The 72,089-nt window shown below is 37.1% G+C and overlaps 1 pseudogene; it reads right to left on the reverse strand.

Moving 5' to 3' along the window:
* Positions 1-23,958: 23,958 nt before the first annotated feature.
* Positions 23,959-24,725, reverse strand: LOC116911799 (annotated as a pseudogene).
* Between the last annotated feature and the right edge of the window lie 47,364 nt (positions 24,726-72,089).

A 72,089-nucleotide genomic window follows, 5' to 3' on the forward strand; every position in this document is an offset into this window, starting at 1 on the left:
TCTACATTTTACCAAGTACTTTTTGAAGACTCTGTGTGTGTGTGTGTGTTTATGTATATGTAATTGTGTGACTGTATTTGCAATGTGATGTACTTACTCTGGTTATCATTTATCTGTTACTTTCTACAAATTTAATGACAGGGTCTCTTGTATTTTGCCTAATCTCTAATGTGGCTAGGCAGGTTAATTTTTGTGTTTCAGGGCACCACTTGTTTCTACCTTCCCAGCACTGGTATTAAAATTGTCTCACACCTGGGAATTTTACTTGGCTATAGGAGGTCAAAATCAAGACCTCATGTTTCCAAGGTCAGCAGTGTCCCAACAGAGACACCATACCAGCCCTTTACTAGTGGTCCACAAAATGTCCTTGACAGCAGCAGCATCTTAAGTAGCTCTCTAAAAGAATTGCTATTGTAGGACTGTATTGTTGCAAATATCATCTCTGTTTGTGGTCTATGTTATTCAAGGTTGTAAATGTCTGAAACCCATCTAGTGCCTATTAAAGGAAACAGCAGCCCTACCCAGTCTGGCAGTATACTCCATTGACAACTGAGAAAGATTATCTGGGTAAGAGTCTGATCCTTTGAAAGAGGAGTGTAATAGTCCCTTGCCATATTCTATCACTCTAACAAGTCATCAACTATTGGAGGAGGTCTCACAAACAATTAGATACCAGGAGAACACTGGGTTGGCTGCCACTCCTGAGCTTAAGTTAAAGCAGCATCATTGAGAGGGTTTTTGAAAAATTTATGTCTGTGCACATAGACAGATTATTCTTCCCTTGAATGCCTGAGCATGTTTAGCCAGTCTGTAATCTTAGTTTTGACAAAGCCTATGAGGCCTTGATGAAGTTACTTGAAAGTCAATAAATATCAAGATTCTGACACTAAGGGAGCACTCAGGATACCAACCAAGAACAAAACCTGGAATTTAGGTAGCACACCCATCTCACATTTCCCATACAACAGTCCCAACATCCAGTGAGATTACTCAGTGAGTGGAAAAAGGCATATCCTGATCAGCCTTCTCCCAAATCTAGATTGTGAATCCATGGATGACATGGTAGAAGTATAACAGGAGTGGTATGAGCTGTCCTCTGCCTTCCACATGTACGACATGCTCAGTCCCTGCCTCTACTACTACAAAATAGTTAGATACATGTTTATGTAAAAAAACTATCTTCATAGAAATGTAGATTCAGGACCATAGGATCAGAAAGTTTGGTGTCAGGTCAGCTGGGTGTGGCCTGGTGTGCCCTAAATAACTGTTACTTTGTGAATTATGGTAGACTGGAATGCATACATATGGACATGTGACAGACATTGAAGAGGAGACAAAATTGATCTCTGAGAAAGGCCATGAATGAGGCTACAAATGAGGTAATTAGTAATAAAGGGTTTGAGTTATTGGGGCTGTGAGGTAGCTATAACAAGAAGGAGAAAAAAGACAGAGCCAGAGAACCTAAAGACTGGAGGTGGAGCAATAGGCTTTCTTTCCTCTCTAATGCCTTTTTTCCCTGCAAAAAGGGTAATTTATTCACTGTTGACAAAGCAGTTAGCAGGGTTGTAATTTTGTTCTGAATAAGATATTGTATATATTCATTGCACATGAAATATTATTATTTCATGTATTTGATAGAGCTTGAAATTAACACCACCACTAGCGTAAGACTCATTAGTGTTCCCTCCAGCCAGCCCATGGTAGGGAATGTCCTCTGCAGGAGGACAGCACATTCCTTCTGCTCTTCAGTCCACTGACATGCTTGCATGCTAGGTCTGTGACAGAATGATAGTGTTAGAATGTTCATATGAATAACACTTCCTTGTCAAGGCATATAATGTTCATTTTTTGTTTAGGGCTGTATTTAATCCTAGATGAAGTTTACTTAGGGACGTGCCTACGTCTGATGGCCTAGTGCAGTGTCAAGCAAAGGAAATCAAATTCTCTGTCTAGTAAATTTGTCTGTGTGAAAAGGTTGTGGGCCTGGGACCAGGTCCCTCTTCTATGGGAGAGGAAAGCCTAGACATTAAGCACCCACACCTATTGATCTTCAGCTCTTTAACAATTTGTTCTCCACTAGAGAAATGTTCTGATTTCTTTGAGATTCCCTGTTGTGCTACACATTTTGCAAGGTATGAAACCTAATGCACTACTTAATTCTGTGAATTGAATGAGATAGTTACAAGAAGAGTTGGAGGTCCTGGGGAGACAGTTCTGATTATTGAAGAGTGGTCGTGCAAACATGAAGACAAGGTTCAATCCCCACCACAAAAGTGAAATGCTATAAAGTTATGTTTGGTCTTTTGCTGTGCACTGTAAAGCTAAATTCTGAAGGTTTAGTTGCCTAAGAGTGAATTCTCATGTTTATCATCTTTTGTTGTGCAAAATTTGTTCCTTAATTTAAAACTATTGTTTCAATAGAAATGGCTATAGCCAATTACTGAAGGTATTAGAGGTAGGCTAATTTGAGGTAGAGTTTTGAGTTACCTGATTGAGTAGTTGGGCATTCCAGTGGAAACAGAGAAGAAGGATGTAGGGGAGGGGAGGAATTCATAATGAGAGGAGATGAATCATGTGCCAGGAGAAATAGCAAGTATTTAAGTATTTGGGAATACACTGCAGGAGAAGTAGCCAAGCCAGCAGATGCAAAAGTAGATTAGGGTTACCCCCCTTCCTTCCCCCCAGTAATTGTCAAAGACAGATCAAAGAGCCATAGTTTAAGTCTCATTTCTTTGTAACACTGACAGGCATATGATGAAATAGGTTCAACTATACAATTTTTGAGCCTATAACTCAAGGACTAGTGAGGTAGAATAAAGTTAATCCCAGGGAGATGCTAGCAAGACAGTAGAGTTGAATTGGTGAGCTTCATGTTTAGTGAGACATCCATCTCAAAATGCAATGTGAAAGTAGGAAAGGAAGAACCAGAGAAGCCTTTGGTTTCCTCATATATTCATATACATGCACATGCATAAGAATTCATAATATAAATAGAAAACACACTGAAACAGAGGGAGAAAGAGAAGATAATATTAATTAAACATTCACTCTGTACTAAATATATACTTAGTTTAATAGATTTATAGTTTGACAAGCCTTTCTACTTATATAACTTTAATAACATAAATAACAGAATATATGATAAAAATATAAAATAGAGGGATAGCAAGAAGGTTCTATAGCTAAAGGTACTTGCCATTGAGCCTGAGTGTCTTGAGTCCAATCACATGGACACATGGAAATGGGTAAGAATGGAAGAACTCCACAGATTTCCCCTTGATCTACATACATGTACTGAGGTATGTGCATGCATATACACACAAACACCTAGTATAGTAATGATTTTAAAGCTATCCATGCCTTTAATTATTGTGTAAGCATGGAGCATTTGCCATCTCCCAGGCACACAGTAACTTCAAAGATCAACGCTCTCACTGGCCTCCTGGGGAAGATTCTCCCATACACTATCTACCACCAAACAGATGGCAAGAGGGCCTAGAGAATTTGTTTAAGGTTAGTTTGGCTTCAATTCTTTCCTAGCAGTTTCTGTTACACACTTCAAAGTTCTGGCAATTTTTATTATCCCTTGATTTCTTTCTATCTCTTTTTCATTTGTAAGTTGACTTCTGATATGCTTCTGAAAGTCTGGCCTTAGTCACTGTTCTAACTGTCCTTGAATTCCTTGGCAATAAACAGCATCATGAATAAAGCTAAGATGATTATATTTCATCTATCCTAGAAAATTTGGTGGAGTGTTGTGCTAAATCCATAGCAAATAACACGATAGATTATTAGTAGCTAAAGCCATCATCAGTATCAAGACCCTAACATAAAAAGTCCTTCAGTAAGTGGATACCATGAGAACAAAACGTTGAATCTAAGAATTATCAAACTATAGTATTTTATAGAATTCCTGAATATACAAAGAAATGGGTTGTTTTCCTTTTGTTATCCTGTCCTGTCAAATTCAAGTGAAAGCTTTTGTTTTATTTTATTATATTTAATTTTGTTATATTTTATTATTATCTCTTAGAAGTCTACTCTTTTCTAATGAAAGAGGAAAAACTGGATCATATGGGAGCGGTCATGGAAAGGTACTTGAAGAAACCCTAATCAGAATATATTATGTGAAAAAAGAGCTTATTTTCAGTAAAAGAAAAAATGAAATTAGCAAACTTAAATAATTGCCTTAAGTGTCTTAGAACCTTCCATATAAAATACATATAATAACTAATTATAATTCCATTGTAAATACAGAATAGGATTATTTTCATTTAGCATTTATATTTTTCATACTATTCTTTTATGTGTTTACTTTGACAAACATCTTGTTATGTCCCTCAGGCTGAACTAGAATACTAAATTCTCCTGGCAAGTCTCCAGACTTAATGGAATCATTGGCTTGTACCATAATCTTCAGCTATAACACAGAAAAGAATTGTTACAGAAATGATCACAGTACCTAGAATTCCTTGAATGCCATTAAGTTTTTAACTGAATCTATTCCCTTTCTACTTAATGTACAATTATCTATTGCTTGCACTGTTCAGACTCCATCCAGTGTTGCGTCTCCTTCAGAAGACTCAAATGTCAGAAATCAACAAACCAGTGCCCAGGCAGGTGCAATATATTTAAATACCAGAACATAAATAAACAATTTTTAATCATTCCATATTTCTATTAATTTTAACAGGGAAATATTCAAGGTAGTTAAATAAGTAGAATTATAAAGTTATATTGGAATATTTACTAAATATAAATGGTAGCATCTAAGTATGTTTAAATTTTAACTAAGTAATACCATTTTTTATTGTATCAAATATGCTTATTTTAGGGGCTTGCCATATAACTTAGGGGATAAAGGCAGCTGCTGTTAAGCATAATGACATGTACACAGATATGGGATCAGGTGAAAGAGAGAACTGATTCCACAAAGCAATCTTCTAACCTCTATGTGGGCACTAAAGCTCAAACACAAACAAGCATACATACATACACACACACACACACACACACACACACACAGACACACACACACAAAGAGAGAGAGAGACAGAGACAAACAGAGATAAATAGAGACAGACAGAGACAGACAGAGACAGAGACAAAGAGAGAGAAAGAGAGATAGACACATAGACAGAGACATACTCAGAGAGAGAAAAAGGAGAGGGAGAGGAGAAGGAAGGGAAGGGGTAGGAAAAGGAGGAAAGAAGAGATAAAGGGAAAAAGGAAAGGAAAGAGTGAGGGAGGGAGGGAGATTTTCAATAAAATAAATATACTTTTATGAAGGGGAGAAGAAGAAGGGATGGGTACATTATCACAAATATATAAGATGAATATATCTAAAGGTTTAATATGAAATATAAAACTGTATTAATAAGACTGTATTATATTAAGGAATTTTGTTAAGCAAGTTTGAGCTGCTTGTATCACACAAAAACAGTTATTAGGTACGTATGCAGTTATACATAGGAATATTAGTCCATTTGTTGACTTCACCATAGCAATGAATATATTAGCAGTATGTGTTCAATAACATTATGTTCTAAACCTCCAATACACATAAGATTTGTTTGTTAAGTGAAATTATGAGAACCATAATTATCCAGGATGATTTTGGATAAAACGGTGTCTGCTGTTTTTCTCAAGTTCAAAGAGCTGGGTTCCTGTATTTTACCTAGAAACCTCATCTGTAGTTCTCAAAATGCCATTTTCTCTTCCACTTTGATAAAATTGCACATGACTGAGGCCACTACCATACTGTATACATCAGTGTCTCACACATTTTTTATCAAACTAAAAGGATTTTGAGATAATTGACTGAAAGTCAGAAAGGATTTTTTTTTTCTGCAACAAGAAGTGTGTATCTCATCAGGTACATGTTCTACTCAGCAACATTTTTCTCATTTTAATCTGCCTGTCAAAAATGTTGGAAGTATAACAATATTTTTAATATCATATCATTCAGGAATTTCAAATCAATCTTTTGGTAATTACAGTATGAATGTGCCCCCCCCCCATGAAATAGTTAGGATTCATGTATTATTTCTAATCACTTTTCTCAGGAAGAAACTGAGGTTAAGAGAAGATTAAAGATTTGGTAAAGATAATGGAAGTAATTACTAATGACTCTGAGGATTAAATCCCAGACCTGTGGAGTGCTACATGGAAAAACTATGTTTGTCTGTTCATCAAGTATAGAATTTAGCTCTTCTGTTAGAACATGAACTACCAGAAGGTCAAAAAGCTACAATAATTCTTAATGCTTTTAAATATGTTTATCTATTTACCACTATGTGTATGGACACAGAGGTATACACAACCATCTTCTACAATATTCTCTAGGATATCATTTGAAACTAGAGCTCTCTAATTTGACTTTTCCAGCAATATGGCTTGTCCATGATTCCTGAGATTGTGGGTTAGTGTCCAATGCCTGGCATTTACATGTATTCTGAGAAGAAAAATTCCCTCACACTTGCATGGCAAGGAGCTTTACTCACTGAGCCATCTCCTCAGATTCCTCTGAAGTTTCCTTTACCTGCTTTTATTCACTTCCTTCTCCTACACTCAATATGCTAATTTTCCTGAGAGCCAACATTCATTTAGTTTTGACACAGAGAGAGCTGAAGTCCAGTACCCATCTTCTCAGGTACGCTGGGTGACTTTTTGGGAGGCAAACAAGAGTTGGAAAAATGTAGGTGCTTGTATTAGTCAAGGTTTTACTGCTGTGAACAGACACAATGACCATGGCAAGTCTTACAAATGACACATGTAATGGGGGCTGGTTTACAGGTTCAGAGTTTTAGTCCATTATTAAGAAAGGAACATGGGAGCACCCAGCAGATATGGTACAGGAGGAACTGAAACTTTTACATCTTCAACCAAAGGCTGGTAGCAGAATACTGACTTCCAGGCAGCTAGGATTGGGGTTTTATAGCCCACACCCACAGGTACACACCTACTCCAACAAGGCCACACCTACACCAACAGGATCACACCTTCTTATAGTACCACTCCCTGGGACAAGCATGTAGAAACAATCACAGTACTAAAATTCCTGTGTGAATGAGTTTTTCATTTCTCAAGGGGTTGTATATTAATCAATCTTCCAAAGTCTCCCAGGCGTAAAATCCTTAGATCAGTCATTACAAACATTTATATAAATATTGACATGCTGAACTACTAAAAACAGTATTGAAAAAAATCTGTCAGATAAATCTTTTGTCCTATATTCAACAGAAGGCCTAGCATCTAATGTTTATATAATTTATTTTATTTTGACTTAATTTCATATTTACTGAATTTTATTTTATTTGTTTGTTTTAAAGTGGTGGTGGATAAGGAGATAACGCAAATAAGCTGTGGTACACATAGAAGTATGAAGACTATATGCAATTGCTAGTTGTCTCCTTCCAGCACGTAGTTCTTAGGGCTCCAACTGAAATCTTCAGGAGTTTGGAGGTAGGTGCCTTTAAACACTAGGCTATGTCTTTAGCCCACTAATTCTCGTCAGTTCATATTATCATGATATTGATAACCAGCCTCAGACGTCTTATCTGGCAAGGAAACCACATGATTTGATGGACTGTAAACTATAAGAAAGTTAGGAAGCATTAGGCATAAATGTTTCCCAGGTTTTTAGTTACCCCCAAACATGCTTGAAGTTAAGGCCCTGCCTGAGGTAGGTTCATGTCTGCTATAGATCTGTAAGTAGGGTACAGGTAACATGAACATATTCACATGTGTACCTTCCCACAGTTCACTATGCTCTCTCACTCTTTCCTCTCCCCTATTTCTCCCTCTCTCTAAGTATAATATTATAGGCATACCATTAATTCCTAGTACACCCTTGACTGTTACCATCATTGCTGCACATTGTCTAATATGGTAATGACTTTGGACTTGAGAATGATTCATTTAATTGACCTTGAATGGGATTTATAATGATTCTATACCTCATTCACTTTATATGCAATATAAGTGTAATGAAACCTGTACATGTTGCTTATCTGAACTAAATGACAAAGTATTAAAATCATTTAGTTAGTGAGTTAAATGTTATGATGTTCTCCAAAATAATGTTCTATTGTAGTAGTGTTTCAATAAATTAAAATCGGAAACCTTGCCTAATATAAGACCATTTTTAAGGTCATTTTAAAGAGGGAACTACATGATCAAATTGTATAGAATATATATCTCTTATTTTTTTGACACAAAAGCAAGAGATTTATTTTCTAGCTCTTTGGGGCTGAACCTCAATCAGACCCTCAAGGTAAGTGAATAGAAGGCGACCATGAATGGCTATTACAATCAGTTTTTATAATTTTGTGGGCACAGTTGCCATATTTTTCCCTTTAGCCAACCCATCATTTCTTTGCCTGAGTGATTCTGATTGTTATCAGCTTAGAGGTGGCATTTGTGCAGGGGGTGTTCCAATACCCTCGATTCCCCAGAGAGCACCCCCAGTTGTATAATTTCTTTTTACTGTGTTAAAGTGCCAAGAGGAGGAGGGGTTCCAGTAGGTGTCTTCTGTAGTATCACATCCCCAGGTAACACAATAAAACTAGTCTAGATCCCAGCATTCTGAACTTCTGCCCAGCTTCTTCCATCTCCAGGGCAAATGTAAATGGGGGTCTCCCGGAGGTGATACGTCCATGCAGGAAATTCACATTCTATCTCCCACTCACCCAACCCAGATCCCTCTTTCTCCCATATGGTCAGTTTGCTCTTGCCCGCACACCTGTCATGGGTAGGGATATCCCACAAATCAAGTCCTATGACAAGCTGGCAAAGGTCAAAAGTGAGGTTGGGCCACCAGGTGTTGAGGGAGTTGGAGGCTGTCAGAGAGGTAACTTCATTCTTAGTTTCAGTGGAAACCACGACCTTGATGGTAGGGCACATGGGGGCTGAATAGGATGGGGGAAGTAATCAAAATCCAGTTACCACCAGGTGGACAGGATCAGGGCTGACCGACCCTGGGCTTGAGTGGATTGCCCCTCTTCTGTACAAGGCAGCAAGAGTCCCTGAGGAGTGGGGCATCTACAACTTTCACTACATGCACCCAGGCCACAATACCCTGCAATACTGTCCACTTTGAGAAATATATCTCTTAAAGGCTCATTGAAATTAGAATTGTCTCATTCAGAAACTGTCTCTCTTATAAAGTTATAAACAAGAACACTTTGCTTAGTTTAACAAAAAGGTTTTATTCTCAGCGCAACAGCGCAATCCATGGAAACATATTCTGTGGTAGTTTGAATGAGATTGACCCTTATAAGCTCATATATTTGTATAGTTTGTCACCCGTTGATAGAACTATTTGGGAAGGGTTAAGATATTTGGTCTTGCTCCAGCAGGTGAATCACTGAGGGTGAACTTTGAGATTTCAAGATTCGAGTAATTCCCTGGGTGTTGACTGCCTCCCACAGACAGTTTGAGATTTATATGAGATTTATCTCTTAATGCTGCTTTGAATTTGATCCACCATCATGCAGTTCAACCCTTTGAAATATTAAGCCCAATTACATGTTTTATTTTGTAAGTTGCTTGTTCATAATATTTTAATCATAGAAATGAGAAAGTAACTATGATACTATTGTATTAGATATAGTAAAATTTTCTTCTACTTTCAGTCCACTAAATATGCCCCCACAATCTAAAATATTTTTAATATATTCTGTTACTCAGAAATGAGTAGAAAATGCATAGACTTGTAACAACAGTGCAAAAGAAATAGCTCAACTCTTAAAAGCATTATCTGGTCTTGCTGAGGATCCAAGTTCAGTTCTCAACACCAACATGATGGCTCAAACCACCTGCAAATTCAGTTCCAAGGATCTGGTAGCCCTTTCCAGCCTTCACAGACTCCTGTATATAGCACACATATATACCCTCAAGCACATGTACAAATATATTTATTTAAAAGTGCATTTTAATTGCAGACATTCTAGGGAGGAAGCTTTTTCTACAAAGTGCTTTCCTATACAAACACTGTGACCTGCATTCAGATGCCAAGATTCCATATGAAAGTGGAGAGCAGTGTTTCAAATCTGCAGCTTCTCTGTGATGAAGAAATGGAGACAAGATTATTATTCAGGCTTGCTAATAGACCAATTAGTAAAGCCTACATTTACTGAAAATGCTAGCTCAAAAATTAAGGAATAATAGAATTCAGAAAGACATCAACTTCTGTGCCCCCCCACCCGGTACAGATCAGGTACACACACAAACATCTACACACACTTAAAGACTAATTTGCAAGGGGTGCAGCATGCTAGTATTTTTATCAAGTTACAAAAACACATGCATGCGCGTACACACACACACACACACACACACACAGATATGAGCAGGTAGAGGCATATATGCATATGCACAAACACACAACACAAAGGGAAGCTTTGCAGTTAAGCAACACTTATTTTATATAAAAGCTGTTTATCAAGTACGCTATTAATTATTCAACATTTCAATCCATGTCTGTAATTCCAAAATACCTTTTACAAAGTAATTAACGACTTGACATCTGACAAGCATTATTTTGTGTGGTGAGTGTACCTCTGAGTGCACATCAGGACAGTACAGTATACAAGCCCAAAGAAGAACTGTATTCATGGCAGACCATGATCTCAGGAAAAAGTGCTTGCTGCATTTGCATCCTGTACTGTGGTATACCCCAATTCCTGTATTTCCATCCACCCAAATCCGATATCATTCTTCAATATGTACAATAATGTTCTTTACTTTTCCATGGCAATATGATTCTAGAATGTTCTGACAATGGAGTGCTGAATTGTGCCTTCTTATTACCACCAATTTCCTTTGACTAGAAATTTCCAATTTTGGTCAAATTTGTCTACCAAAATGAATCTGTGCCAAGCTCTGATCCAGGCTTAGATATTTCTTCTTCTCCCAAGATTCATAGACTCATATGTTCTAGGTCTTCATCATATTCTTTGTCACAGAGTCTCCTCTTAGAAAGTGTGGCTCATATGATTCTTGTTTTTATTTTTAATTTCTAAGTTTTCTCTTTTAGACCTCCAAAATATAACTGTATTCAAGAAAGAATACTTGGATAAATAACAAGAGGAACATGGCTGCAGTTTAAATAGGCATCATTACCTTTCCTGTATGGAGTTTAAACCAACTTATACCTTTTTTTTTATATCTTGGACAGTATGCTTTACATAAACAACTTTCAAAAAGAAGATTGTATTTGGTTCATAGTTTCAGAGAGTTCACTTGAAAGTTACTTTATGTCATTTTATATATTGGGGCAGAATATCATCAAACTAGAACAGATGACAAAAGTCTCTGTCTCTGTGTCTCTGTGTTTGTCTTTCTAACCATATTTCTCTCTGTGTCTTTCTGTCTCTGTTTCTCTCACTGTGTGTGTGTGTGTGTGTGTGTGTGTGTGTGTGTGTGTGTGTGTGTGTATGCTAGAGTGAGACTTCACCTATGTGTATGGATGTACTAATAGGTACCTTCTACTCTTTTCTTTGAGGTAGGGTCTGTACTGACTTAGAGTTTTGCCATGTGAGCCATGCCTATGAGCATCATGGAACTCTTCTGTGCCTGCTTCCTATTTCACAACACTGGGGTGTTGATAGCCTTCACGCAGCAAAGCACATGAACTCCTTACTTTCTGGAGAGTGGGAGGAAAAGGGAAAACGGAGAAAGTGAAACAGGGAGAGAACATGAACAAAACAAATCCAAAGAGGCAAATTAAGTAAATTGCCTTTTCAGCTAGATGCCTTCTCCTAAAGTTTGCATAACCACTCAAGATAATATGACTTAATTTAACACAAATACTTAATACATATACCCAAGTGGTCACACTATACCATTGTCATTACAAACTCCAAGGTAATAAAATTAATGAGAACATAATTTAGGTGTTGATTATGTCATGGGTTGGCTTGCAAATGGATGGGGTTAGTAAACTTAGTTAAATAAATGTTATTAAAGTTTAAAGAATGGATAGTGACTGTTTACATTTTTCTGCTGCTATTGTAAAAACACCTTAAAAATCAAGTGAAGGGTAAAGCAAGTTATTTTGGCTTACAATTCAAAGATATAGTGCATGGTCTGCAAGTCACCAAGACAAGGCATACCCACTATGCCTTTGCAGGCATGAAGCAGAACAATTAAGGCAGAAAATCAGTGGCTGATAGCTCATTCCAGAGGCTGAGTACTAGGAGTTTACTCTCAATTCATCCCAGGTGTAGAGCTGTGACCTTGAACTCCACAGACTCCTTAGAGGGAGCATGATTTCTTGAGAAATTGGTGCCACCCATTCTGGACTGGTCATTGTACCTCAATTCATGCAATCAAGAGTATCTCTCACAGACATGCGAAGACACACATCCTTAACTAAAACTTCAGCTTCTTCAATATTTTTCATAAAGAATGCTGAGTCTAGAATCACCAGATCATAATCTGATAAAGACTTTTAATTCAGTTATTCTTCAATAAAAAGACCTACCCCAAATGTCTGTAGGATATTCTGAGTTGGGTCCTACAGCTATATCATAAGGCCATATGGGTAAAGGATTTTGCCTTTTGCCCTGTTTCCTATCACTGGCTCGTGAGGATGGCTTCTATGTTGCTGTCAATACCCTGCTGCCTTCATAGTTACCAAGTGCCTTCAGCCTTCCAGTGTAGACCAACAGATCTTTAGATACCTTCAGGCTTTATATTATAGGTTGAGATGTTGTTGTCTCCAGCCCCCAGCGCAATGCAGCTACCTACTTCTTAGCCTCAACAATGTAAAGAGAACCATTGGTAAACCATTCCAGACATAGCTTATAGGACAGTAAAATAAAACCCCTTTTAATAATATCCACTCTATGGTTTCTGTTTATTTAGATAACTCTGATAAATATAATAGCTGATATTTATTTTTCTGACCTCTTTATTGAAAAGCAATATTTACAAAATTATATAGGCATGGTGAACTGCAAAGTTGTTCCCACATCATCTTGACCCTGTGATCACACACACACACACAACACACACACACACACACACACACACACACACACACACACACACACACATTCAACAAACAAAGTGGATTTGTGCCAAGAAGTCTTTATTTACAGACTCAGATAATTTAATGGAATAAGAAATTTTAATACATTATAAAATTAATATTTTGCTGTTTTCAATAACTTAAAAACTTCTGTTTAACCTGAGAAACATGAAAACCAAAGATAAACTATATTTGAGGTAAATTATTCCTTTATCTGCCTGATTTGGAAAATTATTAAAATAGGTTCCTGTGAGTCCCTGGTTTCTGTCCCCAAGGAAAGAGAGAGAGAGAGAAAGAGAGAGAGAGAGAGAGAGAAGGAAGAGAGAGAGAGGAAGGAAAAGGAAGGAAGGAAGGAAGGAAGGAAGGAAGGGAGGAAGGAAGGAAGGAAGGAAGGAAGGGAAAAAGTGGGGTTGCATATGCTTGAAATTCTAGACCTAGAGAGGAAGGCAGAGTAAGGATATTCAAGGTCATCGTCAACTGTACATTAGGTTTTATATAAGTCAAACCTATTATCCCAAACAAATCTCAAAAGGCAGAAAATCAGTGGCTGATAGCTCATTCCAGAGGCTGAGTACTAGGAGTTTACTCTCAATTCATCCCAGGTGTAGAGCTGTGACCTTGAACTCCACAGACTCCTTAGAGTTAGCATGATTTAGAGGGGGTATAAGACTCGAAGTCCTGATTCTGAGTTTGATGAGCAGTCACTTAAAATTTTTACACTATTTGGTAGAGTGATGTCTTATGTCTTCAGAAAACTTCCAGGCCAGAAAGTGAATGCTGGATGATAGTAGGCCAGGTAAGTGAAGGCCAGCTAATGGGGAGTTTCAGAAGATGTCACATTCATGGAGCTGGCTTGTTGTGAAATAGAACAACATTTCATTATTAATCATGAAATGTGAATCTAAGCTCAAAGGGGTTATAGTTTAGAACAAATGCTGCAATAATTTCTTGTAATGCAAGTTGCAAATATTTTAGCATTGTCATTTCAGAGAACTGCAACATAGCCCTGTGAACATCACATTTGAAATCACTCGATCCAGGAACTTTTTACTGCAGAAATGGATGCTTTTCTAAAATGTTTTTTTTTTTGTTTTGTTTTGTTTTGTTTTGTTTTTGGCCAGGAACACAAACCATCTGCTTCCTTCAGTGATACAGTATCTCAGTTCACAACACAGTTCCAAATGAGTAATGGAAATTTGTTTTTACAAGTCATTTTTATCTGTTATAGGAATGATTAATAACTCCAGAGCCAAACTTATAAAAAAGAGGAAAACACAATTGAACAAATTTGAATTTGAGGGAGCCAGATCAAAGTCTTGTAAAAGTAAAGAAAACCTAAGCAGATGACGTGAGATGGTCAGCTTTTCCATTGTTCAGAGAAAGGAAAAGAACATGGGGCGTCACCCCAGGCTTACAGTGGTTAAAAGATTAGTTGTCAGCTTGACAAATCCAGGGAAAAATGTATGGACATATCTGTGAGGTGTTTTCATATTAAGTTTATTAAGATGGGAAGATACTTTGGGCAGCATCAATCATGGGCATGAGATATTACACTGAATGAAAAGGAGAAAGTGAGAGTGGCACCAGCACTCCCTCTCCTTTCCATTTGTATATACGGGATGACTTCTGCAATAATTTCATCATGAAAGACTATAATCCTAAATGGTAAGTTAAAATAAATGCTTTCTTTTAAAGTTGCTTTGTTGGTATTCTGTCACAGTAAAAGGAGGAGGAGCTGTCTTCCTACACCCAAAAGTAACTACTACTTTCTAAGGTAGTATGATTATCCATGTTACCATCATTATTTTGTACTAAAATTGAATTATTTTTCCCATTTTTGGTCATTTTTTTCTTTCTTTCTAATACTGTGAGAGTAAAACAATTCAAACATATCCTCTTATTCCTCAACGATTTGTAAGTTTTATTAATTTTTCTGTCTTTGACTCACTTAAAAATTGTATTGAAGTGTTCTGGAGAGATTGCTCTGGGTGTAGAATATTTCCTGCACTTGCAGAAGACTATGGTTCAGTTCTCAGCACCCATGCTGAGGAGCACACAACCAGTTATAACTCTAACTCCAGAAATTCTGATACCTTCATTTGGCCTCCTTGTGTCCTGAACCATACAAGATAAAATGAGACAGATGTAAAAGAAAGAAATGTTCTGAATAGGAAAAGGGCTTCTGAAGGAATCAGATGAATTAAAAGACCTGAGATGATGATAGCCTCCACCTTTCAACACTTCTTCTGCCTCTTTACCCAAATGCGTGTCCTTTGTGGTGGCATCCTCATCCTGGTGATACTAAGGCAAGTTCATGTATGCTGATATCAATTTTGATAAATTCCATGTCTTCCATGATTTCCCCCGTGTACTTGTGGATGTAGGCTTTATGACTGGACATTGCTGTGAACTGCTTTAAGATGTACTTAAAGAGGTTATGGAAGGCTGGTTGGTACCAATGAAAGTAACTGCCACCTTGAGACCATTTGGTGAGGCATGACAGTGTTTTGACTTCATTGAGAGTTCCTTTCATAAACTAACATTTCTTCTCATTCTTCATTGAATCATCAACTTCTTTCATAGATGTCTGTTAATTTAAGACAGAAGATATGCTACAGTATTGGCCATGGTGGCAGTCATAAGAGCCATCAGGTCCTGTCATCCAACATGTAATGAGGGTCTGATATTGCTGGCTTCCATGCATAGCAATAGGGACAATGTCTGGTGTGATAAAATTGAGACTGGGAAGGGCACCAGACATAACCCTGACTAGGGAAGAGGAGCCAGGTGATAGCACTGAATATAGTGACCAAATGAAGAAGTAGTTATCATCCCTGTAAGTTAATGGGATAAGATTGAAAGTATAGAAACAGATGTCATGAAGGTTTCATTATCAATTCAATAGGTCTCATCAGTGCTCTCTACTAACTGACAGAAAGAAAGGTAGGATTCAATCGGGGTGTTGAAAAATTTGATCTGAACATTACACTGAAGATGTTTATGATGTACTCTGGTAATTTTTCTCAGATATCTCTATTGAAGCAGGGTTTCCCCTCCAATCCTATTCTCCCACCAGCCAGTGTGTGTGTGTGTGTGTGTGTGTGTGTGTGTGTGTGTGTGTGTGTGTGTGTGTTTATATTTGTGGAAGTGTAGTGTATATTTTCCTGCATATGTGAAAAGCAGAAAGGAATACTAGATCACTTTCATCTATCACTTTGTACCTCATGTTTCTAGGCAGACACTAGTTGAAACTGTCATTTGTCAACTGGCTCAAGTGATTGGTCAATGCAATCAGAAATTTTCCCATATTAATCTCTTCAGTGCTGAGATTACAGGTACCCACCACTGCACTTGGGTTTCTATATGACTACTGATCTTTCTCAGGTCTGTCTTATTTGCACATCAAGAACTTTATATATTACCTACCTTTTAGAGGTTGTGTTCATCCAAGCAACTACAGTGAAAACTTACTTTGCTATGCCCATGTGGTTTTGCTATATAAAGGAGCAAAAAGCATACAAAAAGGTTGTGATGTGAGTTGAAATGCATATAAAACATGATTTAGATGGGTAACCCTCTTACTTACACTGAACATTGAATGAGTCCTCCAGGCATGAGCCATGCACTCATATGCCTCAGCCCTAATGTTTGTGACAATATTTGATGTAATATCATAGATATAATTCTATTTTAGAGGTAAATGTAACATAAATATTTGTCTACTGTTTTTCAATGTGTGCCCAGTAAGCATAGAATAGAATCTCAATTCCATAAGGTTTTATTTTCTGATGTAAAGTGTTGGAAACAGTCAATACGAAACATATGTTGAAAGCAAAATTAAATCCTTGTAGATCTTAGTTCACCTACTTTATCAAAGTTCTCATATTTAATGTCTTGCCCTTGTTATAGACTTTTAAGTATGAAAGAAATTGAAAAAATAATGTATATACAGTTCAGATAAAAATTGAAAAAATAGTACCTTACATTATTATCTTGCCTATAATAGTATACAACTTATAGAAATGATAAAGTGAAAACCAGGAAGGATGCTGATGGAAGTATATTATTCTTCGTGAAAATGTATTTTGTTTTTTATTTCAAAACTCATGCTAATAACCATCTTCTAACCAAGAACCCCCATTTCTGTCTTTCAGAACATGAAAAAATATGAAATTTATTCATGTCTTAAATAAAATTTGTCAGTACTATGATACATTAAAAATTATTCTCATATCCCCAAGAAAATAACAAAATAGTAGAAAGGTTTATTTTTCTTTTCAATAAGGGTAGAGTTCATCAGGAGCGGAAAGTCAGGTAGTAGACATTTGCTCACATAGCATATAATCAGGAAGTGAAGAGATGAAGGCTGGTGCTCAGCTTGTAGTTTGTTTTGTTTTATTTTTCTTGGTTTGTTTGTTTTTTTTTCAGCCCAGAACCACAGCCCATGGAATGGCATCAATCACTGTGAGCTTGTGTCTTTACATATCAATAAATACACTAGAGAGAAGAAATTCCCTTACAGGCACCCCAAGTTTTGTCTTCTAGGTGATTCTAGCTCCTGAAGATCAACATCAACCTCTGCTCTTTTGATTGGTAAGGATATTCATCAGGAATTGGTAACTTCTGCAATGCTTGACTCATAGATGTAGCTCTAGTCCATCTAGAAGTTTGCATCTTCTCTTGTAGAAATGCTGCTCCCTCTTTCTTAATGTGCAAAGTCATCTTCCAGGTTCTTCTGTGACACATCTTCATCTTCCAAGTACAATTTTGTTCTTCTAACTCTAGTTAAAAATTAAACTTAGTTGTCTGAAGAGAACATGGTAAATCATGAATATTCATGAACTCTTGTTTTGGTTTATCCATATTTTGGTATTTGGAGTATTATAGTAACATACATTTTATATTGGAAGTGGCAGATATTATAATTATTTTAAAAAGAATAGAAATAATTAAGATAATGCTATTCCCTCTATAGGCTTGCAAGCTGTCATAAATTTAGGTCGTCTGTACTTTACTTAATAGACATATTTAATTGAGTTCACAAACACTAGAAAAAGACGTAATTTCACTCGTCAATGCATTTGTCATTCTCTTGATACATTCTGTGTCCTTTCTTCCACTTCCCACACTGAGCAATAATTTTACAACCTACAAAGTTTCTCACTCAAAATGTCTGTTCTGTTCTCTCTCTCTCTCTCTCTCTCTCTCTCTCTCTCTCTCTCTTTCTCTCTGTGAGTGTGTGTGTGTGTGTGTGTGTGTTTGCTATGTGCATTTCACATCTCTACTAGTCAACACACCCTGTGCTGCCTGCTGACTCTATGTTAATATGTTATTAAAATGCCAATAAAAAGAATATTATAATTTTTTAAGTGTGTTTACATGAAAATGGATAAAAGGACACTAAGTAAATGGTTATATAATGAAATAAACCCAGGAAATCAATTTGTTCTACTGCACTTTGATGACTTGAAAAATACGACTTTGAAGAATATTATAAGATTACTATACACTTCATACTGTGATGATCAAAGTAAAAATCTTCTGTTCAAATAGTGACTTGGATTATGTAAAAATCAGAGAGGGACCTAAGGTATTACAGGTATGCGTATGCCTTCATTAAATTCAGCAAACTCAGCAACAGCACACTGGCCATTTAACTGTTTCCAGAGGAAGCAAAGTACTGATATATATATATATATATTTACACACACAATATCGAATACAAAAATTTCAAACATATTTTAGCTCGAGTGAAGAAACACAAATGGATGATGATGTTTAATAAGCATTATTCATCTTTTAGAAAATCTAAGTATGACTTGCTTGCATTTAGACAATGTGTTACACTGTAGAAATAATTGACTGCTTTAAAGTAAAAATTGGTTAGGGATATTGCACAGCTAGCCAATTGTTTATGATGTAGACAGAAGTTCAGTTCTCTGCACTCATGTTAAAATCTTAACACAGTATCAAATATATCCAATTCCAGTTTTGGAGAGGTCAAGAAGAAGACTGTTCAATTGAATTGGCCAGGAGTGTTGCCAAATCCAATCTCATTGCTTCAAGTTCATTGAGAGATCTTGTCTCAAAAATAGTAAGGTAGAGTGGCTGGACAAACAGGTTCACAGTTCAAAATACTTGCTCCTCTTCCAGATGACTTGCCATCAGTTCTCAACACACTTTTTGGACAGCACAAAACTCCTTGTTACTTCTGGTTTAATGGGTCTGGCACCCTCTTCTTGACCCATTAGGTAGTCATAATTATGGGGAATATGCAGACATATATATATATACATATATATATATATATAATAATTAATAATAGATATTTCCTGAAAAATGCAGAGTGATATAAGAAGATACCCTTCTTGCCTGCATAAAGTCACACCGAATGAACTTTAGCTGCTGTTATTACCTCCCGTCATCATGAGATGCTGGCACTGATGTATAGAAACTACAGGGACAATTAACTTTTTATTCACAAATGTCTCTGTTTGTCTTAAAAAGAAAATCGTCCCTTTGCTTGAGTCCTAGTTATCAGTCCCCAACCATACAGCAAGCACAATGTAACCACTCCTACATGAGCCTATAGCTGTTGTAATTATCTTAATCTATTCAGGGTTTCTTTCTCAGTCTGTTGAGCAATCAGAAAAGTTGAATCACCTGACAATCAGGACATTCATTGTGGAGGCAACTCAAATCCTAAACAGCAACAAATAGCCATTGGCATAAATTAAAAATCAATGATACAGTCTAGGTGCACTACTGTTGTTCAAGCTGCTCCTGCAACTTGACTGTAGTGTTTTAGTGAATAAATAGACATAGTTTTCTGTAATGTGTAAGCTCTTTTTAGATGCTTGCAGCTATTCCTACTTCAGGGATCAATGGATCCATTTCCTCCAGTATGAGAAACTTTCACGTTGAAACACTGAATTCAATAACAAACATATCATTCTACATATAGCTCTATAAAATATTAAAGAACACCAAAGCCAAAAACTGCTTGAGTCTTTATATGACATGTCTTAAAACTAGCTGGAGAGATGGCTCTACAATTAAGTGTACTTGATGCTATTCAACACACACATACACACACACACACACACACACACACACACACACACAGAGAGAGAGAGAGAAAGCACAAGTCTTTGGTTATGCTCACATACACCATATCATCACACAGGTGGCACACACACATGCATGAATGCATACCCCAAAACAAAGACATACATACAAGTACACACAGAACCACAAAATTTATAAGCACACAGACAGTATACACTTGTAAAAAGAAGCTGTATGTCAGTTGATGCTCTATTTTAAAGTTTGATTTCAATCTATGTAGCATACATGCCAAGATCTAGTCTCAGTACATGAACTTCACTCCCAGAGCACATATTATGAAATTACTGAAGCAGGATTCTCAGGAAACAGAAAGCATATCCAAAGGACATTGTGGTATTTTGCTAGGGCAGTTATTTGAAAATACATACACATAAGTGAAAAGGAGAGATTATTTTTGGTATCTCAGTCTGATTGTGACAAGTATTGGCCTGTACAAATGTAATTACACAGACTATATGGAAGGAGGACTTTCCTGTGAAATTCAACTCATTGAGGGCCTGGGATAAAATTCTCACAGGAAACAGCAGTTCTCGCAAATTTTTTTTTCACTTTGTGGACCTGAACATTAATATTGGTGTCCACTCCTCTGAAAAAGTAAAATTCTCCCTTCATTATAGAATCGACTCTTCTACAAGGCAAATATATATATATAGTTCACTTTGTGGACCTGAACATTAATATTGGTGTCCACTCCTCTGAAAAAGTAAAATTCTCCCTTCATTATAGAATCGACTCTTCTACTAAGGCAAATATATATATATATATATATATATATATATATATATATTTGCCTTGGCCTGACATAAACAGTGCTTTACTGCAAAGAGACAAAGAATTTATTTATTATGCCACCTGTGACTTTCTCTTGTCAGAGGAAGTTATCCTTGTCAATGTAAAATCTCTAATAGTGCATTACAAGCACTATTAGAGACACTTGGCACAGAGTCTCATGAAAATATTTGCTGCTATCTTAACTTTGGATATGTTTCTGTCCTATATACTTAAGTCAGTTTTAGGTCTAAAAAAGCAGTGATTTTTTGCATTCATTTTGCCCTCTTTCCAGCCATTTACTATAGCGAAAGAAAAAAATGTAATGCAATAAAATTAAATTACAAAAAAAAAAACAACTTAAAAGAAAACATGACATTCTACCACATCAGTACTTTACATAACCACCACCACAACAACAACAACACACACACACACACACACACACACACACGAAAGAAAGAAAGAAAGAAAGAAAGAAAGAAAGAAAGAAAGAAAGAAAGAAAGAAAGGAAGGAAGGAAGAAAGGAAGGAAGGAAGGAAGGAAGGAAGGAAGGAAGAAAGAAAGAAAGGAAGAAAGAAAGGAAGGAGAAACCAAAGAAAACAAACAAACTATAAACCTGAAAATCTGGTGGTAACAGGAATTATCCTTCAGTTAATAAAACAAAACACGACGTGTAAGGTCAAAAATAATCAAAAATACTGCTTTTCAAATTAGAGTATCTGCTGTGGTCTCATGTAAGCTATATTCCTGTACACTCTAGCATCCACATTATAGAAATTTTATCTTATAGGACCTCAAAAGTAAAGGAAAACAGGTCAGGAAGGGAGTTCATTGCTCAATAACCTATGAGTAGAAGTTACTAATTTTTGTACTATTCAAAATGTCGTCACGTCTCCTTCTAATATAGCATCAATAAAATGAAGATGATGAAATGTATTTTCCAGATATGAGTAGTATGAGTAATAGTAGATGAACCACTTCGTGATTACTCCACAACAAAGATTCTTATGTGATAAGTGATTCCTTTTTTCATCTTCCTTTATGGATGAAATTGATGTGTTTGAGAGAAAATTAATGAAGAGGGAAATATAATGCAATTCATGCCACTTCTTTTATTTGTTCTTCATTTCAGTGTAATTATATATAATATATAAGAGTATGTGTATATGTTGTAGGTATGCATGTGAATATACTATATACTATATATATATATATATATATATATATATATACATGTTCATGTAGTTGTATGTGGTCATGTCTAAATGTGTGTACAGAGGCAAGAAGCTAACATTTCATGTCTTCTTATAATATTATTTACCTTCTGAGACAGTCTTCCTTTTGAAGTCAGACATTAATGCTTGGTTAAACTGGAGAGACAATGAACGTGTAAGTTCAACCTCTTCCCCCCCCCCCAAGACTAAAATTGCACATAAGCTAAATAAATATTTAAAAAGCCACAGAACTGAAGTCAAGTCCTCAAGCTTGAATGCAGTTTATACACCTCTATAAGCCTCATTCTGCCATTCCATTTTTTTTTAACTTTGAGCAAGGTTTTGATATAGGAAGATGCCTTGATGAATTTTTGTAAAATGTACACATTCCAAGTCTTCTTTGTCCATTTTTCTCACTCTGTACTAATATTAAGCATCCAGTGATTGTGTCAAACATGTGAGCCTCTTCCAAGTCAGATGCTGTACAGGTATGAATTACTCTATGAGCAGAATGTGGAAAGAAATACAAAATTATTCAACCTAAATTTATCTTGAGGCAGTTGCATCAATCAGACTATAACCCTTATGAAAGAAAAGATTACAATAGGCCAAAAACAGTCTGTCTGAAAATACTTATTAATATTCTACTATATCTGAAATCTTCAGAAGATGTCACTGTTTACAGTACTCTCTGTGAGGAACAGCTGTTGGCCCCTCACCAGTCTGAGGCACAAAAAGCTTGCTGAAGTATTGGCAAATCTTTGACAAATGTCTGCTGGTTAAAGCTAAAAGTTGCTCACGAACAGGTGTTTGAGATTAAAAAAAAAGCTTCAAGTGTAAATAGGTTTGAAAATTAGGGATAATTTATATACTATACACTAGGACTGCATATGGCCACCTAAAACAGGGAGTGATGGTGTTTATCAACAGCTTGAAGGTATATCACCATTGTGGAGTCCATTATGACAGGTGACTGCATAGTTTTAACATGTGCATCAGCATATGTCTCTTGCCTTGATGGTTCATATTAAATGATTCTACTAGAAAGAATTGTTAAATGTCTCTCTGTTAAAATATTTTACTTAGCTAAACTGTACTGTGACATACATAGAAGTTGTGATGCTATTGAGGAACACTACTTTTATTTATAACAACCTTTTTGATTTCTTTAAAAAGAAAAAGAAAGAACAACCAAGTATGTTTCCTTCTGGAAAATCCCACACACTTTTAGCAAAAAAATGAACATGAATTGAAGCCACAATATTCTGTGATACTGAAGAGACACAAAACACTAAAGAAAGACATTTCTTTCTTTCTTTTTAAACAATCACTTTATTAAAAATAGCAAATCTCACAAGTACTGATCAAATATTTGTCACTGGCCATTGGGAAACACATCTGCATGTGTACTGATTCTCTGACTTAAACTGAAACAGGACAGCTCCAGGACACCTATGCACCACCACCCTGTGACCAGCACTGGGTCGGTGTGCTGATGGCAAGGGCAAATCCTTCAGCCTGACTGAATGTTTAGCACGATGCATTTCAATTCCTTTAAGGAAACAGAAGAAAGCACAGCAGCACATCTCTGTATCCCACTTCCTGATGAGACCTACAGGCAGGCCACAGCCTCCCCAGCAGTGGATTACAGTGAGCACATAGACTAGAAGCGGCTTATGAACATGATCACTGCACTTGCATTCTCACAATGCTAGAGTTTGTTGCACAAGATGATTCTGCTACCGAACTCAGCTGGAAACATAATGACTGCTGCTTCTCTTCAAGTCTCAGGGAAGGCTGGCGACTGCTTTAGCTGTTGGATGCATTGGGAACGTCCTGTGAATCTGCCAAATGCAGTTTCTGTATAGAAGAATTCAATTCTTTTAACATATGTGAGCCTGGTGCCCTCAGAAATCAGAGATGGCTTCAGATCCCCAGAACTGAAATTATAGAGGTTCAGGGCCACCATGTGGGTGCAGTGAACAAAATCTGGGTCTTCTGCAACAGCAAGCAGCAAATACTTTTAGACGCTGAGTCAGCATTTCAGCCCCTTCAGACAGAAGCCGGTCCAGGTTTGCATCACTGGCTGCTTTCCGCTCATCCTCCGGAAGTTCCTCGAACTCCTTGTAGAGTTCCGAATTCAAGCGAGCTAATTTTTTCCTGTATTCCCCGGACATGTTCCATCTGTTCTATGGAACATTCATTTCCAAACGCCTGCAGCTTTATAGAGTGGAAATAGTTCAGCCGACTAAGGAGCCCGCGCTCCATCTTCTGGACATCAGAGACTTCAGTGAGGAAGGAGTGAGGAAGGAGTGCTGGATGGGTGTGAACAGAGCACCCTTCCCCTCTCCTCTTGGAGGTTTGTTCTTCTCTTACACTCTTTTTAACTTTGGCCTCTGGGAAGTTGACTGGGATGTGGGATTTGAAAATCCTGTGCTTTTACTAGCTAGGATGGCTTTTTGGGGGGGGGCATTAACAACCTGAGTAGAGCAGGCAGTGAAAGACTTGGGACTCTTCCTCTTTGCTTTTTGCTCTTTCATTGTCTTAAAATCTTTGTTGCATCAACACCAGCTTCATAGGACCTTAGTCCAGGTTCACCTGTCTGCCTTGGGCTCCATGCTCCCTTAGCCTCCTTCAAGTATGGCTCCAGTGGCCGCAAGAAAGAAAGACATCTCCTAAGAATGCAAAATTTTCACTACTAAATGTGACACAGATTGCAAAGTAAATACAGAAACGTATAGTTTAAATTGAGAGCAAAAATGGAAATAACTTGGGCCTTGAGTAAACATTGACATATTTATAACATGAAACACAAAATATCATGGGTAAAATGAAACAAGTGGGGATTTATGTATTGAAACTCTAAATTTCAATACAGACAACAAACAAATTAGAAAGGAGAAAATAAAATAGTTTGATAATCTATTGATATTGATATTGATATCTCTATTGATATTATAGAGATAATAGGTGATGATGATGATGATAGATAGATAGATAGATAGATACATACATACATACATACATACATACATACTTAGATACTTAGATACATAGAAAGACAAATAAATTGATAGATAGAAAAGTCATAAATATGGTAGGGGAGTTGATCTTTAAGTAACCTTTCTGGCCTGGAATTCCATTTGTTGTCAAAAATAACCTTGAACTTCTGATCCTCTTACCTCCACATCTATAGTTGCTGACTAATAGGTATGCAGCCCTAGACCCAGCACCCTCACTCAGCTTTATAGTACTCTGAATTGAACACAAAACATCCTTGATAAACAACTCACCAACTGTACTTTATTCCCGTCTTCATCATTTCTATATTGATGAAAAATAATCAAAATAATAGTGTGATTTATAAGGACATAAATGATAATAAAGCTCATAAATTATAATGTATAGGGATAATACATAATAAAAACATTTTTTTACAGTCACAAAGGTGTATAATGCTTTGAGGTAAAAGGATTGAAAGATTTTTAAGTTATGTCTATAAAATTTTATTCCTTTAAAAACTGACCAAGAATTGATGCTGAAGAGAAAGCTCAGTTGTTAAAAGCACTTGCCGTTCTTATAAAAGATACAAGTTGGGATATGGATCCTGTAATGGCCATTTCCTGTAGCCAAGCAGGATTCCCAGTGGAAGATTAAGGAACATAATCCAGCCACAGAGCTTTTGACCAAAAAATATGTCCTGTCTACAAGATGTGCAAGAAAAAAGATAGAGCAAAGTCTGAGCAAATATTGAATCAATGACTATTCCAAATTGAGACCCATTCCCTGAGCAAAATCAATCCCCACCACTATTAATGATACTCTGTTCAGCTTGCAGACAGGAAGCTGTTGCGACTGTCTGAGAGACTCCACCCACCAACCAATCAAAAGAGATGCAGAGACGCACACCAATATTAGGTGGAGATCATGGAGTCTGGGAGAATGTTTGGGAGAAAGATTGAGAGAACAAAAAATGACAGGGAATCCACAGGAAAACCAACATAGTCAACCAACCTGGATCTTTGGGGGGCTCTCAGATCCTGAATCACCAATGAAAGAGGAAGCACAGGTTAGACCTAGCCACCCTGCACATATATAGCAGTTAAGCAGCTTGGTATTTGTGCAGGTCCCTCAAACAACTGGAGCAGGTTCAATCCCTGAGCATGTTGCCTACCTGCCTTCTATGGATCCTGCACCCCTAAATGTACAGCCTTGTCTGATCTCAGGTGTAAAGGATGTGTCTAGTCATGAAGTAACTTGATGATAGGGTGTGGTGTGAGGGGTGTTGAGGGACGTGTATGTGTGGATTGAAACCTAAAGAAGGCTTCCCCTTCTAACGGGTGTAGGGAGAGGACTGAGATGAGGGATTACTTGGAGAAGAGGAAGGACTAGTATTGGGTTGTAAAGTGAATAATTAAAAATTAATAAAAGATATTAAATTAGGTATTATAATTATCAAAGGGATTGGAATTTTACATTTGTACTAATTAGTATGTCTCCTACATAAGAACACACTGAATAAAAGCAAATGATTATAACATTTCTTTAAAAAGTAGTTTACTTGCCACACTAGGCAGCTCAGAAATATTTGAAACTCCATTTCCAAGAGTTCTGACACCCTTTTTTGGTCCATGTGGACACTGATTGCATGCGCTAAAAATACATTCATACATACATATATTCATACATACATACATGCATACATACATGCATGCATATATATACACACATCATGTGTACACATATATAGAAAATTTAAAATATAATAATCCTAAGAAATAGAAAAAGTCTAAATATTACATAGAATATACAAAATGAATAAATCGTCATGGGTATATATATTCAATACCATTCAAGTGTTATTACACTAGCCAGAATAGAACATTGAACCTGTGACTCTCAAAGAACAGTGACTGGAATTGCAGCCTCTCTGGGGCTATCTTTACAAAGGTTGTAGGGGAAGACCAGCCCAAACAAAGAGACTTAGCATCCCTTTACAATTTTGATTTTTACAATTCTATCTCAACTGGTCAGAAAAGGGTATGTCTACCAGCTTTAATAGTTTGGGAGTCAAAGTCCCTATCTATAGTTGTACCTCACCACTTTGTTTTGAGTTTCCTGTGAACCATGCATCTACTGTCATAATTGTTTTCAGCTGAAGTATAGGTAGAATGCTATTTTCTAATAACTAATAGGACTTCATAATTCTTTCTCTTATAAAATGATGATCAGTAGTCCCAAATTTCATTGAACTGTCTTTCAGTATTCCAGTGATAAGAGCCAGACCTCCCAGCCTGCAAGGCTAAGGTCCTGATTTATGTAAAGGCTACTTTAAACTCAGTCAATGTTTAGTAGTTGCAGAGCCAGCAGGTGAGACCAAAGACTGTTAGGAGTCTATGATGTAAAAATAAATGTGTGTGCTAAATAATGCCAGGGATGAAAAACAGGTAAGAAAGAGAAGCATCAACTTCTGATGTGGAAAGAGCCTGTAGACTCTAGCTTGATGATAAAGTTTAGATAGAAGACACCATTGCTGGTTTCTTATTTTAACATATGACAGGCTGCTTCTCACTAACACAAAATTAGTTTATCTATGGCAAGCAGAAAGTCCCCATATGCATGCCAGAATCTCAAGAAGAAAGAACTCTAATTAAGAACTCGAAAAAAAACAATCAAAACCTTTCTTTTATGTAATACATGAACAGCCAACCAGGCCATGGGCTCACATCTGATCCTCACAACCAATTTTCTCTACTCCCTCTCCAGCCTCTGACTTTTAAATTTTGTTTTAAAACTTTGCTTTCTTATTCCAGAGAACTGCCTTGTCTTCTTTGAACTTATAGAACCAATACCCTGAAGTACTTGAGGAATGAATGTGCCAACAGCAACCAAAGAGACACGCAGATGTAGAAGGTCATAAAACTGTGGAGCTTTCATATTCCTGAATAGCTAAACCAGAATTCCCAGTGAGATCAATATCAGTTCATGACCTATCTGCAGGGGAAATTGAATCACACAATTTAAGCCTTCTTTGCCCATCTCCTGATAATTGAAGAAAAAGGCATTAGGCATCAGGTTCGATCATTGCCAAGTTCTCCATGGGAAAATACTTCCTCCTAGGGTTCCACTACTCTAGGCATTGCTTCAGCAGTATTGTTCAAAAACCTGCTTTAAATGTCCCTAATTTGGGAGAAAGAAAAAGAGAATAGATAGGTAGATAGAGATGCTCGGAGGCTAGGATGCATAGATGGAATGGCAAGACAGGGAGAGAGAGGGAAAGGGAAAGGGAAGAGACAGACAGAGAGAGGGGGAGGAGGGATGGAGGGAGCAAGGGAGGAAGGTAGAGAGAGGGCGAGAGAGCTTTCTTTTTCTTGCTTCATCAGGCAGAGCTGTCTGCTGAGGACTTGCCCTAGACCAAAGACAGCCCAGACCACTCCTTGCCAGGGAAGGGGCCCTACAGAGAATTCCTATAATGAAAGGTCCGCAACTCTGGTGCTGAATACAGCTCTAGAGTACAATGAAGAGTTTTTGTCTATTGGTGGAAATGGGTGCCAAAAACTGCCCTAGAGTTTGAATCTGACCCTAAAAGGAAGGGAATCAGGAAGAAGAGGAGGCAGGCGAGGAAGGGAAGAACAGAAAGTGACAGTTGCAGAAACTATAAACTCTATTGAAGCTACCATTTCCAAGGAAGCTCTGAGGTAGGATGGAGGGAAGAAGAGGGCATTCCAGGGAGTGAGAGTGGTTCAGGCTGTGAGGAGAAGAAACATTGAGAGAGGAAGAGAAATAAAAAAGGGGAAAAATAGTCATAGCTTGACCCATCCAGCGGGTCCAGTTATTCAGGGTCCCAAAGAGGCTTTCTACCTGTGGGTCAATGGGGGTGAAGAAAAGGAGACCAAGCAAAGTTCTGTTGTCAAGGGTGAGCGTTACAGCTTTTAAGGCTTTCAGGTAGGGGGAGTGACCTTTGTGAAACACAAAGGAAGGAGGGACGAGGGTACTCTGATAGCAGGAGGTGAAGAGGTCATGTGGTGAAGACACCTGGTGTTTGCTCAGGAGACATCTGGTATTTGCTCAGGCTGAAGCATTCATTGATTGTTATCTTCTTGTTCAGTAAATTCATGGGAGAGACTTTTGTCCAACAATCTCAAGACTTAATGGAGGGGTGAGTTTCTGTGGCCATACAGCCCAGAGTCACATAGCCACTTTGAGCCATACAGTCAAAAAGCGGCCAGGCCCAAATCCAATAAGGCTTCCTACAATAGCTGATGCCCACGAATTTGGGATTCTATTGGAAGGGATCACTCACTGGGTTGAAATGAATTCTGTACTAAGACTGAATACAGTTTTTACTGTGATGCTGTCTGATTTGTGGTGTTTTGGATTAACCGAGACAAACTGTTTGTACTTGGAGCTGGGGCCAGGAAAGTAAGGGTGCTTCTCTCAGTAATTACCCACTGCCCAACAGTAAATGTTCTGTGTAAAAGTAAAGGGCTGGGTGAAAACCTTATCAGTTTAGTTTAAGGATTCCAACCACCACAAAAATTTGGAGAGCTCTAATAAGTTTGCTCTGCTGAATTGCCTGCCCTTCATTGGAATCGTAGCACGGACTTTGAACAAGCCTCAAAGGGAAGCCACCTAGCTACCTGATAATGGGAGACTGCCACTCTTAAGGATTTGAAATGGAACACTTCTACCCTTACTTCCATCCTGAGGACATTGCTCTTTCCACTGCCATACGCATAAAGTTTCAACTGGGAGCAGTTTGTAACTAAGGATCCTCCTTGTAAAGGGTTTTGGAGTTTGGGCCTAAGAATTGCAGGCCAAATGTAGTTACCCCAGGAGATCAATGACTGTCGTAATACAGGAGGGGGAGCTCTAGTACACATTCCACCCTCAAAACCCTCCTGCCAGTGAAGAAATGAATCTGCATGGTGATAACCAAATTTGGACTCCTGCAAGCATAGAAAGCTTAATTCTATAGGCAGGAATCCTTGACTTCTAGAAATTGTTCTCCTGCATGATTTATGGAATCCATTGTGTCAAACTGAAATCACTGAAGCTGTGAGAGGTTAAAGCTCAATTGCACAGTTGCTTCTTCGGGCAGTACAAGGGAACTCCCATCTGTGTTCTTTGCAAGTGTGGCTTACCAAGGGTGACTGTGGTAAGTTTCTGTATTTGGTCCCTCATTCCTTCACTCATCCTCTGAAAAGTTATCCTGATTTGAACAATTTTATTTTACTTTTGTAATTCCTATTAACAGTATCAGAAAAACAAAAAGAAAGAAAACGAAAAGACTTGCTACACAGGACCCTCTGATTTATTTGTTAATTCTTATAGGCTCTTATGACAGAATTTGCATTCCAGAAGGAAGGGAAGTAGATAGTTGTTGAAATAAAGTCAGAGTTTCTGTTATCCAACAATTGGAAAGTTCACAATTTGTAATTGTAATATTTTCTTAAAGTTGTATTGTAAAGAAGGGTAAAAGAGGGCACCTTCTCCATCTCCTCAGGAAAAGCTAGTAAACTATTTTAGATGATATATCAAGGCACATTGCAGTCCGGTAATTTAAATTTTCTGTTCTGCCTTCTACCCCGTCCTTCCTCTGTTGTGCTTTCCTCCTTCTCTCTTCTCCTCTTCTCTTTGCTATTCTCCTGTGTTGACCAAGAAAAAAACCCAAGAGCCTTAGTCATGAAAAGTAAGCTTCACTACTGAGCTTCTTTCTCTACCTTCTGGAGCACTAAGGGTCAGTGTTGTCCAGTAGGTGTAAAGGCGTTGGTCTGACCTGTGCTTTCTCTTAGTACATTCTGTTAAATGGAGAGAATGAATAGATTGCTGTTCCAAATGTTTGAATTGAGGGATACTGATTAAATGGTAGACTTCATAGGTTTAAGACATCAGTCTGTCATATCCACAGCAATTACAAAGCCTCCTCTTGACATTAAAAAAATAAAAATTGGTAATAATGATCTTCCAAATTTCAAGTGACCATTGCATCCCTCACTTTCAAGCAACGTAGCAAGTGGGTGAGTGCTGTTTGCTAAGTATTCTAGAGTCACTTTTCTCTTTTTCTTTTAAGGAATACTGTTTACTGTTCCGTGAAAACTGTAAATATTTGGTAAACAATATTTTTTCAACAATCACTGATTCTATGCATATTACTGGTCATCGATGCCTATATGGCAAACCCAGCAAGGCAATCATGACTATTTCTCAGCTTCTCAAGGCTGTTTGTTCTGCACAATTTTTATTCATCAAGTATAGATATTGGATTTGCTATTGATGTACAATATCTGTTCCCATTCATATATATGCTTTGATAAATAAGACATTTCCTTTCCAAGGGTCACCTTTTAATTCAATTTGTTAGAAATTTTAAAAGAATTTTCACTACATTTCAAGGAGTCATAAGTAACAGTAACCTTGAAGACATATTGTATACCCAGATTTTTTTCCTGGTGGAGAGTTATAGTTGTTAAGTTGTAGGTGTGCAATTTCCTTAAAAAATAACTTTTTAATTAACTTCATATTGCTATTATTGTTGTTCAGTGTGTATCTCGTTATATGCATATTTGATTTTCTCATACTCTGTCTCCAACATGACATTTATTCTACAGGGAAAAATTAATGGTTACCGAATTATAAAAGTTGTAAGTTTTAATTAAGCATAATTAAAGCAAAGTCAGGATAGAAGGACTCCAGCCATAATGTGAATATTATAAATCTATGGTAAGAATGCTATTATCTACCAATAATAAAATCCTCTGGAAATTTCCCCATTGCAGATTTTTAGTATATTAAACAGCTCAGTATATTCTTTGGTCTTTTCCTGTGGGAAGTGGTTAACTCTGAATATATATTTACACCACTCTAAAATGTAAAAAATAACTTATAAATCTACTTTTTGGACACAAGAATCTATGGTATGACTTAGGAGTTTGATTAAATGAGACCAGATGACACTATTTAAGAAGTTTTAATCTGAGTGATATCTCAGACCAGAGGTCAAATACCTATTATTGTCCGTTCTACCCTGACAGTAAAACAGATTGCAATTGAGATATGTTTCCACTCTATATTGCACAGCAGCTAAATATCTTATTAAGTGTATTGATTTAAGATTAGACATGTTAAATTTTATCATGACAGAACCATGGGGTGCCAAATAGGAGGAATCCATGTAACACAAAATGTTGTTAATATCATTTTTTATAATAAACATATTGTATGATGTAATTTTTATTTTATAATAGCTTTAATTTTAGAAGTAACAGAATAATCAAAAAGTACCTCTCTGTAGTTTATTGCTGCTTATTATTAGAGCCCCCAGACATATGTTTTAAGAAGAAGAATATAAAACTGCATGTTCTAGATTTTTCTAGCATGTTGGATTTCACAAGATCTGTGAAAATGTTGATTGATCATGACAAAAAATAGATATGAGACCTTGAATTAACAGAAGACTGTTAACCAACCAAATAGAAGAGAAATATGATCAATGATTATGCTGTTCTTTGGAAAGGGGAATGGCTGTGCAGAATTTACTCTGGCATCTACAGCTACCTGAAGTGAGGGACACTATAATGCTCACTTGGCAGAGTCTGTAAACTTTCACTCTTATCAAACTATCTCACTTTGACCTTTAACTATCAACATGAAATTGCTTTCTATTTCCTTTATATTAGCCCTATATGTAAAGCAGATTAACACTTGCAGCTATAAAATATGAATTAAGAATTAAAGCAGGGATTTCGCAATAAAGAAGCAGACTAGGAGAAGATAAATATCACAGGAGCAGCACTGATCTCATCTGCATTCTTCTAAGAAATGGCCACCATCCCAGTTGTAGTCTTCCTTTTTCTCTGCTCATCTATCAAACTGACATTAGTTTCTTTGAGTGAATCAGTTTACTTTCCTGTATCCATTTATCATAAAACTATCTGATTTTAGAAGCATCTCTAAAATTGTAGGCGTTAATTCAACAGTTGTCAATTGATAACCCAGACTGTAAAGAAATATGACCTGTGTGTGATAATTACAACAGTTAAAAAGGTACAGAATAGGTGAAGTTAAGTAATAAGGCAGAAGACAATGTCATTTTAAGATTTTAAGGCAAAATTGCATTATACTAATTGGAAACAATACTGATATTTTATTTTAAAAAGGAACTGATTCATTCATCAAAACACTACCACTATTGCCTGGTACCTTGTAAAGGTTGCTCAGTTGCCCTAATTATATATTTTTCTGAGTAAAATGCTTAATTTATTCATTAAGACAATGTTTACATGTAATATGTCCTCCTTGTTATTTCTTAGTTACTTCTTGTATGTGTGTTTGAGATCAGTGCCTTTCAAACCTAGAAAACAACTATTTTTAACCCTTTTAAAACACACATATCTTTGCAACAAAATACCTTCCAATACCTGTCACTAAGTAGTTTGTATAGAGTCTGCAGGAATTTGGCAAGGGTTCTCTGAGATCAGCCTTTTAACTTTAGCCATGAGTTAGCAGCTTCATGCAAGTACGACTCCAGAATCATACCTGAAAACAGAAGATACCTAAAGTATTCATGTTAGGACTTGAAGCATGAATGTAATACAACATTGTTCCAAATAAAGCTGAGAATTTACTTATTTTCATAATTTTATTGTAAATTTTAATAAGTTATGAAAAAATATTGAGGTAGAATTAGAGTACCCTGCTTTGTACACACAAGCACAATCCCAGGCCAATCCCAGACAGTGAAGTTCTGTTGACATTCTTCCCCAAATGTGTGTCAATGTCCGGCAATAGTTCTGCTCAGGTTCTTCTATGAGGCTTCATCATACATGGCAAACTATTATCTGGATTTGTATAATAATCTAAATCTCATTTGCAATATAATTACTAATAATATAAGGGACCCTACACTTTACAAACAATTTTATTGCATATCTCTTGAGTTTATTTGTATACACTGCTTATTAATTTGGGGTACAGTACGATTTTCTCAAATTTCCCTCACTGTCTGATAACTACACACACACACACACACACACACACACACACAGAGAGAGAGAGAGAGAGAGAGAAGAGAAAGAGAGAGAGAAGAGAGAGAGAGAGAGAGAGAGAGAGAGAGAGAGAGAGAGAGAGAGAGAGAGAGACACCACACACTTTACAGTGTGGGATAAACTGGGAGTATCTCGGTGTATTTCGGAGAGTTGAAGGGAAGAATGGAGATAGTAAGCATCAAGACATAACCCATATATGTATGAAATTGTTACAGAATAAAAAAATGTATGTTTGAATTTTCTCAGTCTAGGGTGAATGCCATTATTTATCTCTGTTTTGTAGCATTTTCTGTAATTGTGTAGCATCAACTGAGATGCATTGCCTCTTTGTGAGGCTTTAGTTGCATTTCTGTATCCCTAATGTACTTAACAAGTAGAAGAATGAGAAATGAGTTACTGATTTTCTAGCAAGAGTTTTAAATCTTAAACTCAGTTTTGTCTACTCCATATTAGCTGATTCTTGCTTTTAAGATGATATTGATTAATGTTTTTGATTTAACAAATTTTCCTTGTCACTGTGGTAGAAATTTCAAGTAGAAGTCAATTTGAAAATGAAACAGAGGTTCAGATTGCCTTGCCTTTTGTAATGTGCTACTGTTTGTTTTTGTTGTTTTGCTTTGTTGTTTGTTGTTTGTTTTGTTTTTCTATTCTTTGAAGAGCAGGAAAAATTGGACACATAGGCATATGTGTACTAAAAATTTAAAAGAAAAAGAGAAAACCTCTCTATCCTTCTGAATGTACCATAAGTTTAAGATTATTTGATAAACATTTTTATGCAATGTTAATGAATGTTTTCTCCATATTCTGTAAAAAAATACACCCCAATTGCTGGAAAAAACATATTTCATTGACTTAGGTTTGATATAAAGAATCATTTGGATTCTATTTAATAGAATTTAGTGCTAGATTATGTACCAAGTTTTTGTTTAATGGAAAATCCACTTCATTACTCCAATAAAATGACTTTGATGCACCTATATTATCTTCTTAGATATGATTATACCTTCTTAGGTATGATCAAATGGTGTCTTTGGAGGTCGGGCATGTTACTCATTTGAAGAACTTGCCAATGAACTTAGTTTCAAGTATCTTTTTCTTTCTTAAAATTGAGTTTTCTGTAGTGTAGGGGAAGTGAGGATTAGCTATTAAGATGATACTACATGACCTCTTGGTATAGTGAAAAGCTTGACAGTCAAGAAAATAATTTGGTAGTCATGTCCGTGTTAAATATTGCAACACAAGTAAGTGTTGGTGGTTCAATAGAAGGCATGCAGTGAGGATTTTCCACTGAATGAAGCATCTACATGTACTCTTGAAGAATGGAAAACTAAAGTTGAGACTTGAGCAAATGCAGCCAAATAAAAGAGGGACAGAAGAAAAAATAATGTAGTAGGCCAGCGTGGAATTTTTTTCTTTAAAATTGAAAATAAGCAGCTTCACTGTGTGGTTTTAATTTTAAGATATCACTTTTAAGCACATGAGTGTTTTGTTTGTATGAACATATATACATATTCATGTGTACTAAGGCATATGACTGGTGCCTACATAATCCAATGGATGGTATTAGAAATCCTAGAACTGAGTGAGGAAGAGAGCAGACCACCCAGGAGCTCAGACATCCCTAGGCAGCAGGATAGACTGCCACCTCTGCATACCTCGGCCTACATCCCTGGTCCAAGGGGAAACTGCACAGTGCCTCTGGATAGATGGATATAGGAACAGACAGCCTCAGGTACCCACAGTTCTGGTCTGCGTCCAGGATCGAACTATCGAACCGATCCTGCCAAACAACTCCCTACACCCAAATCCCATGGGGAAAAATGCTGGAACCTCAAAAGTGTGGATACTCCTAAGAAGTCAGAGGAGAAAACCTTCTACCCTCAGTCCAGACCTAAGAGGGAATTGCATAGTGCCAACTGTGCCCACTGGGAACAAGAACCTACACTAGCAATCAGGGGTAGGACCATTTAATTCCTGCCTGCACCTAGAGTTGGAAGACTGTTTCCGGGAGCACCACCACAGTTGAGAGTAGAACATCCGTTCTCAGGAAAGGCTGAAATTTTCTACAGGATGCTTACAGGAGTATCCCAATTGCCAGATGTGGCTGGTGAGACTTGCTGATCCTGGGAGCATGAAGATTCAGCTCTCATGGTTCAGGTCCCTGGAGTCATTCCTGTGCCCTTAGAGGAAGATGGAGGATTTCCCTCATCTTTTGTCATCACAGAGATTTTGGCGTTGCTGCAGTCAGTGTTACCACTGCATGTGTCCCGTCCCACTGTGCCCTGCATTCCGACCCTCTGTGCACTGCTGCTTGCTGGAAGCTGCTGTGGACTGGGGAACTCTGCCCTGGTTGTGCAGATCTCAGACATGGTTCCATTGTCTGCTGGTTGTTCCAGAGAAGACTGACTAATCCTGAACTGTCCTGGGAAAGACCTTGGCATTTTCGCTGCTATTGTAGCAGCCATTACTGCTGCAGCCATTGTGTCTGCAGTGTCTGGAGTTACCCTCCCCCAATCTATTGTTAGGCAAGCACAGTGGGTGAAATTTCTGGAGTAGTTGCTAACAATTGGGAAAATTGGGAATTCTAAATTTTATTACAGGAGCGGCTTGACGATGGCCCTTGACGTTATGGCCCTCCGAGTTTGGCCCTAGGGCCCTTGTGCTTCTTTTCACATGCTGAGGAGAACCAGAGAGACAACTAACTAGATGAGGTGCCAACTACTTATCGGGAGAGGCTCAACTTCCACAATCTCTTAAATTAATGCCATCTGGCCCCTGCTCTTTTGCTCCTGGGCTCAAATAAGAGGAATGAGAAGATGACCCAATGTAGCTATCCTCAGCGATGGGCAACTTCCTCTGACCCTTGACCAATCTAAGACAGGGTGACCCTATGACAGATAAGGCTGGGGTTCAAGAGGTCGATCCTAAGACAGAGGTAGCTACACCCCGTTTAAACGTACGGGCCAGTCAAATGCTCCTCTGCCCAGTTTCTCCCCCAATAAACACACACATATAGCCCAGAACGGTGTGTTACAACATAAGTTCATTCCTAGCCATTGGGGTCCAGTCCTAACTGCAAGAGTGGCTCACCATGGCCGAGCTGGGCACTCTGTGAGGCTTGTCTGATCTCTCTCAGACCACTACTTCCACCTAATGGTCTTTTATAAAAGAATAACAGGGGAGATGTAGTGAGCCATATTGGATTTGGGCCTGGCCGTTTTGTGACTGTTTAGCTCAAAGTGGCTACGTGACTCTTGGCCACACATACTCCTCTAAGAGCCTCTCCCATGTATTTATGTCACAGGAAGAAAAGACCAAGTAGTAGACACCTGGTGTCTCCACTGCATGACCTCTGCTGAGCCCGGCTGATGTATGTGTAACCAACACACCTGGACCACACTTGGGTGGTGGTCAATTTACTTCTGCCTTTTGCTTCCTCAGCCTTTATCCTTGAGATTTAGGCTGGTCTTCTCAGATTTCTCACTAATTAATTCAGGTCTTTTGTAGTCTGTCTTTTGTTACTGAAGTCACGAGCCAGGGTTTCCCACTGTGCATCCCAGATATTTTCTACGTGGAGAACTTGGGTATATAAGTGGTAAATAAAGCTACAGGAGACTCTTCCTCCTTCCTCTCTCTCTGACTTTCTTCCGCTCTTCACTCTTCCTTCTGCTCTCTCTCTCTCTCTCTCTCTCTCTCTCTCTCTCTCTCTCTCTCTCTCTCTCTCTCTCTTCTTCTCCCCTCTTTTTTCACGATAATCTGTGTGTGTGTGTTTGTGTTGTGTGTGTGTGTGTGTGTGTGTGTGTGTGTGTGTGTGTGTTTCTTCATCCCACAGGCCTTCGCTCGATTCTCGGTACTGTGTTGGTGCTGGCACCAACAGTCCACTTATAGATGGAAGCTGATAATGCTCTACTCAATGAAAATTTGGTCAAGGAAGAAATAAAGAAAGAAATTAAACACTTCTTAAAATTTAATAAAAATGAAGATACAACATTCCCAAATTTATGGGACACAGTGAAAGCAGTACTAAGAGGAGTGCCTCCAAAAAGAAAAAGGAGAGCGTATATTTCACCAGCTTAACAGCAAACCTTTAAGCTCTAGAACAAAAAGAAATAAATAAACCCAAGAGGAGTAGAAGGTCGGAAACTATCAAACTCAGAGATGAAATCAACCAAGTAGAAACAAAAAGGACTATATAAAGAATCAACAAATGTAGAAGTGGTTCTTTAAGAAAATCAAAAAGATAGATAAACCCTTAGGTAGACTAACCAGAGGACACAGAGAGTGTATCCAAATTAAGAAAATTCGAAATGAAAAGGGAGACATAAGAACAGATTCTGAAGAAATTTAAAAAAATCATCAGATCCTACTACAAAAGTCTGTATTCAACAAAACTGGAAAATCTTGGGAAAATGGACAATTTTCTAGACAGATTCCAGATACCAAAGTTAAATCAGGAACAGATAAATCATCTGAACAACCCCATAACTCCTCAAGAAATAGAAGCAGTCATTGAATGTCTCACAACCAAAAAGAGCCCAGGTCCAGATGGGTTCAGCGCAGAAATCTATGAGACATTCATAAAAGACCTCATACCAATACTGTCCAAAGTATTCCACAAAATTGAAATAGATGGAGCACTACCAAATTCCTTCTATGAAGCCACAATTACTCTTATACCTAAACCACACAAAGACCCAACAAAGAAAGAGAACTTCAGACCAATTTCCCTTATGAACATTGACACAAAAATACTCAATAAGTTATTGCAAACCGAATGCAAGGACACATCAAAAAGATCATCCATCATGATCAAGTTGGCTTCATCCCAGTGATGGAGGGATGGTTTAATATACGAAAATCCATCAATGTAATCCACTATATGAGCAAACTCAAAGATAAGAACCACATGGTCATGTCATTAAACTCTGAGAAATCATTTGAAAAAATTCAACACCCCTTCATGATAAAAGTCCTGGGAAGAACAGGAATTCAAGGCCCATACCTAAACATAGTAAAAGCAATATACGGCAAACAAGTAGATAACATCAAACAAATTGGAGAGAAACTTGAAGCAATCCCACTAAAATCAGGAACTAGACAAGGCTTCCCACTCTATTCCTACTTGTTTAATACAGTACTGGAATTCCTAGCCAGAGGAGTCAGACAGCAAATACAAAGGGATACAAATTGGCAGGGAAAAAATCAAAATATTACCATTTGCAGATGATATGATATTGTACTTAAGTGACCTCAAAAGTTCCACCAGAGAACTAATTAACCTGATAAACAACTTCAGCAATGTGTCAGCTATAAAATTAACTCAAAGAAATCAGTAGCTTTCCTCTATGCAAAGAATAAAAACGCTGAGAAAGAAATTAAGGAAATTACAACCTTCACAATAGTCCCAAATTACATAAAATACCTTGGTGTGACTTTAGCCAAGCAAGTGAAAGATCTGTATGATAAGAACTTCAAATCTCTGAAGAAAGAAATTGAGGAAGATCTCAGAAGATGGAAAGTTCTTCCATGCTCATGGATTGGCAGGATTAATACAGTAAAGATGGACATTTTACCAAAAGCAATCTACAGATTCAATGCAATCCTCATCAAGATTCCTACTCAGTTCTTTATAGACATAGAAATAATAATTTGCAAATTCATTTGGAATAAAAAACCCATGGTAACGAAAACTATACTCAACAATAAAAGAACTTATGGGAAAATCAACATCCCTGACTTTAAGCAGTATTACAGGCAATAGTCATAAAAAGTGTATGGAATTGGTATAGAGACAGGCAGGTAGAACAGTGCACAGAATTGAAGACCCACACACCTATATCCACTTGATCTTGAAAAAAGGAGCTAAAGACAACCAATGGAAGAGAGATAGCATTTTCAACAAATGGTGCTGGTTCAACTGGAGGTCAGCATGTAAAAGAATGCAAATCGACCCATTCTTATCACTATTTACAAAGGTTAAGTCCTAGTGGATCAAGGACCTCCACATCCAACCAGATACACTCAAACTAATAGAAAAAATGTGGGGAAGAGTCTTGAACACAAGGGCTCTGGGGAAAATTCCTGAATAAAACACTAATCAATGGCTTATGCTCTAAGATCAAGAATCGACAAATGAGACCTCATAAAACTGCAAAGCTTCTGTAAGGCAAAAGACACTGGCATCAGGACAAAATGACAACTAACAGATTGGGAAAAGATCTTTGCCAATCCTACATGTGATAGAGGGCTAATTTCCAAAATATACAAAGAACTCAAGAAGGTAGACTCCAGAAAGAGAAATCACCCTTTTAAAAAATGGGGTACAGAGCTAAACAGAACATTCTCAGTTGAGGATTATCGGATGGCCAAAAAGCACCTAAAGAAATGTTCAACCTGCTTACTCATCAGCGAAATGCAAATCAAAACAACCCTGAGATTCCACCTCAGACCAGTCAGAATGGCTAAGATAAAAAACTCAGGTGACAGCAGATGCTGGTGGGGATGTGTAGAAAGAGGAACACTCCTCCATTGTTGGTGGGATTGCAAACTGGTACAACCACTCTGGAAATCAGTCTGGAGTTTCCTCAGAAAATTGGACATTACACTGCCTGAGAACCCACCCACAACTCTCTTCGGCATATACCCAAAAGATTCTCCAACGTACACCAAAGACCCATGCTGCATTATGTTAATAGCAGCCTTATTTATAATAGCCAGAACCTGGAAAGAACCCAGATGCTCTTCAACAGATTAATGGATTAAAAACTGTGGTACATCTACACAGTGTAGTACTACTCAGCTATCAAAAAACTATGACTTCATGAACTTCATAGACAAATGGAATGAACTAGAAAATATCATCTTGAGTGAGGTTACTCAGTCACAGAAAAACACACTTGGTATGCACTCATTGATAAGTGGATATTAGCCGAAAAGCTCAAATTACACAAGATGCAATGTACAGACCACAGGAAGCTCAAGAAGGAAGATGACCAAAACTCAGATGCTCCCGTTCCTTCTTAAAAGGGGGAAAATATTCATAGGAGGGAATATGGAAGAAAATTTAGAACAGCAACTCAAGGAATGGCTATTCAGAGCCTGACACACATTTGGCAATATATATAGCGCCACCAAATCTAGATAAGATGGATGAAGAAAAAATGCATGCGGAAAGGGACTGAATATAGATCTTTCCCTAGAAACACATCCAGAGGATGACCAATACTGAGGTCAATGCTAGCAGCAAACCACTGAACTGAGAAAAAGATACCCTTGGGGGCAATTAGAAGAAGTATTGAAAGAGTTGAAGGAGCTTGCAACCCCATAAAAACAACAATGTCAACCACCAGAGCTTCCAGGGACTAAACCACTACCAAAAGACTATACATGGACTGCCCCGGGGCTCCAACTGGATATTTATCAGAGAATAGCCTTTTTGGGTAAAAGGCTATTCAAACCAGTAGAAGGGAAAAACCTTGGTCTTGCCAAGGTTGGACCCCTAGTGCAGGGGCATATGGGGGAGGACAGTAAGGGGGATGTTTAGGGGGAATACTGTATGGGGGAGTGGGAGGAGGAAATTGGGGCTTATGGACAGGAAACTGGGAAGGGGAATAACATTTGAAATGTAAGTAAAGCAATATATAATAAAAAAATTTAAAAAAAATCCTAGAACTGGAGTTAAATTTGCAAGCCACTCTGTGCGTGAAAGGAACTTCAAGTCAAATTAGCATAGTAAAATATGTGTGTGTGTGTGTGTGTGTGTGTGTGTGTGCAAGTATGAAGATATGTGTGCATATGGATACTGTAGACTAGACTATATCTTATCTTTAAGAATATTATATAGCTTCCTTAAGACAAGGTCTCTCATTTACCTGGAATTCATGAGGAAGGCATTACATTCATCCTAGTCATCTTCTGGTGCTGGGATTTCATGTATATTTCTAACATGCATAGTCATATTTTTATTGGGCATTTTATTTATTTACATTTCAATTATGGTCGCACTTCCCAGTTTTCCCTCTGCCAGCTACCTAACCCATCACACCTCCAGCCTGCCTTTATGAGGTTGCTCCTCCAGCCAGCCATCCACAACCTGATTGCCTTAGCATCCCACTATGTTAGGGCATCTAGCTTCCACATGACTAAGGGCCTCCTCTCCCATTGATGCCATATAGTGCATTCCTCTGCTACATCTACAGCTGGAGCCGTGAGGGTCCCTTCATGTGTAATCTTTGGCTGGTGTTAAGTCCTTGGGAGCTCTGTGTGTTCCAGTTAGTTCACATTGTTATTCTTCCTATGGAGTTGCAGTCCCCTTAAGCTCCTTTAGACTTTCTCCTACCTCTTCCCTTAGGGTCCCCAGGATCAGTCTGATGGTGGTTGTAAGCATTTACATCCCTATTGGTCAGGCTCTGAGAAAGCCTATCAGTGGACTGCTACAGCAAACTCCTATAAGCAAGAGTTTCTTGGCATCAGCAATATTGTCTGAGTTTTGTGTCTGTAAAAAAGATGGATCCCTATGTGGGGCAGTCTGGGGATGGCCTTTTCTTCAGTCTCTGCTCCATTCTTCTTTTTTTTCCTTTCTTTTTTTCTTTTTTTCTTTATCAATTACTTATATTTATTTATTTTTTCCATCTTCATTAAATTGGGTATTTTTTACTTATATTTCAAATGTTATTCCCTTTCCTGATTTCCATGCCAACATCCTGCTTACCCCTCACCCTCCCATTCTCTATGGGTGTTCCCTTCCCAATCCTCCCCCAATTACTGCCCTCCCCAAAAGAATCCCGTTAAATGGGGTCCACCCATGGCAGGACCAAGGATGTCCCCTTCCACTGGTGCCCTTATTAATCTATTTATTGCTACCTATGCAGATGGTGCCTAGGATCATTCCATGTGTAGTGGAATTCTTTAGGTAGTGGCTTAGTCCCTGGAAGCTCTGGTTGGTTGAGATTATTGCACATATGGGGTCTCAAGCTCCTTCAGCTCTTTCAGTCCTTTCTCTGATTCCTTCATCGGGGGTCCCGTTCTCCGTTCTGTAGTTTGCTGCTTGTATTCACCTATGTATTTGCTGATTCTGACTGTGTCTCTCAGGAGAGATGTACATCCAGTCCCTATCAGCCTGCACTTCTTTGCTTCATCCATCTTATCTAATTGGGTGGCTGTATATGTATGGGCCACATGTGGGGCAGGCTCTGAATTGGCTTTCCTTCAGCCACTGTTCTAAACTTTGCCTCCCTATCCCATCCCAATGGTATTCTTGTTCCCCTATTAAAGAAGGAGTGAAGCATCCACATTTTGGTCATCCTTCTTGAGTTTCATGTGTTCTGTGATTCTAGGGTAATTCAAGCATTTGGGCTAATATCCACTTATCAATAAGTGCATACCATGTGTGTTTTTCTGTGATTGGTTTACCTCACTCAGGATGATATTTTCCAGTTCATTACATTTGCCTATGAATTTCATAAAGTCATTGTTTTTGATAGCTGAGTAGTACTCCATTGTGTAGATATACTACATTTCTGTATCCATTACTCTGTTGAAGGGCATTTGGGTTCTTTCCAGCTTCTGGCTATTATAAATAAGGTGGCTATGAACATATTAGAGCATGAGTCTTTGTTATATGTTGGGGCATCTTTTGGGTATATGCCCAAGAGAGTTATAGCTGGATCTTCAGGTAGTGCAATGTCCAATTTTCTGAAGAACCTCCAGATTGATTTCCAGAGTGGTTGTAGCAGTTTTCAATCCCATCAACAATGGATGAGTTTTGCTCTTTCTACACATCCTCACCAGCATCTGCTGTCACCTGAGTTTTTTATCTTAGCTATTCTGACTGGTGTGAGGTGGAATCTCAAGGTTGTTTTGATTTGCATTTCCGTTATGACTAAGGATGTTGAACATTTCCTTATGTACTTCTCAGCCATTCAGAATTCCTCAGCTGTGAATTCCTTTTTTTTTTTAGCTCTGAATCGCATTTATAATAGGGTTATTTGTCTCCCTGTAGTCTACCTCCATGAGGTCTTTGTATATTTTTTATATCAGCCCTCTATCAGTTGTAGAATTGGTAAAGATTTTTACCAATCTGTTGGTTGTTGTTTTGTCCTAACAACAGTGTCCTTTGCCTTTCAGAAGCTTTGTAGTTTTATAAGATTGCATTTGTCAATTCTTGATCTTAGAGCATAAGCCATTGATGTTTGTTCAGGAAATTTTATTTAGTGCTCATATGTTTGAGATTCTTCCCCACTTTTTCTCCTAATAGTTTTAGTGTATCTGGTTTGATGTGAAGGTTCTTGATCCACTTGGACTTAAGCTTTGTACAGGGGGATAAGAATTGATCGATCTACATTCTTTTACATGCTGACTTCCAGTTGAACCAGCACCATTTGGTGAAAATGCTATCTTTTTTTCATTGGATGGTTTTGGCTGCTTTGTGAAAAATCAAGTGACCATAGATGTGTGGGTTCATTTCTGGGTATTCAATTCTATTCCACTGGTCTATCTGCCTGTCTCTGTACCAATACCATACAATTTTTTTTATGCCTATTGCTCTGTAATACTGCTTGAGTTCAGGGATAGTGATTCCCTGGAAGTCCTTTTATTATTGTGAATAGTTTTAGCTATCCTGGGTTTTTTTTGTCTTTCCAGATGAATTTGCAAATTGTCCTGTCTAAGTCTAAGAAGAATTGGATTGGAATTTTAATGGGTATTGCATTGAATCTGTAGATCGCTTTTGGTAAAATGGCCCTTTTTACAATATTAATCCTGCCAATACATGAGCATGGGAGATCTTTCCATCTTCTGAGATGTGCCAGATTATTTTTGGGAGTGGATGTACCACCTTGCATTCCCACTATCAGTGGAGAAGTGTTTCTCTTTCTCCATATCCTCAACAGCAGCTGCTGGAACATGAAGTTTCGACCATAGCCATTCTGGCTGTTATATAGTGGAATCTCAGGGTTGTTTGATTTGCATTTCCCTGATAATTAAGAATGTTGAACACTTCTTTAGGTGCTTCTTTTCCATTGAAGATTCCTCAGTTGAGAATTCTTTGTTTATCACTATACCCCATTTTTATGGAGTTATATGGGTCTCTGGAGGCTAAGTCCTTCAGTTCTTTGTACATATTCGATATAGGCAGAATTATTATTTTAATACTGTTTGTGTGTGTGTGTGTGTGTGTGTTTGTGTGTGTGTGTGTATGTCTATGTGTTTCTGTGGCTTTTGTGCACTTTAAGTCTCTGCATACCATAGTGCGTATAAGACATAACCAAGTTTGTGGAGTTGATTTATTCCTTCTACCTTTATGTGGCTTTCATGTTTCAAATTCTGTTCACCATGCTCATGTGGTCAGTACTTTTATGGTTTAAGCCATATTATGTACCCCATATTGAATTTTTTGTGGATTCTAACTGTTAAAGTGTCTATGGTTTTGAAGTCAGAACTTTGCCACTTCTTCCTGGACCCTTCATAGTGTAAGGATTCATGAGGTTTAGAATGGAATAGAACAAAATGTTGGTACGAAAAGAACCTGAGATAATTACCACAGCTCAGGTAATAGCTAGTACGGAACCCAAGAAAGATATTTGGAAGAACAGCTCACACAGTTCTTCAAAGAGAACAGTTACCAAGAAAATTAAGGCACAGGGATGTATCAGTTACTAAGGACACAAAACTACAGATTTGCAACTAAAGCATACTATGTAAATGATTCTATTGTTTGTGACAAATGAGAGTGATAGATTCTCAAGAAGTGTTCAGTGCTCTAAAATAAAGCTCCTTTCTGGGGATATAGAGAGGTCATATTCCAAACAAAGTACATTTCATAGATACATGAAAGCATATAGCATACACTGCCTGTATCCATCACTCTGAGGCAATCGTCTAATCTATAAATTTTATTAGTTTCTGTTAGTGAATCATGAACTAGACATAAAGGAGGATATAATTCAACACAACACCATGGATTCTGACCCTCTCAAATGAGAATTGGTAGGGGATCCCTTTAGTGTCTGCTATGTGGAAAGAAAATTTCAAGAATTGAATGCTTCAGGATGCTGTGTAATTGGTCTTCACTATCTACTTATCTTTATGTATATACTTTGGCTGTGTTATTGCTATGTTTCCTGTATTAGCTGAACAGATTGAACTTTTCAGGGTGATACTAGCAATGGTGAATGCTAAGTGTGGAAATGACAACACACTTGCATGCATATTGTTTTTGTAAATTTATCTTTAAAGCAGAAATATCCCCTATGAAGAAAGTCCAATGTATAGCACTTTAAGCAAATTTCCGGGGCTCAGAAGATGGCTCGGTAACTAAATTGCTTGTTATGTTAGAGTTAGGGCCTGAGCCTGAATCCATAGATTCCACACAGAGAGCTAGATCTGGTATTATACTTGTATATCTACACTGTTTCTAGGGCATCTAACCTCCACACACCTACCAAGGTATGTGTAAGACCCCTCTACACCCATGGACACACAGAAAAATCATGTACCTATCCAAAAACATCATGCATTTCACATGTGTATACACACATTATACAAGGAGCACATACAAACATACATAGACTGTGATCACATAAAAGACACATCATGCAAAAACATGAGGAAATGAATCAGTTTGCAGAGAGAACAAACAGTATTTTATTGTCCTCTTTGGCCTTTGTCCCTGAATGCAAGTTTCTTCTTTGTTTTTCTTCTTCCTGCCAAATAGCATTTGCCTTTCCCTGGATTCTAGTCCTTTCTCTGTGCAGTCATATAGCTTTGTGCATTATAGATATCTTTCCCTGAGCTCACTGCTGTGAGACAGTATAGGAAATTGGAGTGCCTGCTGGATTTCAGCTCTAATTTATTATACTGTTTGAGGAGTTGTCATATATTATGCTTCCCAGCAAGTTCTGTTGCAGCAGAGGTTTGATGCAGATCACACACTATGGGACACTTCAGGATACCCACCTACTTTCATTGCTCTGACCCACTTACCACTGAAGCACTTTTCATTGGTTCTACTAACCCCACAAATCTGTAACTTTGGGAGTACATTCCAATTCATATAAATTAACCATACAGAGTCCATTGACAGAGAAACTACAAAGAACAATCTGTAAAAGAACACTTTACTACTGGAAAGATAGACTGTCCACAGTAGGAGTACTAAATATAAGCAACATGGAAAGGGAATGCTCTGAGCTGAGAAAAGGGGAAGTTCAGGCATATACAGGATATGAGAACTAACTCAGCCCTTTGCATAAAGTTGAGGTGGTTAACCATCACCACTATGTTCCAGCTCAGTGCATACAGGTTTCTTCTCCCTATCAATGTTACCTTAGCACTTCCTGCCTTTCAGCAGTCCTCTGCACTGTACTTATTTTCTCTTCAAATGCCACCATCTTTTTCTTTCTTACTTCTCAATGATCTTCTCCCTTCCTTTGCTCGATTCATTTACCTTTTTCTGAGTGACAGTTTTACACATTGTTACCTAAGATAATACAACTATAGATGTCTCACTGATATACCACATCTAAAGGATCAAAATCTCAGGAAAATTGTGAATTTGAACAGCACATTAGCAAGTGACAAGTGATTTTGTATTATACCCTCAGACATATTTGTATTTAGCTAGATGTTATGCCCTTGTTTATGTTTAAAAATGTTCTTCAAATCTTTAATTAAAATTGATGAGGCAATTGTATTTCTTAGCCTATAGCAGAGTATTAAAAGCATTAGGGCACATCCTTGTCTTTTTGTCTCTCTCTCTGTGTGTTTGTGCTTTCCAAGATACCTGTATTAGACGGAAGACCAGTGTCTGTTAAAACTGCAGTTTGGTTCATTTCCCATTGTTCACTGTTACTGATATGGAAGCTGCAGATTATGGCCAATACCTGATAGGAACAAGAAAGACTTAATTTGCAGGAACAGCTTACCTGCTAGCATTGTAATAGACAGAAATAGAGGTTTGAGTAGGTTCTATTAATAAAAAGACCCTCCAACCACACCTGGGACCATGGTGCTTCCATTACAGTCATATGGGAGATCAGGGCTTTTCATGTCCACTAGATTCATTCATATTGTGCCTTGCATGTGACCTGGATTTGGGTCCAAATACTAGGGTCAACAAGGGGAGAATTTTTGCTGATCAGAAGGCAATTAAAGTAACATTTCTCCCGCTACAGTCATTATCAATATGTAGACAAAAATCAGAAACACTATAGCAGCAGATTGGAATGAGAGTGGAGGGGAGAGAGAGAGAGAGAGAGAGAGAGAGAGAGAGAGAAACAGAGAGAGAGAGAGAGAGAGAGACAGAGAATATAACTAATATGTCTTTATGAGGGTTTTAAACATCCACCTAATCCCAACTTTGTCATTTGATGAGGTTTCACTTTGTAACTTACTACAGTCATACAGAAAGAAGTTTGAGTATTTTGTACTAATCACTGTGGATATGCTATCTTAACTTGGTATATAATTGAATCAAGATGTCATTCTATGGGGCAACTGCAGTGGGATTTCAATCCCTTTTCCATGATTTTAATTCTCACATATATTTTCCTCAGTCAAATGAAGATATTATTAAAACTTGAGTGGTCCAGGAAGCTCAAGAAGGAGGATGACTGAAATGCAGATGTTTTAGTCCTTTTTAAAAGGTGGAACAAAAATATTCATAAGAGGAGATATGGAGTCAAAGTTTAGAGCAGAGACTGAAGAATGGCCATTCAGAGCCTGCCCCATTTGGGGATCCAGCCAATATACATACAGCTACCAAACCTACAAAACATTGGTGAAACCAAGAAGTTCTTGATGACAGAAGCCGGATTTTAATGTCTCCTGAGATGCTCAGCCAAAGCATTAAAATACAGAGGCAATGGCTAGCAGCCAACCACTGAGGTGAGAACATTATCCCCATTGGAGGAGTTAGAGAACGGATAGAAGGAGCTGAAGGGGCTTGCAACCCCATAAGGACAATACCAACCAACCAGAGTTCTTAGGGACTAAACCACTACCTAAAGAGTACACATGGACAGACCCATTGCTCCAGATGAATATGAAGCAGAAGATGGCCTCGTTGAACAACAATGGGACCCCCCCCCGTGTAGGGTAATATCGGGGCGGGGAGGTGGGAAGCGTGGAAGATTGGGGAGGGAAAAATGCTCATAGAAGAAGGGGTAGGGATGATGGGATAGGGGGCTTATTGTTGGGAAACCGGGAAGGGGAATAACATTGAAATCTAAAGAAAAAAATCCAATAAAAAAATAGTCTTTGATTATCCTGTTAACCACAGAGATATCAATCAACATTTTTCTACTCTTAAAGAATCTTTCAAAAGGCTAATTTGATAAAAAATGTAAAAGAAGAATATTTGCATTTTCTACATGAAATTCTATATAGATTTTCAGAAGTTAAATAAATTACAAAGTGCAAGTTTAGAGAAAATGAGGCATGACAGCACAAAATCAGATGTTTCAGCATTTCATTACACTTCTTTTTCTTCATGGTGGTGTTTTATAAAGTTCTCCACATTTTAATACTATATCTGCTCCCTTCTTATTTCTCTTTGTGCTTGTGTGTGTTTAAGAACAGCCCTATGGAGAGCAGAACATATTATTGATGTCGTTCCTCATCTCCTCTAATTTTTATGAGACAGATTATATCATGATTATTATACCAGACTGATTGGTCTGTGTGTTTGCAGGGATCCTGCAGTCTCCTTATTCTACCTTTTTGTAGTCATTCTGAGATTATATATGAGATATGATTATTATATGTGAGATATGATATCTGGTCATACACAGTTTATGGAAACTGCAACCAAGTTATCCAACTTTCTTAATAGGTTCTTTCTCTTCCATTTAATTTCCCTAACCTTATTTAATTCTTAGTTGCAAGAATCTAATTTTATAATTACATAAATACAATCATATATTTTTTAATGTTTTAGGAAAGAGCATAGAAGCTATCATACATCAATTTTCTGGCTGCATTGTACAATGGGGTCCCTCTGACAGCAAAACACTGCACCTATTTGCACTGGTCAGGTTATTAATATGATCTCTGCCTGAAGTCATATTAAATAAGAGCGAACAATTTCCTGGTGTCATTGATATAATAACTATACATGTTTATGTGTGAATGTATTATGTTTTAATGTACTGCATACATCATATTGTGACTATACAAGATATATTAGAATATTGTCTTAAGTATTTACTGTTTATTTGTTGGTTGCCAAAAACCAACAAATTCTGGGACTCATAATTATACAATAGGAACCACTAGATAGCAATAGAATATTGCGTATTTCAGATATCTAGAAGTGAAGTTCCTATTTTTAGTTTTGGCCCAGAGGAAATCTGACTTTTCTCTTGCTGCTATTTATATAAGTATCATCTTATTGCCATGTAGTGATCTGTAAAGATAGCAGCTTGTCAAAAAATTGCCTTCTCCTCTTGTTCTCCTTAGTGTGCAGTGAAGAGCTATTTTTATGTGAAGGAATTATCTTGTAAAGGCCTTTGAATTATTCACTTACATCCTAAGCATTCCCTTCGGAATTCTTCAAAAGAAGAGATCTCTTGTTGTTTATTATTCAATTGTTCATGTATAGGACAGTTAATGGAAAAATACTTGATAAAACTGAAGTGCAATAAAATTGAAAGAAACTTTAGCCAAAGCAGCATGCCTTCATCCAAGACATATGAGGCACCACGTCTTTCTAACCCAACTTTAAACTGGGGTAAGAAACAAGCCTTGAACCCTTATCAACAAAAATGCCCTAGTGCTGCTTTCCACTTATGTGTGTGATTGGAAGTAGAGAGAAACACAAATGAAAAGCCACTATTGCAAATCTACATTTGGTCTTTGTCCTTCATTCTGATTCAAGTGATAATTTTTATCACACCCTTAGTGTTTGCTCTGAGCACTATCTTTCTGAACATTTTTTATTAAGATCTTCCTCATTCCTCCCATTTGAGAACTCCATATGCCAAATGTGAAATTTTATCAAAATCCAGAATAATTTTAATGAAAATTTAACATAATATAGTATTTTATAAGTATTTTCAAAAAGTAATGTGATATATGCATGAATACATGCATGTTATGCAATTTTGTGAAAGTCATGAGATATGTGTGTAGAGTATATAATTTTCCATGTGGGTTTATGGATTTTTGTGTTCTTGTGTTTACAACAATGGGTAAAAGACAGACATGGACATTAGGTATCTTCTTCAACTGCTCTTCATTTAAGTTGTTAGACAACTCCCTCAAAGAAACCTGGAGCTTAAATATTTGGTTATGCTAAATGATCTGTCTCCATACTCCTGGTTCTGAGGTTAGGAATATGGACTGATGCACCTAGATGTATATAGGTAGCCAAGATTCAGACTCAAGTCCTCATGCTTGCGTTGCAATCACGAGCTTAGCTATCTCCATAGCATGTGTGTCTTAGTTTTGATGCATTATTAGTTTTTTTTATCATAGTAAATATACCTAAAAGAGTTACACAAATGGAATAATTTTTATATAAACCACTTGTTCTTGTGACTTGGAGGATTTATTATCCTCTAAAGACAATATTGACTCAGATATTTTTTTTGTGAATATGTGCCTCTCCTTATAAAGAATTAACATGGGAATTTGCATGAAAATGATATCTAAGTATTTTTTTTAAATAGAATGTTTTACCAAGAGGGTGGAAGTTTTGGAGTCAGGTGCTACAGTGGCTGCTGTTTTAGGATTATTTTACAAAACGCTGTCTTGCATTCTGATTTACTGAAGTCCTTTTTATAAATTCTTTCATCGTGTACTATTTTGTAACTAACAGGCAGAATGTGAGTTTAAATACACTCAGCATGGCATTTTAATACATAGACCAGGTGGCGATATATTTAGGCTTAAGTTTGTTTTCGACAAAACAAAGATTAACTACAATAATGATACAGTGAATACAATATTTTCCATTGATTTATGACACTGATTTGATTTTCACAGTCCTTGTTAGCATGTTTTAAGGTTATATCATTAAAGCTATGTGTTTGTGTATGCATGTGTCTATCTGTGTGTCTGTGTGTGTCTGTATGTGTCCTTGTCTATGTTTCTGTGTGCATGTGTGTTGTGTTTCTTAGTGTGTGTATGTGTTTGAGTGTGCATGTGTATGATTCTCTTTGTCTCTGTCTCTGTGTATGTGTATGTATGTAGGTATGAATGTATGTATGTATGTAACAATGTTTATATCTTTACTTTAAGAAGATAATACTTGTTGTCTTATCAGTAAAAGCACTTTCTGTCAAGCTTGGGTCAATCTGAGACCCAACCCTGAAACACACATTGTAGAAAAAGGAAACAAATTCTTCCATATAGTCCTCTCACCTTCACCATATGCTGTGGCATGTAGACATACATACACAAATGAAATAAACAATTTTTAAAAGAATGCATTTATCATTTACTTTCTATATTGTGCTGTCTAAATGACTACAAGAAGCAAAGTTATAGAAGGGAAGAAATTGCTGATAGTATCACACAATCAAACTGGATCAGAAAATGTGAGAACAACTGTCTCTATGTTGGCAGTAGCAAATGACTAAAGACCTCTCTTCTCCTCACAGACTGGTAAGACAAGAAACAGATAACAGAGTCCTCACCGCCTGGTAAGACAGGAAGGAGACAGGAAATAAAATCAGACTAACCTCAAAGACACATCTTCCAACTAGGATCTGTCTTCTTAAAACCCCACAACTTCCAAAGATTGTGCAGTCACTAGTAAGCACCTTACATGTGTTTAAAGGAGAATGTAGTCCTAATGTGTGCATTTGGAGAACTTCAAACCACTTTCTGGAAGCCAATTGTCTCCTACTTTCTTTTTATGAGACACGGGCTGCCTTGCTGCTTTTGCCATTGTATTGCACAGTACAAGCTAACAGTCCCAAAGTCTCTGGCTTAATCTCTTATCTTCAATCCTACATCTATGAGAATAATAGGATTACAGGTATGTTGCATCAAATCTTGTTTTTTAAACGATTTAAAAATATTGATCTCCGGTCATGATACCTGAGTGGAAAGTGCTTTTATCTGGACTCACATGCGATATTGAAGCCATAACAGCATTGCATATTTTTTGTATATATCATTTAATATAACAGACTCAGTTTAAATTGTTTCAAAAACTTGAGTGTATAATATCAATTTTTTTCTAGTATACTTGACATGATCTATTTTTCAATATCTGGATGCAAAATCACCCAGTAAATTTCATTTGGTAAATAACTAATGCATCATTTCAATAAAAGTAGCAGAATGGCTGATGTGTATGATTACATGATCAGGGAAAACACTTTATCTTTTATACACAGATATTAATTTGCACACATTACATTTTTGTTAGTTATTTAGCAACAAGCTATCTATGGTTACATAGCACCTTAACAAATTTTGTCTCAGCTATTACTGGTCTGATAAAAGACCTATACTTAACAAATCACATCATTGTTAACCACAGCCAGTGGATTTGTGATAACTACAATTAAGTAGTGTGAAAATTCATTAGTAAAGAATAGATCCAAGAAGCAACTGAGCATGTGAAATAAAATCAATTCAAGAAAAGAATATATAAGTCTATTAATGTTTTCACACTTTTTGAAACATTGCACGGAAGAAAAGCATTGTATGTTTTTCACCTAAATATCTGTTTTTGTTAATAATTTCAATTTGGCTTATTTGTATTGCTAGGTGTTTGGGACTTCATAGGGAAATGAAGGCATTTTGTGCATGGACAAATAAATTATCCCTAATGTAATGGCCATTGAAAATCTAGATTAATATGCTATCTAATTTTCATCTCACATTAAAAGTCAAGGCTAAAACAGCGCCTGTACTTTATGATAAGTGGGTGGTTTAACTTGTATAGAGAGACAAAGCAATTGAGTAGTTGGCTCTCACATGTGGATGGTTCAATGTTCACAAACAGAAACTTATATACTATTAAATTTGTATTTCTCTTTTCATAGAAATACAACACCTTAGAGTTAGAGTTATTATTTTCTGCTAGAAATTTCTTTCCTCTATAAAAATGCATGGTGATATTTAGAAACATTTAGTGAATTAATTTACTTCATAAGTTTTTATACATTATATTTTCTAAGTGTATCTCCCCATATGCCCTCTTACTCTATATTTCCGTTATTAAACTTCTCATTTACACTCTTTGCTTCTTTATAAAATGTTAGTTTAGTATTACATTATGTATACATATCTGGCTTTATGTATCTAGCAGCCATAAATGACAGATCCTTGCATGTTTTGAGAGACAGACTTAATGCATATAATGTAATTGTCTCTACTTATGTTGTATTTTTCCTGCAAATGACATCACTTCATTCATCTTCACGCTTAAGTAAATTCTACCATATGTATATCACAATTGTATCACTTCTTTTTTAGATAATAAGTTGGTTCTATAATTGACCAATTTTGAACAATGCTACAATCAATATTTTCAACTTCATGCTAAAATTTCAACCAAAATTTTCAACTTCACCAACCTTCAAGAGAATCCAGATCAAAACTATATTGAGATTATAGTCTGTTTTGAGACTACAGCCACCACCGCAGTCATCAAGAATGTAAAGAGCAAATACAGATGAGGATGTAGATAGAAGGGAACTGAATACCATGTTGATTGGTAATGTAAACTACTCAAGCTCCTATAGGAAACAAGTTGGATATTTCTCCCAAACTAAAAGTGGAATGTCCATGGATCCATCTTTGGTTGTCACAGTTGGGGATTTGCTATATGCAGCTAGTGACTACCAAGTTTAGGGACATCTTGAGGGCAACAGCTCACAGTCTAGACTATACTACTTCACAGTGATTCTCTCTGAAAGTCAACATAGCCACGGATTGAAAAATCATCACACATTTTTTCTTTATTGTGCTATGTTAGGTAAAAATCAAAAGACATTTGATTGCAACATATAGCTAAATAGAAAAAGCCTTAGAATGACGAATTAAAGGAACAATTTTTGTTGAAATTTTCAATTTATTCATACCAACACCATTATCATCATGTCAGTGAGTGCAGTCAAAATGGTGTTAGCAATCTATGATTTTGACTTATAAATCACATGATGGGTAGTATTTGAGAAACTCGAGAGACATTTTTTTTTTGTAATGATAGGTGTTAGAGTTTTTATTTGGAGTGTTGGAACTCCCCTACTTCACAGCTTTGGGAAATATAAAAGGCCACATAGAAGATGAGCATTCCATGTGTTGGGGACTCTGAGTGTATCTATACTCAGTAGTGTGATGACCAGTGTTAAACTATTTTCAGGTTCTCTGGGCTCTGTTTGTCTTAGTATTTAACCTCTTCCTAAAAAAATCTGTAGTCCGGATGCTACAGGGAGGACACTTACTGCAATGTGACAGCTGAATTATGATCCAGAAAAAGCATCACCTGCCATCTGTTTATAAAATGGCCTAGCATGAGTGGGGAAAAATCAGTAAAGAAAATCCTGGGATAAAAGCTAAAGGCAACATGTTTCTATGAGCTTTTGAGGTGACTTAGTTTTATTTGTCTCAAGAAAGACCACATACTGGATCTATTAAGACTAAATTTCCTATCTCATTTAGCAGCTCAAAGGCCAGATAGTTAAAGGCCTTGAGATTGATTCCTTATCTACTTATCTTTAATCTTTCATTTTAAAACGAATTAAATCTTAATCATAGCCTTTAATTTACCTTTTAAATGTAAATTGAAGATTACCCTTTCTTCTACAAGATATCTACATTTAAATAAAGGGAGACTCAAATAACAGAGGACACCTGGTTGGACAAGATCTTTCATGTCAAGTAACAGAGTAGACACTATCATCATCTCGTGCATCTTTACTTTCATAGCATTTCAGGTACTTTTGCCCTTACTTTTCTCAGCTTCTTAAGTGTAGAAATATAAGCTCTGCTATCATTTCCTTTACAATTTCCTTCATTAGTTAGACACCCCTTTCCTCAGAGTACCTAGTAGTGTATCTAGAACTACTAGATACCACTCTTGATCTCCAAACAAGCCACATTCCTCTTCACCATGACTCATCTGAAAATGCTTATGAATAGTTAACCACCATGCCTTTCTCAAGTTTGTGCCTTAGTTGTGTTAGTTTTATGAATTTTATTCCTCTTAATCTTACCATAAATATGTTTTCTCATTTTCTTTATATTTTACTATATCAAAGTTACAGATATGGAATATGATGCATAGAAGATAATGTAACCGGTTTGGGTCTTACAAATATGCAAAGGACAGAAAGTGAGAGTCACAGAGAAAATACAATGGCCTGAGCTCAGTTGAAAAAAATAATTAAAACAACAAAGCAACTTGGTAAAGTTCAATATCCAGAATTTGCATAAGGAAAAAGAAAAATAGAACATAGTGAAAGACAACTGTAAATGAAGATATTAGGAGACTGAATTATGTAGATTTCTGCAGCTTTGTGAACAGCTAATCCAGGATATTTAGCAAGACCCAGGCCAGTAAGAGAGGTTGTCTCAAAATATTAAAAAAAAGTGGATGTTACTACTGACATGTAGTCATACATATAAACATATACTTACATACATACATACATACAACATACATACATAAACACACAAAGACATATATATCTTAATACCCTTACAATGTACTCACATTTTCACACATTAACACATATATGAAAACATACTTAAGTGCAAAGTATCATACAATTGTGCATACTCTTTCTCTCTCTCTCTCTCTCTCTCACACACACACACACACATACACACACACACATAAACACACACACATACACACACACACACACATGAATACAAAATAGAAACTTACAGATACACACATATAAAAAATAAATATTGAGGTAAAAATAGTCATCAAACTAACATCACAAAAGACATGTATTGTTTACCACTCAATATCTCTCACATTTTCACCCCATGTTTTCATATAACAGACCTTTCATGACTGCATAAAGACCTCCACCCTTACTCAAGGACATATGGAGTGATGTGTATGATGGTTTTACTAAGTTGAAGTTAGTGTGTAACTTTACTTGGTCAAAACAAATTGTCTACTATAATCTATTTTTTTCTTTTTGCTCTTCATTGCTAGAATAAGTGTCATGTATTTCATGCAAAATCCCAAAGATTGGGGATATAGACAGAGTTTAGAAGTTAAGAGCATTAGCTCATTTTGCAGAGGAACTGGGTTCAATTCACAGCACCTACATGACGCCTTATAAATATTATGTTTTCCTGTTTCAGAGAATCGGCTGCCTGATTCTGTCTTCCGCAGCCACTGGGTACATATGTGGATAGACACACAACCATATTAAACAGTGATAAACACAAAGAGGAAGAAAAAAGGAAGGAAGGAAAGTAACAAAGAAAAAAAGAAACTCCTAAATTCTGAAAAAAAATACACTTTAATCCACTCATTGTATGATGTCTCTTATTGACATCTATTTTTCTTTTCATTAAAAGTTTGTGCAACTCCAGTAAAATGCCAAAAGTTCCTGGTGTGGGAAAACAACAGCCCTGGCACAAACAAACGTGAATAAACCTACAGATTCATGTAAGCAAATACATAATTATATCAGATATTTTATGAAAGCATAATCTTTAAATTAAAAAATGTATCAAAACAATGTGGTTAATTAGTTAAGTACTATTGTGCCAATGAAGAAATTTAGTGAGCTTAATGAAATGTTCAAGTTCACAGTGCTGTTAAGTGGTTAATTTGAAATTTAACATCAATAATAATTCATTGTCAAACAGTGAAAACGTACTGCACCACATCTTATCTCTGAGCTGCCAACAGATTCTGACCGTCATACCTGGTTGTTTAGAGAAATTGCATTTACTCCACAAAATATTTTGAGTGATTACTTTATACTAAACTTAATTTTTGGAAAAGCAACATATAAACCCTTTGAATAATACATGGCTTGTACCCATAGTTAGAAGGCTTGGAGTTGCATCATTTTCTGGTCTTTCTTTCAATGTATAATTCATTAAACATTGTTTTCCATTAAGAAGGGCTATTCAATAGTATTAGAGCAGAGACTAATGGAATATTTGTATTCACCTTGTCTCCAAATGCATTCTTATGAGGCACATTATGAGAGCCTTACCAAAATTCAAATATAGTGACCTTTCTTTGTAGTCTCATACCAACAATGAATCAATCCTTATGACTGATATTATGTATCTGTGAACTGAATTATCTATTTGTCCTTCTACTTAAAAGGAATACCTAGCAACAGGGATTAGAGGGATCTCTCAGCCAAGAGTAATTTCTGTTCTTTCAGAGAACCTGAAATGAGGTAGCACAAGTATGGGTAATTCAAGTCCCAAAATATATAATATGCTCTTCTAATCTTCAAAGACACCAGCAACAAACATGCTGCACATAGATACATGCAGACAAAACATGCATAAAGATAAAAACAAACAAATGAAGTAAATCTTTAAGGAAAAGTACCTAACAAAAGCAATGTAAGTAAAAAAAAAGTTGGTTTTGGCAAATGGATCCAAGATACACTCTATCATGGATGTTATGGCATTCACCAGCTAGTTACACTGCATTAAGAAGCTAGAAGAAGGCATCAGACATCTTTTGCAACTGTACTCCACTTTACTCCTTTGAGTAAGTATGTCTCACTGAAACTAGAATGTATTTCATTCAAGCAAGCAACCAGGGATTCCAAAGACCCCATTATGTCAACCCATGCTCCAAAACATTGGGATCACAGACATGGTTAAGACCATGCCTGGCAGGTCATGATGTTGGTTAGGTCAGAAAGTGGTTTTTGGTGGTTGCAGAAATACTACAACAAAGTCACCTGACCAGTGCCTACAGGACTGGTAAATATTTCTCTTTTGTGTTTAAATGGTTCCAATAATCCCCTGAAAGTATACAAAACTTGTGTCTGTCTTGGAAATCATCTAGGACAAATGTCCTTTCATTTCATATGATTTGCAATACATGCCCAGGACTCCATGAGAGAATAGGGAAAGTCTCTGAGCATCTCATCACTCTGAATATCCTCTGGGAGAATAGGATCTGTTTTATTCTAGAAGAGCAGTGTGCTCTTTTTCTACTCTTTATGGAGTGAGCTGAAATCCTGAGAGCTGAAGAAATAATCTGCCAAAGGGAATATTTTTGTAAAATATGAAAGATAAAGTCAGAAAAAAAGAGAGAGAACTTTAAAATTGTCATCATTTTGGCAGTGGCCAAAAATGCAAGGTTCACAGTCTGAGATTAGTAGCGATGAAATTTTTAGTATAGTGAGATGAAATTTTAATAAGAAATTACTCACAGCCTATCACCTTGTTCTTTCCTCCACCACTAATATGACACCTTCACAAGAAAAGAAATGAAAGTAAGAGATATTTAAATATCTAGAATTTTCACATCTGTGAATATCCACCTGAAACAGATGACACCTACTGAGAGAGCATTGAGGTTTGAACACCTCCACTGTATTAGGAGAGATAAAGTTGAAGGTGCACTTTTCTTCTTCAAATATTATGTGTCCCCAGAAATTGCTTAACCATGTTTCTGTCAGGTTACATTACAGGATAGGGCAAATTTCCTACTAAGAAAGGAGTCAAGTTGCTATTAATACTAGTGGACAATTTAGAGACAAATTCAAAGTGATTTTGTGATTTCAAAAGCATCAATGGCATGTCTTGAAATTTACTGAATTATCTATGCCTTACATGAAGGAAAGAAAACCCATTTGGAAGTTAGGGTGAATAGCAAGTTGAAGAGTTGGGAACCTTTTTTTTTAGATGAATATTGAAATGACAGTTAATATCTCCACTCCTATGAAACTTATTTGGCACTAAAATCTCAATTATTCTTAAATTGTGCTTCAAGAGACCAGCTTCTTTATATCCTCTGTCACCAGCCTCTACCATGACATAAGAACTGACTACTTCTGATATTAAAATGGTAGCAAGGCCAAGATAAATTGACAACAATGAATATGGAAAACTGTGACACTTAACAAAGGCTAAACCATTTAATGTTACCAATAGCCCTTCTAGCACATAATATAGCACAGTGTAACTATAGTGAAGTACACATTGATTTCCAGTTTACAGTAATGAAACATAAGTACAGAATGGTGAAATTTGCTTAGGGCCATAAGCTGAAAATGTTAAAAGCTAGAGCAAGGTGTCTGGCCCTTACGTTTATAGTTTTCAATGTGAAGATTGGTGGTAGAATTTTCATTTGACAGTTATATTGACTGACAGTAACTAACAACTTGAAAGAATATAGGATCACCTAAGATGTTTGGACATATCTTTATAGGGGTTTATTGAGGTGGGATGACCCATGCTAATGTGGCATGGTGTATTGAATGAGAATGCTGTTGTAGATTCAGATTTGAATGCTTGATCCATAGTTGATGGAACTGTTTGGAAAACATTTAAAAAATCTGGCCTTGTTAAAAGTGTATTGCTGAATATTTTTAAAAACACATAAATCCCAGTTCTCTCTCTTCCCCTCTGTCACTCTCTCTGTCTCTTGCTCCTTCTACCTCTTCATCTCTCTCTTTTGCTCCCTCCCTTGTACCTGTAAATAAGATGTAAGATTACAGCTTCTGCTCCATCATTACTCCTGCCAAGTAGTTGCCATGTGGTGCTGCCCACCACAATGCTCACATACTGTAATCCCTTGGACCTGTGAGCCTCCAATTTTAATGCTTTCTTTAATATGGTTCCTCACTCATGGTATAATCTTTTCCCAATAGAAAGTGATTAAAAAAATCTGGACAGCATTATTCTATGTGCTTTAGACCATTAATTAGCAAAATCTTAAAAAAGATAAAGTGAAGTGATCATTACTGTTATTTTTTTTTCTTTTTGCTCAACGTGGATAAAATGTGACCAGTGCACACAAGTGGAACTATATTCTTGAAATATGAGGTGAAATACATTCTTCACTTCTAAAGTTGCTTTACTTGGCTATTTTATTATAACAGTGAATAGAGTAACTAATACAATAGAAAAGAAAACAGCTGATAAAAGTCTACCATCCAACCCAAATTATCATTTATATACATACATTTTAACTTTGATCTTTGTTTCTTTATTTTATATCACTTCTAAATTTAATAGGATTCAATTTAATTTGCAAAACATACATCTATTATGTCATAATATTGTAGCCACAGGGATGCAGTGTATGATGAGAGTCAAGGAGCAAATGGTGTATCAAGGTAGACTTTGTATGTTTGTATGTTTGTATGTGTGTACATGCATGTTTGTATATATTTGATATTTCATATTTTTAAGTTCCACCTGTACCCATTCTTAATGTGAAAACACCAATTTTAAAAAGTATAAGGGATCAGTCTTCAGAAATGTGACTTATTCTACAATGTAAATCCTCTTTCCCTTTTAGAGTTATGGTTCCGTGCCTTGCATTTGTGGTGCTGGAATTCCTCCTCTGTATAAATAAGGTGCCAACTGCTTCTACCTGGAGAATGTTTAGCAGCCAGAACCAAAGATGTCATTCTTAGTCTAAGTGGCCACTCTATCACATTTTGTCTTCTTTTGTTGAATCAGGTTCTCCAGCTGAATGTGGAACTACGATGTTCTTTGTTGATCTCTCTTAGTGAAGGGACAATGAGTCTTTAAGTTATTTGCAGGACCACCCTTGTCTTTTCTTTGTAGGACTATAAACTGTATATTAGGTCCACATGAGTATGTATAGCAAATGTTCTTACACACTCAGCCCACTTATTCAGTCTTCATTATTCTTAAACTAAAACTGTAGCAACTTTATTCTATTTAGAGATTTTCCACAACTCTAGTCCATGCTTTTGTCTGTAACTCATTTTCTTATTATATATTAATTTCTACTTTATCTCTAGAAGATTATCCAAGGAAGATACAATCAATTCTTGTCCAATATCAGTGGTTTATCAAATTGGTAGTGCATTCCAGTATAGGCAAAATCAGAGAATTAAGGGAAATAACAAGTTATATTTTAGGAATAAATGATGAAAAAATTGTACACTTGATGTTCCTTTGTAGAAATATGTAAATTATCTGTCCTGTACATTTGTAGGTATTCATGACAAATGAACACGTGTGTCTTGTTTTATGGCCACATTTTTACTGTCTCTGTATTTTGTAAACAGAGTCCTATAGGTTATTAAAAATAAATTAACAAAAATTAAATTCCTAAAACCCCTTGTTTTTGTTTTATCTTAGAATTAATAGCTACATTGTAGAAGGAATCTACTCAAGTCTAGGGGTTAATTTCTTTAAATTATTTGTAGTGATTTTTTTTTGTTCTGATGTATTAATATGTTGAAAAGGTTATTGAAACACTTTGGGCATGGAATCCATATAAACATTGAGGTGTATTATTTATGGTTAATTAGAAGAGTTTTTAATGCCATGGACAGAGAAACAAGATCATGGCTGAGGTTCTGAAATGTCAGGGTTCCTTCCTATCATATCTTGAAAATGTGTTTTTAATGGTAGGCACATACAGCCAGGCATTACACTCCTGGGCTAGAATAAAAGAATGTAGTGAGAAGCCGGATTTGTGCCTGTGAATACCAATATGAATACCTCACTGCCAAATGTGAGAAATTGAAGTACCCGTAAGTCGGTCAGCTACAGAGTCACCACAGGATACACGTCTGCATTTATGCTGGAGAAGATGCTTCAGGTATTGTAGTGAGGGAAAGAGTATGGATTTCAAAATGACAGTTATAGGTTGAGGTTAGCATATTTTTCTCCTTGAAAAATTATTCTAGTCTAATAGCCATTTATGTTTCTATTTAAACAGATTCTCCAAGACAAAAGGTTTAACTATAAACATTTCTAATTAGGTAGTCAATAGTGGAGGCCATAGGTATCTGTTATCCAATAATCTAAACAACTAGAGTTATATTTAAATATAGAGTCACTTTAAGAATCTCAAAACATTGTGTTTGCAAGTGTATGTGAATGAAGTGCAAGTGGACTTTTAGGAAGAAATTCTCAGGAATCTGACACTCTGGGGCAAGAATTATAACCACACCATGCTGGTTTTTGTTAAGATGATAAGGATTGGAGTCAGGTCTGTTCCAGCTTCCTCCAGGCAGTTGATAGTCTAATAAACAAGAGATAATGTCCAAAGCCTGAGGAGAGTGAATCTGCTATTTGTTTCCATACACCTCATCTCTTCAAAACACTGTTCTGTATAATTGATGAAGGGAAATACTAATCTGAAGAGGTTTTGATTTACTGCTTTTACTTTGCAAGACCGCCACTACCAGACCAAGCTGTGGAATTCTTAGTTTCTCTGTTTTGTTTCATTTTGGATGTCTTGAAATGACTCCAGTTAAAAAAGCATTTATTGCCTTAAATAAAGCCTTAAGTTCCTTCTTGGCTTTGGAGAAAAGTAAAGATTAGCTACAATAAACCACAAAAACTTGTGTGCCTGTGACAAGACTGGAATTATCAGCAGATTTATTGTCAATGAGAACCCACCAGAAAAGACCTCTCAGAAAGAGCCAACTGAGAGTCGTTATTAACATGTAGAGATTTTACGCAAACAAGCAGTTTAATAGAATGTAAGGTAAGCAATTAACTGAAGGAGGTTAACTGAATCAGTTAACAAAAACTGATTTAGCTGGGTCATCCTGATCTTGATAACCAACAGTAGACCTGGCTAATTTTCCAATGAGTTTCCTATCAAAGAGATGAAGTTATAGAAAAATCTTAAATGGATTAAGAAAAATATAAAATGAAGTAACCTGTATGTTGTCTTGACTTGTCATATTAGTATGGACTAAAGAAAACACAAGATAGTTCTACTGGTTAAGGTGCTTTTCCTATGTCTGAAGATTTGATTTCAATCCCAGGGAAGGAAAAAACCTGCAAGTACTCCTTTGGCTTTTGATCATGATCCGCATCACAATGCTCTCTCCTGCAAACACACACACACACACACACACACACACACACACACACACACACACACACACAAACACACACACACACACAAACACACACACACACACACACACACCTCTACACAAATAAAAATGTAAAAAAGGCAAGAGTTCACAAATAATAACTGTACTGTTTAGTTATAACCAAAACAATAAAAAACTTAGATATATTGGTTTGCCCTTGATGTACAGAGCTCCTATGCTTCCCAATGTTGGAAAAATGATGATGATGGTGATGATCATGACGACGACGACGACCATGACAATGACAACGACGACGACAACGATGACGACGACGACGACGACAACGTCGCCTATGACGACAGTAGCAGCTGCTGCAGTGTGCCAACAGTAGCTGTGGTGGTGGTAGTTGTGGTGGTGAGAGTGACAGTAATACCTGTTTTAAGATCAGTTCTCATGTTTTTTTTTATTTTTTTTTATTTTTTATTTTTTATTCCAGATGAATTTGCAAGTTGTTCTGTCTAACTCTTTGAAGAATTTGATTGGAATTTTGATGGGGATTGCATTAAATCTGTAGATCGCATTTGGTAAAATGCCATTTTTACTACATTAATCCTGCCAATCCATGTACATGGGAGATCTTTCCATCTTCTGAGATTTCCTTCAATTTCTTTATTCAGAGGCTTGAAGTTCTTATCATATAGATCTTTCACTTGCTTGGTTGAAGTCACACCAAGATATTTTATATTATTTGGTACTATTATGAAGGGTGTCATTTCCCTAATTTCTTTCTTGGCTTGTTTCTCTTGTGTATAGAGGAAGGCTACTGATTTATTTGAGTTAATTTTATACCCAGCCACTTTGCTGAAGTTGTTTATCAGCTTTAGTAGTTCTCTGGTGGAACTTTTGGGATCACTTAAATATACTATAATATCATTTGCAAATAGTGATATTTTGACTTCTTCCTTTCAAATCTATGTCCCTTTTATCTACTTTTACTATCAGATTGCTCTGGCTAGGACTTCATTAAGTATATTGAATAAGTAGGAAGAGAGTGGACAGCCTTTTCTAGTCCCTGATTTTATTGGGCTTGCTTCAAGTTTCTCTCCATTTAGTGTAATGTAGCTATTGGTTTGCTGTATATGGCTTTTATTATATTTAGGTATGGGCCATGAATTCCTGTTCTTTCCAGGACTTTTATCATGAAGGAGTGTTGAATTTTGTTAAATGCTTTCTCAGCATCTAATGAAATGATCATGTGGTTTCTTTCATTCAGTTTGTTTATATAGTGGATTGCATTGGTAGTTTTCCATATATTAAACCATCCCTGCATCCCTGCAATGAAGCCTACTTGATCATGGTGGATGATTGTTATGATGTGCTCCTGGATCAGATTGGCAAGAATTTTATTAAGTATTTTTGCATCGATATTTATAAGGGAAATTGGCTTGAAGATCTCTTTCTTTGTTGGGTCTTTGTGTGGTTTAGGTCTAAGAGTAATTGTGGCTTCATAGAAGGAATTCAGTAGTGCTCCATTTGTTTCAATTTTGTGGAATAGTTTGGATAGTATTGATATGAGTTATTTGAAGGTATGATAGAATTCAGCACTGAACCTATCTGGACCTTGTTTCTTTTGAGTTGGGAGACCTTTAAAGACTGCTTCTATTTCCTTAGGAGTTATGGGGTTGTTTAACTGGTTTATCTGTTCCTGATTTAACTTCAGTACCTGGTATCTGTCTAGGAAATTGTCCATTTCCTCCAGATTTTCATGTTTTGTAGAACATAGGCTTTTGTAGTAGGATCTGATTATTTTTTGAATTTCCTCTGATTCTGTAGTTATGTCTCCCTTTACATTTCTGATTTTGTTAATTTGGATACGCTATCTGTGTCAACTGCTTAGTCTGGCCAAGGTTTATCTATCTTGTTGATTTACTCAAAGAACCAGCTTTTGGTTTTGTTGATTCTTTGTATAGTCTTTTTTGTTTCTATTTGGTTGATTTCAGCTCTGAGTTTGATTATTTCCTGCTTTCTACTCCTCCTGTGTGTATTTACTTCTTTCTGTTATAGAACTTTTTGTTGTGCTGTCAAGCTGCTGATATTTACTCTCTCCTGTTTCTTTCTGAAGTCACTCAGAACTATGAATTTTCCTCTTAGCAAAGCTTGCATTGTGCCCCATAAGTTTGGGTATGTTGTACCTTCATTTTCAATAAATTCTAAGAAGTCTTTAATTTCTTTCTTTATTTCTTCTTTGACCAGGTTATTGTTGAGTAGAGCATTGTTCAACTTCCAATTATATGTGGGTGTTCCTTCCTTATTTTTATTGAAGACCTGCTTTATCCCATGGTGGTCTGATAGGATGTGTGTTATTATTTCTATCTTTCTCTATCTGTTGAGGCCTGTTTTATGATCGATTAAATGGTCAATATTGGAGAAAGTACCATGAGGTGGTGAGAAGAAGATATATCTTTTTTATTTTAGGATAGAATGTTCTGTAAATATCTGTTAAGTCTATTTGGTTCATTACTTCTGTTAGTCTGTCTATGTCTCTATTAAATTTCTGTTTCCATAATCTGTCCATTGATGAGAGTGGAGTGTTGAAATCTCCTACTATTATTGTGTGAGGTGCAATGTGTGCTTTGAGGTCTCCTAAGGTTTCTTTTATGTATGCACGTGCCCTTGTATTTGGAGCATAAGAATTTAGGATTCGGAGTTCATCTTGGTGGATATTTCCTTTGATGAATATGAAGTGTCCTTCCTTATCTTTTTTGGTGACTTTTGGCTGACAATTGATTTTATTTGATATTAGAATGGCTACTCCAGCTTGCTTCTTCCAACCATTTGCTTGGAAAATTGTTTTCCATCCTTTTACTTTGAGGTAGTGTCTGTCTTTGTTTCTGAGGTGTGAGTCCTATAGGCAGCAAAAAGCTGGGTACACATTGTATACCCAGTTTGTTAATCTGTGTCTTTTTATCGGGGAATTGAGTCCATTGATGTTAACAGATATTAAGGAATGATGATTGTTGCTTCCTGTTATATTCGTATGTGGAGGTGAGATTATGCTTGTGTGCTTGTCTTCTCTTTGTTTTGTTGCAAAACAATTAGTTTCTTCCTTTATCTAAGGCATAGCTTGCCTCCTTGTGTTAGGCTTTATTATCCTTTGTAGGGCTCGATTTGTAGAAAGATACTGTGTACATTTTGTTTGGTCATGGAATATCTCGGTTTCTCTATCTATGTTAATTGAGAATTTTGCTGGATACAGTAAGCTGGGCTGGCATTTGTGTTCTCTTAGGGTCTGTATGACATCTGCCCAAGATTTTCTGGCTTTCATAGTCTCTGTTGAGAAGTCTGGTATAATTCTGATAGGTCTGCCTTTATATGTTACTTTACCTTTTTCCCTTACTACTTTTAATATTCTTTCTTTGTTTTGTGCATCTGCTGTTTTGACTATTATGTGATGGGAGGAGTTTCTTTTCTGGTCAAATCCATTTGGAGTTCTATAGGCTTCTTTTATGTTTATGGGCATCTTTTTCTTTAGGTTAAGGAAGTTTTTTCTATGATTTTGTTGAAGATATTTACTGGTCCTTTGAGATGGGAGTCTTCACTCTCTTCTATACATATTATCCTTAGGTTTGATCTTCACATTGTGTCCTGGATTTGCTGTATGTTTTGGGCCAGTAGCTTTTTCAATTTTCCATTATCTTTGACAGTTGTGTCGATGGTTTCTATTCCGGGGGAATCACTATCCCTGAACTCATGCAGTATTACAGAGCAATATTGATAAAAACTGTACGGTATTGGTACTGAGACAGGAAGATAGACCTGGGGAACAGAATTGAAGACCCATAAATGAATCCAGACACCTATGGTCACTTGATTTTTGAGAAAGCAGCCAAAACTCTCCAGTGGAAAAAAGATAACCTTTTCAGAAAATGGTGCTGCTTCAACTGGAGGTCAGAATGTAGAAGAATACAGATTGATTCATTCTTATCACCCTGTAGAAAAGCTGAAGTCCAAGTGGATCAAGGACCTCCATATCCAAACAGATACACTCAAACTAATAGAAGAAAATTGGGGAAGAATCTCGAATACATGGGCACTGGAGAAAATTTCCTGAACAATACAACAATGACTTATGCTCTAAGATCAAGAATTGACAAATGGGATCTCATAAAATTACAAAGCTTCTGTAAGGCAAAGGACACTGTTGTTAGGAAAAAAATCACAACAGATTGGGAAAAGTTCTTTATGAATCCTATAACTTATAAAGGGCTCATATCCAAAATATACAAAGAACTCATGAAGTTAGAGTTTAGGGAGACAAATAATCCTACCAAATATAAGCTAAGAGTCCGGGAGGGGGGGTACCTGAAAGTGAATGGGGGACAAGATACAGGAAGAAGATGCCAAAACAAGAGTCTGATCAAGGCAACAATTTAATTTTTCCCCAAGGCTGAATTTATACCATAACATGGGTAACAGGGGGTGGGAGTAAGAAACAATGAAACAAAAGCCCAAAAGATACTCAACAATACCACAGAAAACAAACTATACAAACAAGACCAAGACAAGGCATCCTATAACCAATTTTCACAGATGACTGTTAACTTCAGTATCTTACTCAAATGCAGTTTAACCTTAGCTGCTTCCGGGATGAGGCAGACTGTCTGATCCCACCTCCCAACAGGATACCAGAGTGTCCTCTAGATTCCTTTCTCCTCCTAGAATATCCTCTTGGACCTGTGACCTGTGACAACTAGCATGTCTGCCTGTCACAGCTGTAAGCCCCTCACAGAACCGACAGTGACCACTGGGGGGACTCTAACCCCTCTCCAGGGGTCTAACCCTCAGACAGCAGATGCAGACAACACAAAAAAACATGAAACAAAGACAAGACATGACACAGAGACAAAACAGAAAGTAACACAGAATACAGAACACATTTTGCTTGAGCTTACCTCTGATCTCCTTGCCAATGGTGGTCTGGGGGAGCTTAGTTCCCGGCTGATGCACCAAAATGTAAGAACCCATAATGGCCTTACACCAGGAGTGCCACCCACAGAGCACAGATTTACAAAGTGATTGCTGCAATAGCATGAGAATATACGGTTTTTAAACCACATACATTGGGTTGCTCATCCATGCAGGGAAAGGCAACCTTGAACCCAAAAAGCACACAACTTTTATTCATTACAGAGGGCAGACTTCAGCTACAAGGTTAGCTGATCCATTAAACAATCACTAATTCTGCACTATCTTTTGTATCAATTGTTCCCTCCTGGGGGGAACTATGGACAAATAATTCCTACAAAATCTAAGAATTTTATTTTTCATTTTTTTAACACTATTCTTCATGTCCTGAGTGACTCCCTGAGTTCTGTCATTAAAGGTACCTGTAGAATGCTTGTCCCATCACTCACCACTGAGATCTGTATCGTCCAGGGAGAAACACACACCAAGCCTCTGAACCAAGGTCCGGCAGTCCATGGTTGCCAGAAGCGGTGGAGCAAAGGCTAAGAGGGGGGAGCAAAGGCTCCCAGGGACAGCAAAAGCTCCGAGTGGGAACAAAGGCTCTGCCAAACAAGGAAGACAGGCCTGCCTGTTCATGAGGGATGACGTTCTCCTCCAGGAGACCTCCAAACAGCTGCACGCTGGGTTCCATTTGTACATGACAGGTTGGGGGTACCTGGAAGAGAATGTGGGACAAGAGACCCAAAAAAGGAAGCCAAGACAAGAGACTGATCAAGGCAACAATTTTATTTTTCCCCAAGGCTGAATTTATACCATAACATGAGTAACAGAGGGAGGGAGGAAATAAGAAACATTTACGCAGGCCAAGGACACAGTATTTGTGTGGTCAAGGAATCGGCTGATGTCGACAGGATGTCAGAGAGGTCACAGGTTTGTCATATCTATTACTCAGCAGGATGTTGGTTTTTCAGAAATGTTACAGGTCATCACATTGGGTATCTTACTGCATCAGATGTTATTATTCATTTTGACCACCAGATTTGTATTAGTCTTCTGCAGCTGGCTGGGGATTTTCCATGAACCTAGTCATACTTAATTCTAACCATAATAATAACATCAACAATGGAGCACTTCAAGGGAATTGCTCCCAACAATTAAAATTGGGGTTAAGAGCTGAACAAAGAATTCACAACTTAGCTGAATGGCAGAGAAGCACCTAAAGAAATGTTCAACGTTTATAGTCATAAGGGAAATGCAAATCAAAACAACCCTGAGATTCCACCTCACACCAGTTAGCATGGCTAAGATAAGAAACTCACTTAAAGGCAGATGCTGACTATGATGTGGAGAAAGAGGAACACTCCTCCATTGTTTCTGGGATTGCAGACTGGTACAACCATTCTGGAAATAAGTCTGTAGGTTTCTTAGAAATTGGACATTGAACTACCTGAGGACCCAGCTATACCTCTGTTGGGCATATACCCCAAAGATGCCCCAACATATAACAAAGACACATGCTCCACTTTGTTCATAGTAGCCTTATCTTTATTAGCCAGAAGCTGGAAAGAACCCAGATGTCCTTCAACAGAGTAATGGATATAGAAAATATGGTACATCTACACAATGGAATACTACTAAGCTATCAAAAACAATGACTTTATGAAATTCATAGGCAAATGAATGGAACTGGAAAATATCATAGTGAGTGAGGTAAACCAATCACAGAAAAACACACATGGTATGCATTCATTGATAAGTGGATATTTGCCAAATGCTCTAATTGACTTAAATGCACAGAACACATGAAACTCAAGAAGGATAACCAAAATGCAGATGCTCCACTCCTTCTTTAAAAGGGGAACAAGAATACCCTTGGGAGGAGATAGGGAGGCAAAGTTTAGAACAGAGACTGAAAGAACGCCCATTCAGAGCCTGCCCCACATGTGGCCCATACATATACAGCCACCAAACTAGATAAGATGGATGAAGCAAAGAAGTGCAGGCTGACAGGAACCGGATGTAGATCTCTTCTGAGAGACGCAGCCAGAATATTTCAAATACATTGGTGAATTCCAGTAGCAAACCATTGAACTGAGAATGGGACCCCCGTTGAAGGAGTCAGACAAAGGACAGAAATAACTGAAGGGACTTGAGACCCCATATCAACAACAATGCCAACCAACCAGGGCTTCTTGTGCCTAAGCCGTTGCCCAAGGACTATACATGTGCTGACCCTGGGCTCCAACTTCATAGGTAGCAATGAATAGCATAGTAAGGGCACTGGTGATAGGGGAAGTCCTTGGCCCTGCCAAGACTGAACCCCCAGTGAATGGGATTTTTGGGGGGGTGTGGTTATGGGGGAAGGGTGGGAAGGGGAACACCTATATAGAAGGGGAAGGGAAAGGGTTTGGGGGATGTTGGCCTGGAAACCAGGAAATGAATAACAATTGTAATGTAAATAAGAAATACCTAATTTAATAAAGATGTAGAAAAAAGAGAATACTGAACCACAAATATACCCATACACATGAATAAATTTTCCACAAAGGCATCACGTTAATGCAATAAGATTTAAAAGCTTTTATCATGTTAAAAAAAATCAGCTCAATAGAAGCTCTGATTCTTCACAACCTTTTGTAGCTTAACTTTTATTTCAGCATTTCTCTTATTGCTTCTTGATTAAAAGAGTGTCTTAAGGTTTTACTGCTGTGAACAGACATCATTACCAAGGAAATATTTATTAGGACAACATTTAGTCAGGGCTGGCTTATGATGTCAGAAGTTCTGTCTTCATAAAAACAGAAGCCTGGCAGCATCCAGACAGACAAGGTGCAGGATATGCTAAGGATTCTATATCTTCATCCGAAGGCTGAGAGCAGAATACTGACTACTAGGCTGTTAGCATGAGCATCTGAAAGCCCACACTCCAAAAAGGTCACATCTACTTCCATACCTTTTAATATTGCCACATCTTTTG

This window comes from Rattus rattus, chromosome 10 (assembly GCF_011064425.1).
Source record: "Rattus rattus isolate New Zealand chromosome 10, Rrattus_CSIRO_v1, whole genome shotgun sequence".
In the NCBI taxonomy this organism is placed as follows: domain Eukaryota; kingdom Metazoa; phylum Chordata; class Mammalia; order Rodentia; family Muridae; genus Rattus; species Rattus rattus.